Raw genomic sequence first — 60948 nt, 5'->3', positions numbered from 1 at the left:
GTGAGGGCCAGCGGTGGATTCCAAAAAAAACCAAAATATATTAAAATTACTTTAATTAATTACTTTTACAAATAATGAACTTAACTAGTTACAATTATTTAATCGGCCCGATATTAGGTGCACGATAAATATATTATATAATAAACTTAACTAGGTGAGACTTGACCGGTCCGATATGAGGTATCCGATCAAAAAGCTGTTGGTTCTCTTGTCCCTTTCCTTATATAGCGTAGTTTCGTAAGAGGTGACTTGTATTGGGTTTGCGGGGCAAAGGGAGTGCAATGAATATGTAACACACTTATGTTTTACGTTTTAGTTACTATTGGTTGTTTATTTTTATATATAAATAACAACCTCAATTTTAAAAGCCTTAAGTTTAATCTTCGCTTCATAATAGGTCCGAATAAGTTTATCGACTCAAGAAAAAAAAAGAATTACAGCACTAACAGTACAACTTTGAACAAAATAACTATTTTTAAATTGTTAGCCTGTTTAGATTCCTTAAATAAAAGTGCTTACCAATTTGTAAAAGGCTGTCAACGCACTTGCGAGCCTTTTGGCATTGTGAGTGCCCATGGGCGGCAGTATCATTAAATATCAGGTGACCATCATGCCCGTTTGCCCCCTGTTCTATGATAAAAATACAAAAATTACTGTTTACATATTAAATTACAAATCACTAATCATGTTTATGAACATAATTAGAAGTTGTATATTTTTATTATCATATTAGTTATAATATGATGAAAAATCCTTTCTTGACGAAACAATTTAATTTTCGAACGAATATCATATTAATTTCTGATAGGTTTTCCTTTCTTATTGGTCTTGTTGCTAAGTATATCTATTTTTATAGGTAGAATTAACGTCAAATCCAATAACAGCCAATGAAAACCAAGAATAAGAAATGGCTGATTGTCATTTGTCAAATTAAAGTTTCGGCGTTATGGCGGGTCCGTGTTTTTTCAAGATCGAATACGAAATGAATATCTATGTGCGCCGCTTGGGCGGCGACAGTGACAGCAATTTGTCGAATATTCTTGTTCGCCATTTTGTGAATCTTGTGGAATTTTGTGTTAAGTAATCGACGTGATATCACGTTGAGGCAAATCAATTTTGATGTAGGCAAAAGTTTCCAACTTATCATGCAATTCATATACTAACCCACCACCTCCCTTACTTTTTAAACTACGACAATATTTAGCTACGATTCTGCATAATTTTTTAATAACTAAGTGGCCTCGTCTTTGAAAACGGTCACATACTAGGTTATCAACATTAAGAACACTCGTAATTGCAGAAGTTGAAATGACCGAAAAGGCTGTTGTGGGAAAGACCGTGTTGAAGAGACATGAAATCGCTCGACCTATATATGTACAACGTTTGGAAGCCGCCTTAGATATCAGGCCGTTTGTTAGCCAAGTTGAAAGAATATTAAATTCTGATGGTGTTAGTGATAGTGGGGATGACTCGGATGTTCTATCAGTTGGTAATGAAATGTCAAAAGGGGATAAGTTGATGAATGGTGTAGTGACTACTAAACAAGGTATAAATAAACTAACTGGAAACATTCATAAATTTGATTTTTCAATAAGGAACTAATATAATTTAGACTAAATTTTTTTAGTTCCTTAAAAATATTTAGTCTTTTATGCTGGATTATTGAAATTGTTTATCAAATTTTACTATCATAACTAAGAAAAGTAAAGGCAAAAGTTATGACTACATAGTATCTAACTGTACACATGTGAAAATATTCTAATATTTTACAGAACGCCAAAGTGATCGGGCTCGTCTATACAATCTGTCATCAGTTGGAGAAGAGAGGGAGTGGCTTCGAGATGTGTTATTATCAACAGAGTCCGAATCTAGCAGTGATGATGATACCTCAGCAGCAAAAGAGACTAGAATTAAATACCTTCTCAAAGAGAGAAAGTTTCATAACAAATATGTTAGATCTTATTATAAGGACCCCGGTGTAAGTTTTAATTGAAATTAATATATAAAAATGCAATTGTTGCATGCTCTGGGTATATGAAGAATAATTTGTGTCAATCAACATTGAAAATTTAATAAGATTTGTCCTAGTTTAAAAATAATAAAGTAACACATCAAGCACAAATATTTTAAAATGATAATTATGACTGCTAAAAGGTACTATTTTTTTTTTGGTTTCAGAATTCTCGATACATGTATTATGGGGCTGGCTTGCTATCAACCATGGACAGATACCCAGAGAGGAGAATAAACAGGCCTCCTCCAGCCTCCACAAGAGGACGGAGAGGCCGACCCTCGGATAAGGGTGTTCCAAGAAACATCCAAAAATCGAAAAAGCCAAAAACAAAAGATGGACATTTAACAGAAAGTGGAAATGATGCTGTGAGTATACAAATAAAACCATATATTATTATTTTGTGGACATTAGTTCAGTCTTAGACTTTAAATGTAAAGTTGCATGAGTTATTTACATAATTGCCTGATTTTGTTTGTTTTTTGCCTGATTCTACTATAACAATATTTTAATGATTTTGACAAAATTACAGACATTTGAAATAGGCAAAAACCAATTTGGACTTGGTTAAACATTAAATTAAATGAGTTAAAATTTTATTTTAGCCTGATGGAGTGGATTGGGAAGATCACTTAAAGAACATCAAAGAAGAAAATGAGCTGAGCGATGAATTAATAATAGCAGAAAAATCCAGTGTCAGGTAACTCCTTCTCTTTATTCTAATATTGATTAAAGACTTCAGAACTATGAGTCGGTCATCCCCATGGAAGAGCCTAAAATACACTTGTATTCATATAAAAAACAATTGAATGAAGCTGGTGCCCCAGGAACAATAGACCAGTGCAGATAGCCTTCAAAATAAATAAAAAGTGAAAAAAATTACAGTAGGATGAAACCCATTAGAAAAGCAGGGGAATATGATCAAAATGAAAGGAAAAATAAATTACGGTCGATCTGAGGTCGGGAAGGGGTAGGGGGGGAGGTTTAAGGGTAAAAAACGGTTTATCTCGATTTCCGGCAAAACTAAAAGTCCTATCGAAGAAAGTTAAATGGCAAAGTTGTAGGTAATAAAAAGATCTAAAACTTTTGTATTCACACATTTTCACATAACCTCAAAATTTATGTGAAAAATTCAAAAAACCAAGTTTTTGGTTTTTAATTTTTATCTTTTACAAATTTCTTTTTTTTTTAACGAAATTTGGTGAAAACTTACCTTATTATGTCCCAAATATACTGTAATTTATTTGATTAAAAATATTTATTTTTTCACCTTATTTTGAATTAATATCGAAAAAACACCCTAATTTTCAATCGAAAATTCTGACGTCAAAATTTCAGCTTTTTTCAAAAAGTTGATGTGCTTTCAGTGCGTTGAAATCTCTACTTTCCTATGGTAAAAAAATATATATATATTACCATAGTAAATCTTCTCAGAAAATGCAAAAAATCGTACGCAGTAACGCCCAGACCCGTCATCCCGTTCCCTACTTCTCTATGAATCTTCTTTAAATTATAATTAGATGCCTATTTATTACTATTTTAAGATAACTTATATATACCTGAGTGACCTAAAAAAAATTTTTAGCCTTTAGATGGGCTAAAATTTTCGTATTTCATAGAGAAGTAGGGAAGGGTATGACGGGTCTGGGCGTTACTGCATACGATGTTTTGCATTTTCTGAGAAGATTTACTATGGTAATATATATATATTTTTTTACCATAGGAAAGTAGAGATTTCAACAAACTGAAATCACACCAACTTTTTGAAAAAAGCTGAAATTTTGACGTCAGAATTTTCGATTGAAAATTGGGGTGTTTTTTCGATATTAATTCAAAATAAGGTGAAAAAATTAATATTTTTAATCAAATAAATTACAGTATATTTGGGACATAATAAGGTAAGTTTTCACCAAATTTCGTTAAAAAAAAAAGAAATTTGTAAAAGATAAAAATTAAAAACCAAAAACTTGGTTTTTTGAATTTTTCACATAAATTTTGAGGTTATGTGAAAAATGTGTGAATACAAAAGTTTTAGATCTTTTTATTACCTACAACTTTGCCATTTAACTTTCTTCGATAGGACTTTTAGTTTTGCCGGAAATCGAGATAAACCGTTTTTTACCCTTAAACCTCCCCCCCCTACCCCTTCCCGACCTCAGATCGACCGTAATTTATTTTTCCTTTCATTTTGATCATATTCCCCTGCTTTTCTAATGGGTTTCATCCTACTGTAATTTTTTTTGGTTTCAAAAATTATCGGCACTGGTCTACAAGTAGTATTATATATATAAAAAAATTGTTGTTTCGGCTTAATTTCTATTACACTAGTGTACAGGGTAGACTTGCCTCTGCTTGTTAGTCTGTTACTAGCAGTAGTCTGATATAACATTTTCCTCAGAGGCCGAAAGAAAGCGTTAATGGCAAAGAGTCCAGAAGCATTAACAGCAAGACGGAAGCGACATTGGTTCCTGCTAGTAAAGAAAGAGTTAGGGAAAGTGCAGAGAGCGAGAACGGCGACACACAGAGAGGTGACATTGCAAAGAAAGAGGTTGGCAACATTATGCAGTAAACATTGGAGACATGTTGCTATGCAGGTAATAAAACATTTGCTTTGTTCATCCACTAATATTATATATAAAAAATTGTTTGATGTGAAAGCTATAAATGTATGAATACTATTAAATTGTTTAATCTGAAGCCTACATTATCAGCAACTAATATTTTGTGTTTGTGTGTAGCAACTAGTATTGAATAAAATAGGATCTTCTTTATTAAAGATAATATCAGTCTTATATATACATATATTTTCCCATATTATTTTATTATTATGCATATAAAATTCGGAAACATTTGTCAATAAGTATTATGACAAATAAAAACTTGGCTACTAAAAGAGCGGCGAAGAGTTAATAATTAGTTCTTGTCTGTAGTATGGCCTTATTTGAGAAAGAAGCGAGAATAAGTATTCCTTTTTTATTTCTTTTTTTTTAACCTAACTTCATTCAAAACACCTCACATTCATAATCAACTTCAAGTTTAAAGGATATTATTATTACTCTATTATCTTAACTGAGTGCTTAAAAATAAAAAGGCATCACCCATTCTTGGTCCTATTACAACTAAATATGTCCTATGGTATAATGAATATATTTTGTTAAAATCAGTCTCAGAAGAACATGAAGGAAACAGTATGGCGTTGCAAACGGTTGAGTCGAGAGATGCAGGGTTATTGGCGGCGATATGACCGCGCTGAGAGGGAAACTAGACGAAGGATGGAAAGAGAGGCTGAGGAACAGAGAAAGGTATTTTTTATTTGTAAGTAGGCTTTGCATGCAATCATTATCTCATTACCAAAGTTTGACATATACATATATTTATTTTTTTCAATCTTTACAATCTTCTGGATATTTCACAATCTTCAATTATGATCTTTTGTATTACATATAAGCTTATAATGGGATTACATTTATATTGGGCATTATTATTTCTATGAACGCAAATAATACTTGCTATGTGAGGAAATCGTTGATATGTGTTTGGAAAGAACAGCCTATAAAATTATAATATCATGACACAGACGACATTGGTTTAGCCCCAAATTCCAAAATTAATAGATTTTGAAGATAGTTAATATGGTGATACAAATTAGGTGCTTCATTCAAACCCTTTGGGGCGAGTATAAAGTAGCCCTGTAAGTAAGTCTAGTTTCCAATAAAAAAATTAAATATGTTTATTATGGAACATAAGATACATGCATCACTTATTCCACGTCATTAAATTTGAATTTGTAGGCATCCCTACTCATCGGCAAAGAAAACAGAGGGTGTAGGCCGAGAGAAAAAGCCGGCGTAAAAAACTCTCAGTACTCTTTTAAAATAGCAAATCATCAAACAACACTTATTTTAAAACAAATATCGCAAATATTATTTTCATACTTATCACATTTTATTTTTCTAGATGGACGTAGAACTAATGGAAGCGAAGCGGCAACGTCGCAAACTTAATTTCCTCATTACACAAACGGAACTGTACGCGCACTTTATGCAACGCAAGTTAAACGCAATTGAAGAAGGAGACTATGGGGCTGACAGAATATTGAGACATTTGGACGAAGATAGAGACCCAAGACTCGCCTCGATTGATAATTACGATAGGTAAGTTGCCTTATTACGTAATGACTCTCTTGGCTTGGCTTCTTTTGGACCAAACATTTGAGTTTTGGCAGCATTTAATTATGTATGACATAAAGGCTTTAGCGAATAATAGGTAGTTTTATTTAAAATAATATTTTTCATTTTAACAGACTTTTTCTGTATTCTGGTAGTTTGTTTGGACGGTGGGTGCCTTACAATAACTTTTTGTAAGAATAAAATACAATATTACATTCTTTTATAGTAAAATTTTTTAACGCCAAGGTAAATAACTATAATCAAAAGAAATGTATTAGAGCAATTTGTGGAGCAAACTGTCTTGATAGTTTAGACCTTTATTTAAGAAGCTCATAATTTCATCTCTTCCATGTATTTATAATTTAGAAATATCCTTGTGCACGAGCATAGAAACATACATATTTTTAAGTCGAAGTAAGAAGTAGACATGGGGAGAAATTGGCTGTGCCAAAAATCAATCTGGAACTGTTTAGGAAAAACACCTTTTGTATGACAATTAAGGTTAACAATAAATTACCAAAAGAATTAAAAGATCAGCCGACTTCGTGTATTACTTTTGGAAATAATGAACTATTCAATAAATGATTATTTGCGTGAGACACTGTTGTTGATATAAATAATAATAAAGTATGATATGATATGTACGATACAATTAATATAAGAATTGACTTTGACTAATAATCTAAAATGTAAAATTCCTTAAGACAAATTTGCGCGCCAGTACCACCTTACACATTTCTTACCATATTCTTGCAATAAATAAATTATTATTATAGGTTAATGAAATTAAGTATAAAAGTTCCAGCCATCCGGTTCCATTTTATTAGAAAAGAATATGCTTCTATAGTAAGTTTAAAATATGAACCTATTAAACCCTAATTATAGCGAGGCAATGAAAGCCCGTGCGTCTCGAAATGCACGCGAGGCGTTCCGAGCCGACCGCGCCCGTACAGCGGCTTTGGACGCAGCGGCCGGGGGAGATGCGGGTCGTACGGAGAGACCAGGTGATCATGACCAACCGGCTATATTTCAAGGGACATTGAAGGGATACCAGCTGAAGGGAATGAATTGGCTGGCCAATTTGTATGATCAGGTATTTGCTTTAAAATCATTTTAATTATGCTATTTAATTTTTATAAATTCGTTTTGGGTTTTGGTCACATTTGGACAGAAAATTATATTATTTAAGTAAATCAGTTTATTACAACTGATTTATTAATTACCGTGACCACGCACGCTGTAAAGCACGCGAAACGTCGGTTAAATTTAAAATTATGTAAAATAATTGTAAATTTATAATAATACATAACTTCAATCTGGTAAAAAAGTGTTTTCTTTAAAATATGTGTAAAGGATATGTCAATAAAAGACTATACTATGATTTGTTATTATGAATAATGAATGTATAAAAGTATTAATTAATACCCATTAATGCTATTTTATATTTGTATGCTTATTACCAGTGGGGCTAAGTATTATTTTTCTTTCGTGTATAAGGTGTACCTTGATGTAAAAAAGTCAATATATTTCAGGGCATAAGTGGAATTCTAGCAGACGAAATGGGTTTAGGCAAGACAGTCCAATGTATAGCATTTCTTTGTCATGTGGCTGAAAGACTTGGTGTATGGGGACCTTTTCTGGTGGTGTCTCCGGCTTCCACATTACATAACTGGCAACAAGAGATGCAGAGATTTGCACCCGACTTTAAAGTGGTAAGTATTTTATTTAGGTAAAGTAACATTTATGCCTGTGTCTAGTTTTTTGGTTGTGTTTATTTATATGTATTACTTATTTATTCATAACTTTTATATCATAATTTTACTAAGACAGTTAAAACAACAAATATATATATGTATATACTAGCAGACCGGCCAAGCGTTGCTGTGGCTAAGGTTTTTATTATATTACATAGTAGCAAACTTTTCAAGGGAAACCGTAGGAGAACACCAGTCATGGGGACAACCATGCTTTTTTAGTGGTTATGCTATTTAATTGTAGCTAATGTGAAACGTTTGGTACTTTCAACACAGCGCCATCTGTTAGAATTGTGACTACTGTTTGTTGTGTTGAATAAAATAATATGGCGGGTATAAATTGAGATGTAAGCTATCCTATCTTTTAAGTTGGATCAAACTACACACGGTGTGGAAATTTTATTGATATCGGTTCGGTAGTTTAGTAGTCCATAGCGGACAAACAACGTGACACGTAATTTATATATATTAAGATTATATCAAATTATTTAATCAGCGTTTTTCTATTTACACAACACCAAATTTTGTATGATAAAAAATTATTAATTATACAAAAACATACATTCCAATACTATATGCCTTAAATGTAGAATATGTTTCGTATCATATTCATCAACATTATAAACAAAGGCTTATGCTTTATAAAAAAGTCTCTTAAAATTGTGAATTCTCTCCAGGTTCCATACTGGGGCAGTCCCAGCGAGCGTAAAATTCTTCGGCAGTTCTGGGAGCGAAAGGACCTTCACACCCAGCAGGCAGCGTTTCACGTGGTCATCACCTCTTATCAAATTGTGGTTTCGGACCTTAAATATCTGAACCGTGTCTCCTGGCAATATATGATTTTGGATGAAGCTCAGGCCATCAAGAGTTCAGCGAGTATGCGCTGGAAGCTATTGTTGGGGTTCAGCTGCAGGAATCGACTTTTGTTGTCAGGTAAGTTTCTACTGTACAACTCATGAAGCAGCAATTTGACGACTCATTGGTCTAGTGGTTAGTACCCCTGACTGCGAATCCATGGGTCCCGGGTTCGATCCCCGGCTGAGACGAACATCGATGTTATGAGCATTTGGTGTTGTGCTTTGGTCTTGGGTGTTAAAATATGTATTTATATGTCTATCTATCTATAATATGTATGTATATCCGTTGCCAAGTACCCATAACACAAGCTTCACCAGCTTAGCATGGGACTAGGTCTATTGGTGTGAATAGTCTTTAAAAAAAAAATTCAAGTATTTTCAGTTTAGTTAGCTCAGAAGAGATGTAGCGATTTTTTCAATTTTCGTTTACTCTCAGTTTCCTTTGAATATGTTTTGTCACCTATAAAATATACCTATTATAATAAAATAAATCAGTGGCGCTACAATCTCATTAGGTCTGGGCCTCAGATTTCTGAATCTGTTTCATGATCATTTTTCAATCTAATAGGCAAGTAGGTGATCAGCCTCCAGTGCCTGATACACGCCGTCGACTTTTTGGGTCTAAGACATGTCGGTTTCCTCACGATGTTTTCCTTTACCGTTCGAGCGAATGTTAAATGCGCACAGAGAAGGAAAGTCCATTGGTGCACAGCCGGGGATCGAACCTACGATCTCAGAGATGAGAGTCGCACGCTGAAGCCACTAGGCCAACACTGTTCTACTATTTTAACACGAATAAAGAGGAAATTCTTTAATTGGTATTTTTCACGGATTTTCCATTATAATGTTACCTAGAACTTGAACTTATTAGTTGTACATTATTAACAGACTGAAAATACTGATATTTATATTATTTTTGATTTTAAAACTTGATTTATTTCTATACAGGAACACCAATACAAAACAGTATGGCGGAGTTATGGGCGTTACTTCACTTCATAATGCCAACATTATTTGATTCGCACGACGAATTCAACGAATGGTTCTCTAAGGACATCGAAAGTCATGCAGAAAATAAAAGCACGATTGATGAAAGTATGTAATTACTAGACTAGCCCCTTATTCATAAAAATTTATCTAATTGCTCTCTTTTAACTAAAATACTCTGTCGTCCCTTTCTTCAAAGTTTACACTGACGAAAAGAGGCAGGTTAGTAGCTTAAACCTCCAGCCTATATATGTATATACATATATATCTATATATATATACTGAAAATGGTCTTCGTTTGAGGCTCAATCACGCCTAAACCACTGATCGTATCGACATGAAACTACCACCATTCGATGCGAAATATTTCCTAGATGGTTTATGGCTATTTATTTATTAAATTCCAACGTTCCTTCATTTTTTTATTGCTGTTTTACTTTTATGAAAATTTATCCATACGGACTTCACCGCGGAAACATTCGGGGAGGCTTCCTAGAACCTCTAAACGTCAACATCTGTTAAAAACTCGATTTTCGAAAATTTTCAATTTTCTTAGCAGGAAGTTAAAAAGAAGAATAATAAAAATATGAAAAAAATAATAATAATTAAATATAAAATTTTATTTATTTCCTATTTTAATTCGCCCAGCAAAGCGGGCGGGAAACGGCTAGTATAATATATAGTATTTCCAATTAATATGGATTTATATGTGTTTATGGAATAATGTTTATTTTTACCTACTCTGGAGGGATGTCGTTACAGTGAGGCATAGGGTAACCATATTTTGTTTTATTTCGTGAACATTAAATAAATATTTTTTTAAATTTAATTACCCGCACAGACTACGTTTTTTTTTTAAATTTTAACAGAAGATGGCTTTAAACAATTTTTAAAAAGTTTCATGAGACTGTTATAATATATTTGTTTTTTTGTTGTAGAGCATCTCTCCCGGCTTCACATGATATTAAAACCTTTTATGTTGAGGCGGATCAAGAAAGATGTGGAAAATGAATTATCTGATAAAATAGAAATTATGGTGCATTGCCCTTTGACAATCAGACAGAAACTATTATATATTGGTAAGATTTTAGTGTACATAAAACAAAGAAAATGGATTTTTTTAAATTTTAAATTTTTTCATTAATATTTCTTTAATCACTGACTAATGCTGGCTTGCGCCATGTTTATTTACGACGAACGCTATAAATAATATTAAAAAGAAACTATCTTACGTAGCTGAATATTAAAGTTTATGAAAATTGGTTAATAATAATGTAAATTAATCATAGAACTACTAATAATAACGTTTACATATTTTCTATTAACAGCATTGAAGAAAAAAATAAAAATAGAAGAACTATTGCACTACACAATTGGATCGGAAACTGGACATAATGTTGACAAAAATTTCACTTCAAATCTTATGAATTTAGTTATGCAGTTCAGAAAGGTAGAGTTTTAATAACTTTTTAGATGTTCAATCATTCTCTTACAATTTGTTCTATCAATTTCTGTTCTTTTTCTGTTGCCGAAAGTTTGTAGAGGTAATATTCAGAGACAGAGCTATGTGTGACTCCTGTATGTAAAAAACTTATTGGATTTGTCATAAGGAAGTCATACCTTGAATATGAAACGTAACAGTGTCAATAAGTTGCATATTCATTTTATTATTTTTAAAATGTTATTTAAATTAACAAAATTTCAAATCAATTAAAGAAAATGTGAACATTTTACTATAAAAGCGGAACAAAGAATATGTTTAAGTTTGGGCAAAAAGTCGTTTCGCATTATAGTATGTATGAACTTGTAATTAAATCTCTTTGGCTATATACTATTCGTATGTATGTATTGTATTCAAGATGGCAAAAAGTTATCGAACAAAATGGTACCTACACACTTTAATTAAATGTAAATAAACTATATTAAAAAAAGGTTGCGTGTACTTGTGCGTTTTCCAATTACAGCACTAGAGCGCATTATGCGGCTCAACGTTAAATGTTCCAACTACAGCAACGCTTCGCACAATTGAGCACTCTCAAAACTTATGCTCTCGCGTGCTTCTCGCAATAGATACCAACACAGTGACAGAAAATTGACCAGTGTTTTTCATTAAGTTGGCATTTATCGAAATTTTCGTTAGTAATTATTATTTATTGTTGAAAAATTTGTAAGGCTTTCGTTTCGTCGTAGATTTTGAAAATAATTAAAGTTATTTCAAACTGCTAAAAAAAAAAAATATAAGTATGGATGAAGGTATAAATATGTAGTTACTTTTTTATATTCCACATTTAAAATATGTAAATAAATTTATTTTACAGGATTATACTTTTGTAAACATTGCAATGGTTTTGAAAAAGTATATATTTTTTTTAGAAATCATTTTAAAATAATTACTCAAACGATAAATCATGTAAACTTCTTACATGAAATTAAATATTTTACTGTTAATTTAGCTTGTTAAAACCTTCGATTCTTTAAAGGTTTTCTCTTATTTCAGTAAAAAAAGAAATAATTTGATTATTAAAATAAGCGTAAAAAGTTTTCAACCAATTATTATTGTTTACCACATTATTTATACATTAATGAGGTTGCTAACTCTATTCAGAATATTTTTTTTTCAACACTGACTTAGCGCACTCTGCTGATGCATTTGAAAACTAATTCACGTTCCAACTAAGCTTCAGCATTATGCGGCATTGTGCGGCACTGAGTCGCATTATGCTCTGTAATTGGAAAACGCACCTTATGTACGCGCGTAATAAGTTATACTTCTTTGGCATTATTAAAAATAGTTTTTGATTGCATGCAAATAAATAATTAAAATTAAATAATCAAAGACTGGAAAAGGAGTCATTATAGTCAATAAAGTTCAGTTTACATTTGAAAAATTAAATAAATACTTATTATTATACATTAAGTGTAACATAAATTGTATTATTATTCGAATGTTCTTTTTAATGTCCAATGCCGTAGCATCTTCCGTGGGCAACTTCATTCTGTTAATTTTGTGTCACGGTGCGCGCGCATCGTAAAATTTCACTCTCATTAATTTTTCATAACGCGCCTAAAGAAGTATAACTTCAAAAATGTTGTGAATTTTCTTAAAAAATGCGAAGAAACTTTTTCCCGACCTATTAGAAATATGAGTGCGACAACATTAGGTTTAATATTAGCCAAGGTTATTGTTCCAATGTGTATGATTACTCGCAGGCATTATTATTATATTTATGAACTGGTAACTATTTCTTACACACATCAAACAGATTTTAAGGATTAAAAAATATTTTTAACTTTCAGGTTTGCAACCACCCAGAATTGTTCGAGAGACGTGATGTAAGATCACCTTTTGCAATGCTTGTTGATGACTACAATGTCCCAAAAGTGATAGCCGAGGACTGTATATTACTTAGGTGTATACCATCAAAGCGCCACTTATTATACAATATACTTAGTGTTCTAGTGTGTGATTATGTGCATAGGAGTGTTAGTGAAGTGAATAGTGATTGTTTCTCGTTCACAAGATTCATGGACTTATCTCCTATGGAGATCTATCAGGTGATGCTATGTGGGTGGCTGGATGCGTAAGTATTTATTTTCTTTGGATTAATATTTTTTTCTCTTTTTTAACATTATAATTCAATGGTATATTGTACTTGAAATCATATGATATTTCTCTTATATATATATATATTTAAAAAACAAGACAATTCACACCAATTGACCTAGTCCCATGCTAAGCTGGTGAAGCTTGTATTATGGGTACTAGGCAACGGATATACATACATATTATAGATAGATACACATATAAATACATTTTAAACAACATCGACCTAAGCACAACACCAAATGCACATCACATCGATGTTCGTCTCAGCCGGGGATCGAACCCGGGACCCATGGATTCGCAGTCAGGGGTACTAACCACTAGACCAATGAGTGGTCGTATATTGATATGGTATTTATTTTTTATCAACTTTGACATACCAAAATGTAAAGGTTAAGATAACATTCTGGAAGGTATCTAAATCTGTACACTATGCTGTAAAAAAATTGTACATATAACTTCAATATATATTTATAATAATTATCTTTAACAATGAGTTATAATGTTTAATTTTGTATAGTTTAAATAACCATACATAATATTTAATGGGATAGCTATCTACAACTAATAATAAACATTTACAATATATTGTTTCTATAGGGTAGAGTATAAAGATTCATATTCTAAAACTAATCAAAATGAAATCGAAAGTATATATCCAAGATCTGGGATTTTTTAATATATTGTTAAAGATTGATAATAGATTAACCTGATAGATGTTGGGTTAGTCTTTTGACTTTTAAACTCTAATTTCCGCTTTACACCAAATTGAGGATACTTATAATTTTTACAGTATATTTCACATAGAACAAAGTCTAGAAACATATGAAAGGTTAAGGCATAGACAAGAATGGTGGTACACAGACGACTGTCATGACTATAAGAATGTTAGCAGTAAACACTTACTGTTGATATGTCCCGATGGAGATGTTCTAAAGACACGGAAAGAAGATTCCTTGTTATGGAGGGATATGTTATTTACGGATCCTATGTGGATACCAGGTATGTTCAGATATTAGAAACTTTATAAAGATGCTATCCATAAAGATGGGTTGTATTCCTTTTATTGTTGTAATTATAGTATTGGACTATAGTAATAATTTAAGTACTGTATATGGCAAATAAATACATATTAAGTGATCGTTAAAATATATTATTATGGGTCTGTTTCACAATGTACGGATAAGTTCTACATAAGTTCCAAATTAGCTATTTATTACTTATTGGTAGGATAAACACTATTGTTGCGTTTCACGACTGTCAGATAGCGCTATTCGTCACATAAAGTCCATCATAAGTTATGAGTCCGATGAATGTCAAATAGCACAATTTATCTTCCAAATAATTTATGTGTTGCATAGCTATTTGGTACTTTATCCATACATTGTGAAACAGACCCTTAAGGTTTAACTTTATTCAATGTAAATTGAAATGAGAATTAACAATGTATGTTAAGTAGCAAGAAGTCAATTGTTTCATCTTGAATTAACAGGTGGACCATTTTACGCGCATTTAAATCACACAATACATTATATGCCAGAGACGATAGAGCATCGATCATTAAGGGGAAGACAACTGAAAGAAGCTAGTGGACAGGTACAGATTATATATTTATAAACAACACTGGTGCACCTAAAAAAATACATATCTGTTCATAAAACAGGACTAAATAAAAATTTAATATATAATAATGAACAAAATAAATAATTTTTGATTTACAAGTACGGTGTAAACTCTTTATAACATCATTCGTTATAAGGCAGAACTCTCTATAACGTAAAAATTAGTTAGATTTATTTGGTTTAATAAAAATAATTTTATTCTTCAGACAATTGATTGATTAGTAAGTTAGTAACAATAGTTTCTTATGATCTATGTTAGTAGAATTAGTAAAAATACGAAAAAAGTAGTTAAAAACTATTAGGTACAAAGCCCTGCGGAGATGTCGGAGCAGTATCGTAAATAGGGGCACTCCATTCTCTCGACTATCATCCGTAAGATAATTTAACCCAATACCCATACATTAATTCTTCCGCCCTATAACGCAGCCTCTCTATAACGTAGAACAAAGCTCGGTCCCTTGAAATTCGTTATAAAGAGTTTATACTGCATTTAATATTATTAAATTTAGTTACAAAATTAAAATACAATGGCAAATTATGAGCAGATTTTGCCGTTACTTTCGTTAGCGGCTATAAGTTAAAGAGACCTGTACATTCCAGGCGGAAATGCTAAGTGAGATAAAGACTGAAGATGGAGGTGTGATATCCGTGGAAAATCAGCCCGTGGAATTGGCAGAATTTCCTCACGTGGAAAGACCTTCTATAGTATATAATGATGTACCCACACCGTTACCGGTATTCTTATTTACTGCTCAGCAAAAGGTATGTGTATTACAATTCAATAAAAAAAAATCTGAAAGATCAATTACGATTAACGGAAAACTTATTAATTCGGCTCTTAATATTTTTTTATTATATGGTATATATTTCTCACTTTTTGAGTTTTTTTTTAAATTTCCTATTCGACGAAATATTTTTTAGATTGGTTTATTTAACATATAGCAGTGTTGGCTTAGTGGCTTCAGCGTGCGACTCTCATACCTGAGGTCGTAGGTTCGATCCCCGGCTGTGCATCAATGGACTTTCTTTCTGTGTGCGCATTTAACATTTGCTCGAACGGTGAAGGAAAACATCGTGAGGAAACCGACATGTCTTAGACCCAAAAAGTCGACGGCGTGTGTCAGGCACTGGAGGCTGATCACCTACATGCCTATTAAATTTAAAAATGATCATGAAATAGATTCAGAAATCTGAGGCCAAGATTTTTTTAATTTTTTATTTATTTAACATTATAGACAAATAGTACATAAATATACATTTGACAAGAGCGGAAAGTATTTTAAGCGATTGGGACGTTAATGATTTTAATAAAATGTATATTAAATTGTTTCTACACTGTTATATTCTAAGTAAAAACCTGTACGTAATTCATAGTATAAAACCCAGTCGCAAATCTCGCAACCTCTCAATGGGACACAATTTTCATCATTAAAACGTCGGCTTCACAAATAATGTTCATAGGCAGTTAAGTAGAAACAATTGTTTTAGACGATATATACTTCGGCTTGATACGCCATGTGTATTTCTAAGATAAAAAATACTTCAGGTGTGCGCGCCAAGACGTCAAGCGTTCGCAGTTTCGCGTTCGTTCGCGTATCACATGACGAGACACGCGCATTGTGAGTCGCGTCTCGGAAGCGAGACTATCTCTAGACTTGTCGATAATGCGCGACCGCCTTACGGCTGGGCTTCGCTGCAAGTGCCCGGTATGTTTATTCCTATACTATGCTACTTATTTACTATGATTACACCACTCCTTATTTATATAAAATTTATTTTATGGACAAAGCATTTACTGAAAATGACATGACAATTCAACATCATTTTGGTAGTTGAGAGATAATAGTTATTGATTCTGATTAAAAAACAATATTAAATTCTTATATGTCAACAAATGTGGCATTCTTCTGTTGACCACGATTGTTGCAAAGCATGAGAAACTTTTGAAATGTAACAAATCTTGTGTATATTTGTTGTGTTTTAATTTTTAATTTTTGTGTAAAGTGTGAATCCATTAAAATTATCTTATAAAAAAGACTCTGTAGTTACCTTCATGAGGTACAGTTCAGGTTAAATATATGTTCGATTGACAGTTTAAACGTTTTCAATACTGATTTTAATTGTTACCAAATATTTAAAAGCTACTTGCATATGTTGGTAATGGATAAAAAACTCAAAATAGCTCTAAGCAATCTCACATGTCAATAATGTATTGGATTTTGAATCTTAGCCTAATCTATAGTAAAACCTTCCTTTTATAAATATTATTATTTAATACATAATATAACATACGGAAAAGAATTCAAGTGACCATTACACAACTATGTATACATTTATGTGTGTTAAACATCCATATATAATAATACTGATTTGATTCAGATAAGAACCAGCTAGTAAGTGATGCGGGAAAACTAACAGTATTAGATTCTCTACTCAAGAGGTTAAAGGCGCGAGGGCATAGAGTCCTTATATATAGCCAGATGACGAAAATGATTGACTTATTAGAGGTAAGTTGTTATATAAAATTATCTTTTTAAATTGTATAAGTCTCGTTTCGAAAGTGGTAAGTTGTAACTCTCTACTATTTTAGTGCTATTTTGTTAAAATAAAACTTTTACATGAATTTAATATCGGTATTGTGTTGCCGGCAATTTTTAGACGTTCGAAGAATACTGTGTTTAATACAAACTCAAAAAAAAATCGTGTGTCCAATTCACACGTGGTAGAAGTGAAACCTTCATAAACAAAGTTTTTATAATTAAAATATGTAAATTAGACTTAAATCTCTATCAAAATGTAGGATCTTTTCTTTAAAAAAAAATATATTTTAATGTTAAATTTTTATTTATAACTTTAATATCAATCTTTAATTTGGTAAAAACTAAAATAATAAAAGTTTGAAATAAATTCACAAGATCCAACATGGGAGAAAATGAGATAGGAAGCATTATACAGTGTATAAACTTTTAATTAAGTGTAGTATGAAGTTTTCACTTCAAAAAGTTTCTATAACTAATGATTTGTAAATAAAATTGATAAATAATCTAATTTTATAATAAAACTACTTACTTGACTTACATATTTAATTTTCATCAAATCTGTTTGTTTATTTCAGAAAATGTTCAAATACACACTAATTTAAAGTTTATACACTGTATAATGCCTCCTATCTCACTCTCTCTCACGCCAAATCCTATTAATTTATGTGTCTGTCTCTTTTTACTGTCGCTTTTTCCGTTGCATCCGGTTTGAAATCACAACGATTCTAAAGAAGTTTCACTTCAAAAACGTAATATGTGTTAATGATGGTTTTAACAGGAGTACATGTGGCACAGAAAACACAAATATATGCGATTGGACGGATCCAGTAAAATATCAGCCCGTCGTGACATGGTTGCCGATTTTCAGGTAATTTAAATAATGTATAGCGTGTGCTTAATCGGTACATATTTGTTGATTAAAAATATTGTAAAATTTAAAGTTACAATATTTTAATAGACGCGAATACCCTTGTTCACATACCAATGTGTGTAAAAAAAATATCGCTTTCAATTTAAAAACAAAACTGTTTTTGCCTAAATAACTAGTGCATTAAATAGCTTTAAACTATTGCTCTCGATATTTTCTTTTGTTTCGGTATTTTGTATCAATACTAACTACTATTAACTACTAATACTACAGTACATGTGATCAATACTCATCCAATTATATTGTGTAATAATGTAATTTTCAGGCTCGGACAGACATATTTGTATTTCTGTTGTCAACTCGTGCGGGGGGATTAGGAATAAACCTCACTGCGGCCGATACTGTAAGTTTTTTACAAACAGAATTTTAAATTTCGTGTATTAACGGTGGTAAATGGTTAAAATCTATTTATTTTCCACCAATTAGGGTAGGCATAGCTCAAAGACAACTAACAACATAAAACTGGTTGCTAAAACGATATTATTTGTTCTGTTTTTCTTACAATTATGTACATGTAATTATTTGTAATTAATTTTTTTTATATACCAAATTCAAACTAAACCTTACTGGTTCTTGCATATAATAAATATTATGTATTTCAATACATAATATTATGTATTTCAATAATTATAAATATTATGTATTTCAATACATAATATTTATTATATGTACTACCTGTAGAGGCCTGTTTTCAACAATGTCGCCGTATATAATGCGAGTTAGGCTTCGGACTTAGTGAATACTGTCTTTGATCTGGTTTATGACGTCAAGTAAAACAAATTCTTGTGCCATGGGCGAGATTCGTTCCTGAGACTATTACCGTTTAAGATTTTAGTCTTAAATAAAAGGATTGCAGGATTTGCAGTATTCAAGTGTATATTGGTTATGTTGTCTAAAGTGATTAAAAAGTATTTTTTAAATATCACCATAGGTTATATTCTACGACTCTGATTGGAACCCAACGGTAGACCAACAGGCGATGGACCGTGCACATCGACTGGGTCAGACCAAACAGGTCACGGTGTATCGGCTCATTTGTAAGGGAACTATTGAAGAACGCATTATGCAGCGCGCAAGGGAGAAGAGCGAGGTAAGTTTTGGGCATTGCACTTTGGGAAATGTACTGACTGGGCTATATATTTAATCGAAAATAAACTTTACATGATTTAAAATGGTTTTTTAAACCCATACCAATAGTCGTCTATAAAATACTTTATAAATAACAAATAAAACATTCATTACACAGGGACATACATCAAAGTATTTACACTAAAATTTAACTGTCCATAGGAAACCAAATGCGCTCTGTAATTAATTCGTCATATTTAAATCGCGATGAGGAACGGCTGGTTTACTACCTCTAGAAAAATTATCTATTGGTGCTAAGGATAGTCATAGGATAAATCACAAAAAGCACAAACACGTACAATTCGATCTAAAATAATACACGTAATATGTCTGGTATATATATATATATATAAGGAAAACATAATATATTTTCCTATACAAATTCTTGTCTATATTGTATTTTATATAAAGTCTTTTGTTATGTTTTCTTTGCCGTCTGATCGACGATGTTTAATTTATGTCACTTGACATAATATATAGAAACGCAGTTGCGCCTTATTTATTCCCAGTATAAGCGATTGATACTATTATATATATATATATATTATTTTTTAATATTCAATTTGTTTAAGATTCAACGCATGGTGATAAGCGGTGGTAACTTCAAACCAGACACTCTCAAACCAAAGGAAGTTGTCTCTTTGTTGCTGGACGATGAGGAAATTGAACTTAAATGTGAGTTATTTAAAAGAAACAATTTATTTTCAAGGTGACTTGTTTTATTTTTTGGAACATCGCTTTATTTTGTACCTTATTTGGTATTAGTATGTCCTTATAAGGTACTGAGTATTGTAATGAAACGAGGCTCTTTAAGACACGATTATTTAATATGAGTGTTGGTACAATACTGATTTATATTAAAACATTGATGCATTTATATTAATCATGTAGGCACAATTTCAGATCGTCAAAAGTCAGAAGAAAAGAAAATTATAGAAGAGAGAGAACGTAAAAGAAAATTGGGAATATTGCCAGCTGCGCCAGCGGTTAGTAGGATAAAATTTACTACACAACTCCATTATTTTAATGTACTGTACTTTTGGTCTTGTTCTATAAAAATAAAAATAAATAAATCAGTGGCGCTACAACCTTTTTAGGTCTTGGCTTCAGATTTCTGAATCTGTTCCATGATCATTTTTAAATCTAATAGGCAAGTAGGTGATCAGCCTCTTGTGCCTGACACACGCCGTCGACTTTTTGGGTCTAAGACATGTCAGTTTCCTCACGATGTTTTCCTTCACCGTTCGAGCAAATGTTAAATGCGCACATAGGAAGAAAGTCCATTGGTGCACAGCCGGGGGTCGAACCTACGACCTCAGGTATGAGAGTCGCACGCTGAAGCCACTAGGCCAACACTGTCTTGTTTTAAAAACTCCTTAATGTTATGTGACTATGTGAAGTACCTAATATTTTTTCTTAAATTAAATATATTTAACTTAATGCATTGTTCCAGCCTGTCGATAGTGAAGCAAAACGCGCTCGCGAGTCCATATCAGAACCAGGTAGTCCCTTACAAGTCGATGACGAGGGAGATTTAGTGGTGGACGCGCCCAATGTAATGCCTTCTCGTAAGTATTGTTTCCTATTTAGGCATTAGCTACAAAAAAACTATAGAATATATAGTTAAGAACGTAAAACCAAACGAGTAAAGAAGGAAGGGCATGCTTTAGCTCTTGTTAAATATTTAGGATAAGTTGAAGTTTAGTAGTTCACATCTTTATTCCGAAGTAATTCCAAGAGCATGATGGCCCTGGTATAATTTATCGTCGTAATCCAATTGGCGCCGACCTTAGAAACCTGAAATTACTTACTGTACCAATATGTGCAGTAGAATAAACTAGTGGAGTCTGTGCGGAAAGTAAATCGTTGTAGGATTTAACTTATTGTAACTGCAGTGCTAAATGACTTAGGGAGCGTTCAATTATTACGTAACGCGTTTTTTTCCTTTTGTAAAACGTTACGATGCGGGGCGGGGATTGAATTACGCGTTATTGTTAATATTATTTTCGACTTACACCACATAATAGTACCTAAAGAGACACAAGGTGGTCACGAAACGTTTTACTATACTTGAGTACAGTACTGTACTAGGGTACTGAAAAACGTTACGGCGAGATACATGGGGGGGGGGGGGCAATAATCTCCAAAAATTGCGTTACGTAATACTTGAACGCTCCCTTAAAAAATGAAATGACGCGTAGTAAGTAAACTAAAATAAGAATTATATTAGTTCGCATAATCACTACGCAAGATCCGCTAAGTGTGTTAATAAAGAAATCTAAATTTTGACTTCGACGATCGATTAAAATACTATAATTTATATACGTATACGTTTCCAGCGTACACGAACGTAAGCCGTGGCGCGTGGGCGATGTCCCGTACACGCGGCGCTCGTCGCGGACGTCCGAGAGGATCTAGACACACTATTGCTAATCGAAGGCCGGACCCACAAACTGATACTGCTTCTGCTATTGCTGCAGGTAATTTCTTATTCATTTTTTATATTTTATATAAAGTATATAAGTATTGGATATCTTATGTGTATGTAGTTGAATAAGAATGACCTTTGAGTAGTCAAGTACACACTAGTGTACTAGTGTCGCATTATTCATAATTTGTTATAAAAGGATTAGGTTTTATTTTTTGTCTTAGTAAGTCTTCTAGTGCTTTAGTATAAACTTTCAATAGAAATATATTTCCTATATTTAAAAAATCCGTTAGAATTTGTCAAATTAGCTTTTAAATTACTTTCTAGTACAGAAAAAACTGGTTGAAAAAAGATGATAACTTTTTTTTTCCATTAAATAAATATGTAATTATAAAACTTGAGATGTCTAATTAATAAATAACTTATATTTAGTCCCCAAAAAATATTAAATTTAAACATACCCTCTCCATAGATTCCGTGTTTTGAACATAAATTATTATTGTTTTAAAAGGACTTAATTATAAAAAAGAATGGTAAATATGAATTGCAATAGCATTTGTTATTAATAAATGCAAGTTTGCTACAAATATCGCTTTTTTATTTTCAGGTGCACTTCTCCTGGAATCGGATATGCCTCTTGAAATTGTGGAGGCAAGTGGAGCTCCGGAAGGCCGCGGCCGGCGTGGTCCGGGGAGGCCCCGACTTAGGACGGTGGCACCCCGGGCCCCTTCCAGACGCCCACGCAGGCCCCGTGAGCCTTTATTAGTGCCATTGGCGCCACCTCCCTGACCCGTTCGTATATATTTTACTTTCTAAATACGTAAAAAGATAAATTAGTTGTTTTAATTTAGCAATTAATTTTACCTTAGTTTTCATTAAATTAACGAAAATAATTGTATTTTATGCCCACAACGACGTTAAAAAATAAATTATACATTAATAATTTTCCTTTCGCATATACTTAAAATTTTAAAGAAAATGAAAGATATTTTTAGTCAATCAGTGTTTTAATATAAGGGAACGTACCCATACTACGTGACCTATTTTTTTTGGATTTTTCGACCCCTCCCTCCCCTCGGTGACCACTCGTAGTATATGCCAAGACCCCCCTCTCCCTCTTTAGCATGTAGTAATTCATAATTATGATTTTTAATCATTTCACAGGCAAAAATTGAAAAAAATAATATTTGGCTCTCGTCTTTATCTTTACTGATCGTGGCATTTGGAGACTCCGTTCCCCCCCCCCCCCAAACGGGTCACGTAGTATGCGTACGTTCCCTAAGGCTATTAATAAGCTTAAGCTTAGTATCCTCCATACACTCATAGTTTGTGTGTATGTAGATTTATTGAAAAACGTGGCCGTCAATATTTATACTTTAACTCTGAAAGAGGTACTTAGGGAGTTATTTCTTAATTGAAATATTCTTTAATGTAATACAATGTTTTTCTTTTGCAGATGAACTAAAGTGGCTGTTGACATTATGGACCATTAGTGCAATATTAACATATTTAGTTATAATATTATAAAGACTTTTTTGTACGATAAAATAACTAAATTATTGTATAAATTATATAAATGTATTACATAAACAACCATTTATTTCTAAATATCCTTATATTGTTGTTTTTTTTAATATTATAGAAGAATTCAAATTTAAACCGCTAAACGTCAAGTTTTGTATGTAATTAGAAGTAAAAGCATTTTTAATTTCTAGAGAATATTTCGAAATGCCGCTTTTTAAGCGTTACATTGTATAGTATTGGTAATCGAACTATAAACGTGATTAGAAGAAAGATTCTACGAATTAACTTTGACAAAGCTTGCTTTTTAACTAAGAGAAATAAGTTTATATAGGTAAGAGTTGCAAGGCGGTTAAAAATCAATTGGATGTAACCAAACATTGATGTCTTATAAAAAACATAATGGGTTATGGAAGTTTTTTTTTTGTTAAATAAATGTGTAATGTACGTATTATCATCTATTTTAATCTGAAAATTGATGAAAGTATGTAAAACCCTTTTACGGAAATTTAGCGCTGTCTTCATGTTAAAGGAAAGAAAAATCTTAAAATAAAATAATTTCAAATCAGTTTGTGTTTTATTATATCTTCAGGTAAGTGTCCAGCTTTTACTGAAACAAGGTATTACTACTAAATTAAGTAATCTAAGCAAAGTAGTAATAACTTTTATCTATTTATGACAAGTATTGCTCTAAGATATACCAAGAATTTAACATGCCATTATATTAAAGCAGTCAACATGTAACTTTCAAAGCGAATTTTTTTATCTGCAGATATATATAAGAAAAAAAAATATATATATATATATATAAGAAAAATGGTCTAATGCGAAATGTTTCCTAGATGGTTTATGGCTATTTATTTTTTACGTTCCTTCATTTTCTTATTGCTGTTTTACTTTTATGAAAACTTATCCATACGGACTTCACCGCGGAAACATTCGGGGAGGCTTCCTAGAACCTCAAAACGTCAACATCTGTTAAAAACTCGATTTTCGAACATTTTCAATTTTCTTAGCGGGGAGTTAAAAAGAAGAATAATAAAAATATGAAAAAAAATAAATAATGAAACATAAAATTTTAATTATTTCCTATTTTAATTCGCCCAGCAAAGCGGGCGGGAAACGGCTAGTCTCTTATAAGTTAAAACACAAGTAAATGTTCCCAAGATATATAAACTGAAGGCTCCAGTTTGACATAGTATTACGCATTGTTACATGTTTAATTCGTTTGTTTCAAATGATTTAAAGGCAATTAAACTATTGACATATCAATATTCTGTGCGCACGCGCAGGCGCCTGCCAATATATTCGGTGTCACGACACACGACTAACACTTCCGTAATTAAGTGCTTTGAAATACATGGGTAATCATTTTAATTCGTGTAATTGCCTCCGTAGCTTGGTTAGACACTGTCATGTTCGGATTTCGGTTTAAATTCAAGAAAAAAAATTGGCTTATGCACAAGAAGCAACTGATGGAATAATGCAACTTTACTTTACTATATATTAAAGTTATCATTACAAAAATCTCTTTAAAGTTTCATCAAGATGCCTAAAATCAATAAAAACATATTAATAAGGGTGAATTATATCTAAATTGTTGTTACTAACTTTACTCAAAATTCTACATTGATTTTTTTTGTGTATTTGTAGTTATTATTTATAGAAAATTAATAGTACTACATTGTAAGCAAACGAGTCCAGTAACCCGTAAGTGCATTATCAATTACGTTTATTAAGCCATTATGTGAGAATGTAGTTGTTTCAGTGAACTGAAAGCTCGCGGGTCGCATGCGAATGAGTGACTAATGAGATGACCCCTTAACGGCTCGAACGACACGATCGTGTTCGACAACTAGGGAATCTACTTTGCTAAAATAGCTTATAAATACCTAAATCTTGTATGAGGGATTGTTTTGTATCAATGAATTAGTTGTAGGAATTTAAATTTCAAGCTAAGAGTTTGTAATATTTTAAATGTTTGTATTCTAATACATAGCCTTTATAGAAAATTGTATTGTTTTGCGCATTTATTTTATGGTGTAATGGTTGCAGCTTACAAACGTTGTGTTATACAAAAAACTTGGCGATCAAATAGATTGGCGGAGAGTTTATTTGCCAGTTTTTCTCTTCCGTTCTACGCCCTTGATTTGAGAACTGGCAGTAAATGTAAAATTAGAAGCATTTTATATTTTTTTTTGACGTTCATAAGTGTACATTGTGTTACCTACTTATATGAGTAAATGATTTTTCAATTTTGAATTTTGATGTTTTATTAAGATAATGTTAACCAGTACAGCTTTCGTGTATAGCAAAGGGCCAGTTTGGTAGCTAACTTAACTATATAAAATATCTTTAACAAATACATTTAGAAAAACATCTTTCCACACTAAAAAGCACAATGTATCATTTGATATCACGTCGTACAGTCACATGGCGGTCATTATCACCGCGCAGTTCTTACATACAAATTAGCACGTTCCTTGAATACATCGGTAGAATGGCAGGAAGTTCAAGGTTTCCTACGGTCCCTGCTATTTAGAGCAGTAATCGGTCATTGTTCTTTGCTAACTGTACAGGTTTTAATTGTCGGTTATATTACGTAACACCATGTTACACATACAGGTAATTACTAATACCATACGTAGGCACTTTAATAGGCTTCCATCTAACTCCCACTGAAGAAAGCATAAAGCCAATCTATTAAGTTCTAATAATATAGAGTTAAATTCTTAATTATATATTATGTAACGGATGTAAACGCAATTTATCTCCTTTTTTATAGAACTCGATGTTTCTAGTGTCCTGTGTTGTTACAGCAGTCTTAGTTAGCGATTCTCAGCTCTTCGATTCAGAGTTTAATTCATACTTAGGTATTAAGAAACAAAAAGTACCCCAATAACAAACAATTTATTTGTCTAAAATAATATACTTTACAATTCTTCTTCAATAAATGACGAAGGCGTCCTGTTTTATTTCCGTTACAGATTCTATTAAACAATGTAGTACCTCTAACAAGATATAAAAACAAATTAAATCAACTTTTGAAGCTGCTACAAACTATCTTCATTCAAAAATCGCTCGTAGGTTTTGAAGCATCACTATGTAAAATTACAGCATACATTGATCATATAAGAAAAAAAGCCTCTCATACAAGATAAAGAAAAGCTTCGAAAGCTTCTAATGAGATCGATTTTATATCTCTATAATTATTTGTTGCAAATAAGGTACATTACTAATACATGTGACATCGAAGTGTTGATGTTAAGTAAGCAGTTTAGATTATAGCATATGTATGTCTGAAAGGATATTATATTTAGAAATCATTAGTATAAATCAAATGACACTATTTTCCACCTCAACACCTCATGCCATTCATCAAATAACGACAGCATCTGTTTTTGCAGCAATGTATCATCATACCGCCTAAGAAATGTCGTTCTAAAGATTTCGAGTTTTTCGACACATTCCTGGACCTTGTTAGGGGATGACTGAAGTGAAATGAAGCATATGATTGTACTCATTATGCATACAGAGACTTAGCGTAATTTCTATGATCGACTCAAGAAATGTATGATATTCCTTGTAAGCTAAAGTCCTTCTTTGCTATATATTTTAGTATTCTGAGTAATTATATTTATTATTATGCAACTGTTTAATTAAAAAATAATTAATAAGTGGAGAGGTTCTACTGGATGGTAAGACGATGAGGAAGACAAGAAATAAAGACAATGTTATGTGCTTAATACAAATTTCCAGTAGCAAATCGTAGCGCCTAATAATTCTGTCAAGTTACCCAATTTAGGAAAAATGGTTCCCATTTGATTGGATGCTAGTTTATTTCAATTAAGGACCAACATGATTTAGTCAACCATATACCTATATGGTTATGGTTTGTACCTACATCAGTATGTAAAAAAGCTTTGACACGACATATTTTAATTTAGATTTTCCTTAAAATTTTTATCGGAAATGACACATTACACCCCTAAAACTACGCGCCACTTTAATAAGACCTTTCCAAGAGTTTTTATGTTGGAGAAAATCTTAGACGACCCTCGACAGCCGGGGTCGCGATTAAAATGGCGGAAGCTAAGTAGCGCGGTTAAAAACATAAGGGCCGGTGATTTTGTGAAGCGTGGAATGACGGATGTCTTTACAAGCTAGCTGAGATGTCATAGAGGTTTAGGGGCTCCGCTACTTAAACTTTAGAGGCAAAATTTATTAAAGAGTGTATTTTTATATTCTACTCTTTCTCATATTTTCATAAAGGATTATCTTTATTTCACTTAATTTAAATTGTATGCTCGAATCAAACAATAATTAGCCTCCAGCTTGGTGTGTTCAACAACGCAAGACGGTACTTCACTCTGGACCACCATTTCTCGCAATAGAAAATTTGGCCCCACAAAGAGTAGCCATTCTGTTCTCAGCTCAAGGCGGGAGCTCATGACCACTTGACTTCCGTATTCAACGAAGAGTGGTTCGAATCGTCGACAACCAGTACTTTCCAAACGGCTTGATCCCTTGGCATTCCGTAGAGGTGTGGGGTCTCACCTGAAATCCTACGACGCGCGACGGTTCTCCTACCGCACAGACTAACAATAAAAAAACATCAAAATGTTAGTTTACTTATTTAAAATTTTCATTTATATTTACATTCTACGGCTTATAAGAAAATATTATAATAAAAATAATATATATTATGCGGTAAAAGTGTTTTTTCTTCAGTGTAGTTTTCGTTCTATACTTGCAGTTTGAGAATCAGAGAAAGATAGGAGCGTCGGCATGAATGATAGTGTATCTCTTCCACCCCTTGTTTTTTACACCTCGAATTAAGATCAGCAAAAAACATATCGAATTGCACCCCCGACTATGAAAATAACGCCAAAACGTGTGTTTCATTTACGTGACGATTTTGTTATGACTGAAACTGACGAGGGATTGGGGGTTGTTAAAATAGATATTGCTATTTGATAGGCGGGGACTTTTTTAGAATCTTGTTGTTTAGCAAAGTATCACACGTACTCGGACAACCAAGTACAACTTATACCAAGCTCGTTACTTTTTGTATGGAACTTTTATGTAGTTCTCTCAATATCCGTAGCGCTGATGTGCTGCGATCGCGCGGAAGATAACCTTATTATTGCGATTGGGTTCGGTGTCGCTACTGGAAGCTGTACCACGGTTAAGACCATTATCGACTATAGAAGATACGTTTGTATTCCAAACTCCTAAAAATCTTACAGAACACAACCAATTCTAAGCTGTTTGTATTTGTAGGCGCCTTTATAATTTTTTGACGTTCTTTATTACAAGACTGCTATGGTGACATTAATACAAATCACAGCGGTTTTCTCATGTAACATTTTGTGATTGTAATATATTTTTTTGTAAAATAAAGAAAAAGAAATAAAAATGTATTGCAATACTTTTTATTATTCATTGTTTATGTAAAAAGTATGATAATTCATACTGCCACGCTTCCATATATAATAACTTATCAAAATTGTTTTGCTACACAAATACGGACAAAAATACGGCAATTATTATGATTAAAATATACACCGTGAAGGCGTGTTATGAGAAAATATTAATTTGATATTTTTCTTAAAAATATTATTAAAATGCCTAATGACTCAATCAGAGCTAGTTAGTTCATACTTAGAGCTTAACTATGCGCGGCATAAATGATAGTTTCTTCCGCAGAAAGTTAAAATTAACAAATAGTTATTTCCGGTTTGAAGTTAGGGGTGGTTGTGATGATGTATTAATGTGCCAGGGTGGAATGGTGATTAATGTTCATAGTGTTGATATATGGACGAGAAAAAACTAATACAAAAAGCGACCATTCCAAACGTTCTTGTATTAAATGAAGAACGTACTTGCACGGTATTCATTTTGTTCTATTTCAAGTATTAAACATTTATATAAAAGCTAACAACTAAATACCCACTGTGCTTATGGAAATTCCCGGCGAATAGAAGGCTTCATTCTATGTCTACCCAATGTCCCATAGTTACGAGATGTCACACAACTATAATACCCTTATAACCAATAGCGATTAGCATAATGATCCTCACCATTACCACGCCCTTTTCTCTTATAATTCTGATTAAACAAAGCTTAGGTTGGAATATGACAGTGCATAATATTATAGAAAGCTATGTGAATATAGATTTTCCATTAGCTGTGTAAGCGAGCGGCTGTAGATGTGCACAGTAATGCAGCTAGATCAATATGCCATAGTCTGCGACTGGATAATGGCTTTTGTGTGGAAAATCTTTTTGTATTTAAAGGAAACAATTTTTTACCGGATTGAAGATAGGTATTTATGCATTATAAATGTACAATTATTTTACATAATTTTAAATATGACCAACGTTTCGCGTGCTTTACAGTGTGCGTGGTCACGGTGACTGAAGACAAAAGGTGTTGAATGTCAAAAAGTACACAGTCACAGCTGTAGACTTGTATTATCTGTATTTATTTCCTCGGAGTTGGTATCGACTAAAAGATAGAGGGTTTTGGCAGAAATGGCTCACGGTGTCCTCTATTTTCGCGGATTGCTTATCTTTAAAGATTTAAAATTATGTAAAATAATTGTAAATTTATAATACATAAATACATAACTTCAGTCCGGTAAAAAATTGTTTCCTTTAAATGTGTAAAAGTTATGTCAATAAAAGACAATACTTTCTGTATTTTTTTTGTATTTACCAGCTAGTATACTATACGAAGGAATTCAGATTGAATTATCTAAACGAAACCTGTTGTATTGAAAACATCAATAGCAATAGTAGCTAGGTAGTCAAAATAAATTATATGTAATACGGATCATTTGAATAATTAATAAATATATATACAAATAAACGTAAATGGATATTGATGGCTGAAATCATCGAAGCTCCAAAATAAATGATTAGCGCTAATTTCAGATTATGACATTCTAGACGGCTAGATTATGTGTTCTGAATGCAAGATTGTGTGCATAAGAATTGCAGTGCTGGAACTTCGTCTTCATTTGTGACATCTGCATATGGAATGATTCCTCGTCTGTAAATACCCCGTGTTGTCCGCAGTTAAACGTATATGTTTTTGTATGGCATTGTAATTTAGTAAATGTTGATTGATCTCATATAATAAGAATGAAATAAAGAAATATAGACTCATTACAGACGTCATACATAACTATATATTCATTGAAGCAATATCTAAAATACTGTCTAGTTCAAATAACTTTTGTACACGACGATACCGTATAGAAACGGCGCGTATTTCAGCTTAATTGGAGTCCTGTGTGTGTCCTGCTAATTAATTAGCTTAAATTGATTACTTAATAGTATCTACACACGATGCATTACCAAATTGAACGTATCAATATAAAGATTTTCCTAGCTGGTACTAAAAATTCTAGTACAACAACAATCGACCTTGGAATGGGAAGGGTAGAATCGAAGTTTCCTTAAACGGGGTAGATTTACGTACAAAAAACAATTTACATTGTTGATTTCTCATATTTTTAATTAAAAACTAAATAATTTGCCTGCGAAACACACATACTACTTACTTCAGACTATCATGTCTAGTTATTATATATAACATTTAATAATAATAATAATCCAGTGGCACCTCCGATTAATTGTATCCGTTTATTTAATTATTTTTATTTAATAAATTAGGCTTCTTTCTGACACACGTCATCGATTTTAAATTTAGGGCGATGTATTTCTTCACCGTACGAACGAGTGTTAGATGCGCACATGGTCAGAAAGTCCATTGGTGCACAGCCGAGGATCTAACCTACGACCTCAGGGACGCGAGTCGCACGCTGAAGACACTAGGCCAAAAATACTTATGTCTAATAAAGTCAAATCATTTATTTCAATTAGACCACCTAAAATGGCACTTTTCAACGTCAAACAAAATACAAAGAAGATTCTAGTTGCCCCCTCCAAAAGGTAGTTTCGTGTGGAGAAGAATGGGCAAGAAACTCCACACTTACTCTTTTAAAATAGGTTTACAATATTTTGTTTACATTTGTTGAATATGTAATTATATGTGAAGACAATGTACTCTTAGAACATATATCTAATGGTTAAGGTTTACATTGCTGGCAGCTAGCCTAGGCGATATTCAAAAGACAAATCTATAAACAGTCTAAAAATAAATCTCATTATAACTTCTAGGTATTTCACCAATAGTAAAAGAAAAAGAGCCAACTCGATCTGAACTTTCAAAGTTTTAAAATTTGAAGCTAGACATTTAGGTTTCCTTTACGAAAATAAATCTACAAGCCGATATCGGTGACTCGCGTGTTTGATGACGAGAACGCTTTACAGAAAACTATAAGCCAAATACGATCGAAATACAATTTTTGGAATGAAAATGCAATTTAAAGAACGTCTTTTGTCACGAAATTTGTCTGATTTACGATGGAATAAGTAGATTGAAAATTTAGGTTGGATAAAAGTTTGACGTGAAAGAAATTGCTTTTGGTTGGCCTAAAAATTTAAATCGATGTTACAAAAAGAATAATTATGCGGCGATTATATACTAGTCAAATCCGACAAATTTTTCTTAAAGTTGTTTAGGGTCTATAATCCTTTCCTTAGAGATCTATAGTCTAGTGTTTGTTTTTCAATTGGGCAAGTAATTTATGAGTATAGTTTGTATTTACGGTAAAGCCGTTATCACAGTGGAAAATTGTTTCTGGATTGAAATGGAATGAAATTGGAATTCAATTGAATTTGGAATTCTCGTTTATCTATAGAGACATACTATGGTAACCCTTCAGTCTTTAATGAACTATACGGGTTATAAAAAAAACTACGAAACGTCAAGTTTTTCCCACCAATACGTGGAACTGCCATGGACTTTCAGACTCCTAATACGATATGTATTGTACTAATAAACTAATATTTTAAACGCGAAATTGTGTAAGTATGGATAATGTTTGTTACTTTTTCATGTAAAAACGACTGAATGGATTTGAATGAAACTTTACAATTAATAAAGATATTGTTTGAATTGTCCAAAATAGCAAGTAAGTAGGAAAAAGTCTACCATCTGCGAGCTATTCTGGCGTGCGCTGCCAAAACCGCTGGAGTTACACATATGTAATGTATGATGGAAATGTTTATCTTAAATAGTCCTACAAAAAAGCCCGCCACAGTATATATATATGTCTTATGTGTAAGCCATTATAGCCAAAATAGTGAACCATAACTACAATAAAAATTGATAATTCATTTCAAATGCACATTTGGTAATGATAAATTGATTACTCAAAATATATACTTTTATCGCTTTTGGTATTAAAAGTAGATAAAATATGCCTTTCACGCTACCTTTAATCCTGCGCAGACGAAGTCGCAGGCACAAGCTAGTTTCCAATACTGTCGAAACGGAAAAGTCGGAACGTTACTTTTACCGTTTTACGTTTAAAACAATATTCGATATTTGTTAAAAAAGGGGAAATTCTTTTTGGAGTTCTGCGCCGGGGCTGTGAAATGACACAGGGGGCATAGATTGAGGCTTGGAGCGAATGCCTATACCAACTAAAACCGCTCTGCCTTGTCGAAACCCTATACTGGATGGCACAGGTACCTTTATCCCGTGCGTAATACCATTGGACCTGTTTTGTCCAACAATTTGAATTTCTATAAAAAACCCATAAGTTACATTGATGATGACGACCTCCAGGTTCCATACATCTATAGCTGCAATAACGTTACAATAAATCATACAACAATTTTCTAGATTTAAATCACCATGTCTCTCATAAATTGAATAGGCAATGCTGAATAATTTTATACTAACTTCATTCACAATACAAAGTAATTAATAAAAGCGGTCACTGGGAGGACGTATACAATAATGAAATGACCTATTTAAGGGATAACATGTAAGTGCTAATCACCCGTGGTTTTCCACTTGTCCTGATTTGCACGTTAATTAACTGGGGCTGGTTGTGAGATTGCTTTCTCTATGGACTAGAGATTAATTTCTTCTTATCTCCTTGCGAAGGTTGGCGATAATCATGGCATAATTTTGGATGCCGCGCTTCTAAACAATGACTTGGTGCTTAGACCAAACCATTGTCTTATGTTTTTCAACCAGGACGTGCGTCTGCGGCCAGGTCTCCTTCTACCTGCCACTTTGCCTTGTATGATTAGTTGAAGGAGCTCGTATTTTTTGGTGCTACGTATCCGAAATTGAGATTTATTTAATAATTATTAATAGTGGATTGAAATTGGAGATGCATGATGGATGTATAGTTGGACCGAATATAATATCATATATATAAAATTTTCGTGTCACAATGTTCGTTCCCGTACTGCTCCGAAACGGCTTGACCGATGCATATAATTTTTTTATGCATATTCTGTAATTCTGAGAATCAGCTACTATCTATTTTTCAAACCCCTTAATGATAAGGGGTGTCCACCCCATTTTTTTTGGATAAATTTTTTATGTGGCATCAAAAAATCGTACAAACCTTAATTCTCACCCCTCCACGATTAACCCCTATTTTTTATTATAGTAGATAGTTATTTTTATTGAACTGTTGTGAAAATGTTTCCTAGAAATACACGGCAAAACAACGCTTGCGGGGTCAGCTAGTATTATGTAAAATGTATGTATATCTACCATAGATTTTATCAGATTTCTTCATTCAGAGTCTAAACGATTTGTTTTGACATTAATAATAATTGTAGATAATTTGCTAGAGATTTACCCTAAGTTAGTATTCAAACCAGTTTGTAGTCAGCTTATTTGATTTTAATATTTTTTAAACGAAACTTATAGTATAAGTTGCTCATATATGTATATATTTGAAGTTTCAAGGCTGAACCAACTTCGATATTTGGGTAAAACGTAAATAATTTTCTGTTTTGATAACCCCTAAGCCACAGTACATGCCATATTTAAATATTACATTTAGTTAGACATTTAGTACATCCTACAAGATATCTGCAACATAAAATTAATGAATTTAAGGAATTTTGAGAGCCTTTTCGCGCGTTTACGATAGTTGGAAAGGAAAAAAACACATATAACAAAATACTTTAATACTTCAGTGATAGACATGTATATTGTATACTCTTTGACCTGCTAAAGAGCTAAACGGTTTCGTCAGATATTGCGTTCAGCATACATATGTATGCAATGTGTTATGTCACACGGGTATATTCTGGAACATTTCTGTAGTCTCTGGTCATGGCCATAGCAACATTACGTTACTATGGTGTCGTGAAACTAATACTGATGTGTTTGTTGACGTTTTTTCGTCGAATTATTTGTTTTATTATGTTTAATATTTTTTGTTGTTTAACAATGAACTTGTGTTACAAATCTTTGATTTTGGATACTTGTCTTTGAGTGCGGTATATAAGTTGGCAGGGCATATGATGAGAGAAAAGCAAGAAAAATGGACAAAACTTATCACATAATGGTACCCTTTAGACGGAAAGAGACATAGAGGAAGACAGGCTAACTGATGTGAGGATGACGTTAAGAAAATAGCGGGTTCAACATGGACTCGCACTGCAAAAATGAGAAAAGACTGGAGAGCTTTAGAGGAGGCCTTTGTCGGAAGACAAGTTGTAACCGAACTACCGTTTGCCGATAATCAATAGATATTAAAATTGTTAGTATATTAGTTAAACTATAATTAATAGTCAAAATGTGTTTTTTAGATAGTAGTCATAAGTAAATTAATTTTAGGCACACGAAACTACTCTGTGTAAAACTTGTTAACAACAATAAAGGCTTTGTATTTTATTTTATTTTTATATAAGTTAACATTTTGTTATTGTCACATTTCTACTTTATAAATATTATATATATAATCCACATTCGAAAAAAATGCTAATGTGACAGACACCGTTACGCGAGTTTATTGTTGCGTTGCAAAGTCGATTAATTATTGGTTTTGTAATTTTTTTGCAATATATAACATAACTGGGTTGACATTTTGAGCTACCACTTAAAGGCGACGCAACATTCTTGTAAAATTGCTAAATTACGCTTTTTTTCGCTTTACCTACCCCGATTTCAAACCTTATAAAAGTTAAAAAGAATCTTCCTTATTTTTACCCGTAATACTAAATTATTTTAATTATATTTAACTCTTCTCGAAGAATTCATCTGATAGTGGTACATGGCTGAGTTGGTTGTATGTGTACGTGCTAAAGAAGCGTTGTGTCACGTTCATTGCATAATCTATGGCGTAGTCCAGAATAGGGCCTCCGAATTCTTGAGCCACCAGTTGGGAATTCTCATTTAGAACTTCAAGAATGTTTGCACCTAAAAAATGAATTTATTTTAGATTATTATTACTTTATTTGATATCTGGACAAGTAAAGTAGAAAGTCTAATAACGAACACACAATGGTCCTATCAGATCTATTTGTTTTATAACATAAAAAATCACTTACTAATTTCTCGGCTGCCTCTAAATAGATTAGTAAGGTTTAGTTTTAAATCCGTTCCGAAATCAGCCTTATATTTGTACGAGTTTATTTTGTAGTGCCATTCTTCATCTTTTTCCTTGACAACCTTTTCGTAAACCTCCAAACGCACTCGCTGATTCCCTGAAGTAATATTATCGTTACAGTTTAAACGGTTAATTACCTTAATTATAAGTGTATTTAAAATTTCGTGGTAAGTAAATTATTTACGTTTGCTAAAGCGTTCATATTATGGTTGCATGCAAATCATTGATAAAAACAAATTGAAAATATCTATGTGTATATGTCGTAGGCAACTATCTTAATTAGCCGTTTAACTAAACGGCCCCGTTTAACTAGTGGCCTGAAAGATGTGCAGCCTGTTGATCAAACAGCTAGGCAAATGACTTGTATCGATGACGTTTCATTACTAGCCAAGCCTGTTGACTGTTAATTAAAATTTAATTGCACCTTCTGTCACGCTCAAACTCGAAACGAAACTTTTCAAACTGTCAATATGGCGTCGGCAAACCACAACTTTGATGGTGTTTTCCAAAGTTGACTCAAGCAATTTAATTTTAAAAGAAATATTTTTTATGTCATATGTTTCACCTTTTTTATTTCTGCCAAATAATGACTCTATCGTTCGAATGGTCTACGCATTAGCCAGCCTGTTTATTAAATGTTGTAACAAACACTACGGCTGAATATGTTTCAGGTCGCTAGTTAAACGACGCCGGTTAGTTAAGCGGCTAGGCTGTTAATTGAACGGCTACTTAAGCTAGTTGGCTACGACATATATATGGTGGTATTCAGAAGGAGGAAGGAATGTATCAGTAAAAGAGGTAAGTCTCTAATAAGGGGTTTTCCGGTTGCCTCGACTAATTTAAACGTACCTAATAAAAATAATAAGACGAGTATGTAATTGATTTAGTTTGAAATATCGTCACGTGAAAGTTGACGAAGTCTCACTGTTTAGAGCTTTTATATAATTATTTAATTCAAAATAATTGTTATTATACGCGTGTCTAAAACACAATATCGAAGTTCTGAATACTTCCACATGTATTGATTACTTACAAATTTTAATTTTCGCATCTCCGTCGGTGTTAAGATTGAAAAGTAATATTCTTCCATCGATGCTGTATTGTCCTCTGATCGTGAAGTTACAGTGCATATCGAAGAAAAATGTTCTCTTTTCACGGCGAGATCTAAAAACATAATGTTTTATATTAAACTGTAACACTTCACGCTGAACCTTAGCCAAAGATAGGTAATAACGAGAAAATAATAAATTAAAGGCTAAAATAAGCATCGTTAAAAGAGGGAAATAGTGATGTTAACGGGAAAAGTAAAAATTCATAAACAAATCTTCGTCAAAATTTAGTTGTTAGTAAGAATAACACCAAAAATACACTGGGACCAAACTTTTTAAATTTGTTTTATTTTTCTTTTTAATTATTTTTATTATTACTTTGTACGTTAAGAAAATGGTAAATACAAATTATACGTATGTAGCATGATTAAATGAAAAAGTTGTTAGTTAGAATTAAAAAAGCTGACAAAAGTATTTTTTTATAGAATTCATAAGTCATTGTTTTGCTTCGCTGACCTGAATATGTAAAGCCTTAAAGGCCCACATGTTCCTAGCCACTTGCCTCTAAGACAGCCTTGCGATTCTGTAACTCACTTTAAGGAGGGAGCTTGTAGTTTATTGTTTATCAGAATGCTAAATTGTTAAATGACTGCTTCACGACTGATTTGAGCGCGACCGCCGATGCGAAAACCGCTGTGAGAGTTCGAAAAGTGAGCTACAGAATCGCAAGGCTGTACGAGTATAACAATTTCAGTGACAGTAACACGACTTTCAGAATGTACTGATTAAAGATTAATGCTAAGAATTATAACTTGTTATATTGTCCCAGTATTGTGTTAGATAATTATGTAAAGTCATACATGTTTTGAATAACACAGTAATTTTTTTTATAAATGCTTACATAAACGCACAGAGTTCGCGCCCTAACCTTGTCGACTTAGCGTGAAGTTAATAACAAAGATTTCTACTTGCTATAATAGTTACGCGGATTTGTGTTATAAATTTACATATAGTGATATACTATTTTGAAATGAATAAATGAAAAATATTTTCATAAATAGAATATTAAAATTTGAATGTAAGTTCATGCTTTTTTTAAGGATGTTAATATTTTATGGATTTTTAGTATTTTTAAAAAGTATGTTATTATATCAATATTAATAATTATTAATGTAAATTTTATATATGATGGAAGACGATCCACTTCGAGAAATATAATTTAACTCAAATAATAAAAAGGGCAATAATGGTAACTCGTAATGTCACAGACAAGAGACATAGAATAGACAATACATATTGAATTATGAGTAAGAATGACGCGAAATTAAAATTTATATTTGACAATTCAAGCTGGTGCCCGCGACTTCGTCTGTTCAGGATTAGTGTTTCGAGTAGTTATATTAGAGTGGCGTAGAAAAAAACTACTAAATAAAAAACTTTTTTGAACGGATTGAAGTTATGTATTATTATAAATTTACAACTATTTAAACATAATTTTAAATTTATCCGACGTTTCGCGTGCTTTACAGCGTGCGTGGCGCACGGTGTCTTTTTTTTATTTTTTTTTATTTAAATGTGTAAAAGTTATGTCAATCAAAGACAATACTATAAAACTACTAAAGATATTGACTATTTAAGATAAACATTTCTATCATACATTACATATGTGTAACTCTAGAGGTTTTGGCAGCGCACGCCAGTATAGGTCGCAGATGGTATATTTTTTCCTACTTACTTGATATTTCGGACAATAAATTCTGATGATAAGCTATATTATTGTAAAGTTTCATTAAAATCCATACAGTAGTTTTTACGTGAAAGAGTAACAAACACCCATACATACTTACAAACTTTCGCGTTAATAATATTAGTAGGATTTTTTGTTTAGGTTCACTCAGCAGAAATAATAATATAAAGATGATATATTTATATATATATATGTAATAAAATTCAGTCATTTAATGTATGCATAATTTTAATTTGCAATATATTACGGATTAGGTATATACGATTCAATAGATTTTTAGGTCGTTCCGACGCGAAGTGTATAACTGGTTAGAGTTTAGCAACGCCTTATGTAATTCGCTTTGAACGTACTTTTGACACCATAAATTTACAAATGACAACAGATTTATTGACATTTATTTGTTCAGTAATTCAATAACAAAATAATTGTATGAAAAATAATTAATATTTAAATCAGTACAAAGATTATTAAAACATTCAGAATAAGAGCGTGTATTTTTGTGTCACATGATTCGGCTCAAGGAAAAATCTTCGTGGCGTGAAGAGAGAAAGGGTTTTTAAATATAAATTTTGACAATTTCTTACACTTGTCTCGAATAACACATAAATTTATTACTTTTAAGCAAATTTTTCCCTACCTTGATGTTTGAATCTCACAAAGAAACAGATGTTTCTGCTCCATATGTTACGGGGTTCTTTAAACATACATGAAGATAATATACTTACGATACTTTATCTGGATGACAAGTACTCAATCCAGACAGCTTTCCATTGTGAAATGTCATCTTGACGTTTCCTGGGAGATCCATGGTAATATTCTTATCCAAGTATAGCGGGTCCAAGGGTGGAATCCCCGCTTCTGGAATACCTTTGACCACACCTGGTATTGCATCTATGGTTGCCTTGGTAAAGCATTCGTCAGTTAGCTCTGCACATGGATGGATGAAGTCCGCTATGGAACGATAAATATTTTTAAAAAGAATAAATTTATCATAGTTTACATAGTTCAATTTATTCGGTATATATGATTTAGTCTTGCTGGAAACAGATTTTTGCAATTGCAATTAATTTTATCTGTAATTCAATCCTTTGGAAGTTGCATTTATTTTTGTGGTGAATCGCTTTTGATAAATTTCTTTACAGACTAACATGGGACCAATATAAAATATAGACTGCGTTCGTTGCTATATGTAGATGAAGTCTTAAGGTTCAGCTAGTAAAATAGACTTTAACTTACGCAAGGGCACTAGTTGCAGAGTCCCCTTAAAGCACATACACAAACCAACAAAAAATAATAATTTTGTCATCGTCCCTTATTTCGTTTGACGCGACTGTCTTCGCAGAGGTATTTTGTGTGAATGGCTTTAACTCTAATATCGCAGAGTCTATAGTTAAGCAACATGCCGACGATTAAACGACTTGTCAAGGACTTTTAAATAACAGATTTGTCTACAGTTTTTTAGGTAGATAAGGAGACTTGAACATCTGATCCTCTTAAGTATGAATTTTGAAAGTAGCTGTTACAATTTATAATAGACGAGTATTGATATGTCTAACCCCTGACTTTTTAAGAACAACTTTGGACCAATACTTTGTTTCGATTTATAATTGAATGTTGTACGTGTTAAAGGATAAAATTTAACTGGCACGCAAATTGTAAGCCAAAATAAAAAAAAAGTTTTACTACTGTCAGTTACTCCAATTTTGGGTTTCATAATATTTTAATAAGATTAAGATTTACTTATTTGTTAAATTACAGGGGTACATAATGTTTAATACCTACTTTATTCACTGTGATTTTTAAGAGAAAAGATTTTTGTTGCAAAATCCATACGAACTTAACTAAAGATTTGTGAAGTACACGTATCCATCGATGGCCTAAAGTCAATTTCGACAGGAAGAACAAACGATTATCCAATTTAACTCACAAATTCTAATCGGACGATATGATCGTTAATAATTGAATGTTCGTTTTCTTATTATCTTACTTTTCTTAAGTTCCAAATACAGCAACGGAGCGTTGCTTCAGCTAATCATATATTATACAACAATTAAATGTTACTGTTCTATTGTATAAACTATTTGTAAGTAATTTTTCATGATAATCTGTATAATAAACAGTAAATAAATCGGTGGGTAAAAACTGTGGGAGCAGGCGTAGTCTAGACTAGGTCTTCAAAACTTTTTAAAATTATGTGTAACAAGTCTATATAAAATAAGTAAAAATTAAAATTTCTCAGTGTTTAAAAACAATATGTAAACATGAAAAAAATAATTATTTATTAAGGAAAATAATGGTATAAAATGTACTGAGGACAAACATTGTAAAAACTTAAAACAAACTGCAAAAAGTACTCCCATTCAAATTTTAACTTTAAGTCTGGTGACTAGAGTGTAGTTTTAGGTTTAGCAAAAGTCATCATGATCCTTGACATAAGAACATGTTTATTGTTCAAGCTTTGCACTTTTGAAGATCATTAATTTTCCACGTGAGTAAGGACATGCGTAACAGTAATTATAATAAATACCTAATTATGACAGTGGTAAACAAGAGGTATATATTTATGTATATGCACATATAAGTCCAGAGACAGAAAAATTTCTGTGTCTGTTAAGTTTCTCATTGCAAGTGTTTAAAATCAAAACCAGCATTCTGGGTCAGACAGGTTGTAGTCACCGATCGACTTTGGTTGTAAATGAAAATTCTATAGGTAACATAACCCATACAACCCATATAACTTAGGCATATTAAATTGTCTTGATTAATAATGTTAAAAATATATTTGTGCATGCCAAAAATATTATTTTAATTTTTTTTTTATATAATAAACAAACGAGCTTGCGGGACGACCAAAAAGGGCAGTCTATGCAGCCCATAGACACCCATTTTTAGTGGGTGCGTTGCCGGCCTTTGAGGGAGGAGTAGGCTCGCTTTTTGAACATTTGGAGGTCGTATCTCTGAGGGAAGACCCCCCCCGGGAGCCGATTCTTTAATATATTTAATAACCTGTATTTTTATAGATATATGTTTACTTAAATAAATTTATAAACAGAAAGTTTAACGGCACACGTTAATTACTCCACGACAATACACAAAGTAGCATTTTCACAGAATTTTAACAATGTTAATAATGAGGGATTCACACGCTGTGCAACGAGCGAAAAATGGCACAAATGCAAAAATTTGATTGAACCACTGTCGACAAATTAGTGGTTTTGTGTGTGACAATGGTCAAAGGCCATTGTCGGTAACTAATGGTCTGTGTGATCGAAGCTTTTCAAATAACTTTTTTGATTTCCTTTGACGAAAAGCGTAATGCAAATGATGAATCGCATTTTGGGGTAATATTTTTGGTAACCGATACCAGATAATTAATTTCCACAGATTTGTAATGTAGATTTTCAAAATTTCTATCTTGGTAAAGTTTATAAGGATTTGTTCAGTTATTCATATTAAAGAAGACAATGATTTACTGAAATCTTTTTGGGAAATTAACAAAGATTTATTTAAGAAGAAAGTTATATACACGAAGGAAGAAGAAGAATGTGAAAGAATTTACTCAAGTACAACCCAAAGAGACATTGACGGTTAATATATTGAAAAACGTGTAAAGAACAAGCAATAAAGAGATTTTAGCGTCTAGTGAAAAGATTAAATAAATATTTACTACTAAAAGATGAATATACAAAAGTCATAAAAGAATATATTTATGTGGGCATATGAAAGAGCTAGAAGATCAGAATGACTGTAATACAATTTACTTACCTCATCATGTAAGGCAAGACAAAGGTTCGAGTAGTCTTTGATGCATCCACAAAGGGTTCTCAAGGGTATTCCTTGAACGATACAATCTTGGTTGGTCCTGTAATACAACAAGACACATTCAAGAAAACAACAAAATTGAAGATTCGTTGGAAATTTAATTGGACAAAGTTATTAAAATCGGCATCGAAATTTGGGATCGAAGAGAAGAGCATTTAAAATGACAGTTAACTTACCTTTACTTACCTATCCTATAACAAATAGATGCATCCTGTTTGACATTGCCCGTTTATTTGACCCTCTTGGGTGGTTGTCTCCTGTGATCATCATAGCAAAAACGATCATACAAAAGCTATGGCTTATAAATTTTTTCCTAATAGGGGAACCCCTAAGAGGCATTCCTGATGTTAATTACAATGACCAGAAGATTGGTTTTGTTGCTGAATTAGATGGTGTAAGCTACAAAAGATGATTCAAAATTTGAATCAAGAAAAAAATCAAGGAAAAGATGGAATTGAATGGATCTTACCATGCACCAAAGATATAAATGGCAAAACAATATTTTAGCCCCAAATATTGGAGATATTTTCATTATTAAAGGGGACGACTTACCACCTACTAAATGGCAATTAGTTTGCGTCAAAGACGTCCATCCTGGAAGTGATGACTTGGTAAGAGTGATCATGCAGAGTATATTATACCTTAGGATGAAAAAGATATAATATAGTCTGCATGATTTTTTTTATTAATATAGTCCACTATTCGAAAGGAAATATTGTATGTATTGTTACATTTTATTTTTACATAAACTTAAAGCATTGTTTGTTTTGTAAAAAGTTAAGTAGGATGTTTACGTTCAATATCATGTAATGTTGTGCAATGCTTTAAGTTAAAAACAATATGTTTTGGTGAGGGGCATGTTTATTGACTTGCAATATATGAAGTGAAGTGAGATAACGTGTTTATTTTAAATAAATTTTATTGAGGTTGTAATTTAAAATTGAACCATAGGTGATCGAACATATTTGAAAATAATTTTAATATTTACTCAAGATACTTTCCTTGAAATAATTTTCCAATTTGGCAGATGACCCGAATCCTTTGACAATTGTCACACTCTTTGAAAAATCACTCTACTGACTGGTGTGATAAAATAAACATGCACCAAAATTAAAAAAAAAACGTGTGTGTACTGTACACGCGATAGAAGGTACTTTAGGATACTTCTTTGGCGTAACAAGATAAAAATCTTTAAAAAAAATTTATTCTACGTTTGTAAAAAAAAAACACACTAACAATTGAAAAAACTACAATGTTAGTAGCTAACTTCAGGGTGTCGGTTCTTCGTAACGGTGTGCGCGCGCATCGTAAAAATTTACTCTCATATTATTTTCCTTACGCGCCAAAAGCAGTATAACTTCAAAAACACTTCGAATTGGTAAATTCAATTATTTTACTATTATTTTATCATCAGAATTCGATTTTGCAGTCACTTAGGCGTTATGATAGAGGAAAAACAAACTAACTTATATATCTGTAGAATTTATATCCTTTTAAATAAAGAGTAATTATTTTTATTAAATCCTTACATAATGCAGCCATTTAGTTAAATGTTACATTGTTTCCTGAATTGTTTTGTACAGATTTCCATTATGTCTGACACATGTATGGAAACGTTCACGTCCCATTTAACACTATTGTTCAGTGAAATCAGTGCATTTCACGAAATAATAACAAATTAAATGCAATCTTTCGCAAATCTGAAAGTAAATCTGCATTTTATATATTTGCATATTTGGAAATTTCCATATAGGTACATATTATATAGCACTCTACACATTCACAAGTCTCAACCTTGTATACAAAGATTAATACGGTAAAAACATGTTACCTTTTTTTTTAGTTAAAAGGTATACTTAATTTTGTTATATTATTTAGCCATGCAGATTTAAGAACCCTTAAATAAATCAAGTTAGTTTTTTGTTAATCCAGCATCGCAACCACACTGCCCCTAATTTTATGTTAGGTATAAGGTCATGTTTAACCTGTTGACACCCAGCTTCAAACAAAGAGTTTCATTTAAAATACATTACGCATTACATTCATTACAGCAACCGCCACCGAACTTAACTTGCGTCAGATATTTATTTGAAAAATTATAGTTCAGTGAGTAACGAATAGGGGCGCTGTAAGTTTTTATAAACCTTCATATATTTGACACCATCGTATTTTAATTTTAATAGTTATAGTATAGCTACTAAATTATATACAACTTTACGTAGCAACACATTTCCTATATGCCAATAAAATCAATGCACCAAAATCTGTTTATAACATTCTCTTTTGCATTCGTTTATTTTCGTAATAAAACTAGACATAAACATAACATAATATTAAGTTTCTTTCCTAATGGGGTCAATGAATAAAGAACTTGTTAGTGCTAGACCTCAATTAGTTTTCATATACAATGTAGTGAAGTCAAATGTCAATTTCGTCTTCTCTTATTCTTGGGATATATGTCAATATAACGTGCTTCGTTTGTTTCATGCCACGTGTTGCGTCATGACCATTTTAACTTATGATAAGCAAGATTCCGGGATGAATGGTGCTGGTAGAAAGGAGAAAGTAATTATTGCTGGGTAACGTTGGGGAATGGTAAGTTTCACAGCTGTATCAAGACCGGCTTCGCAAAACTGACGACCAGTCTTCAGTGATAGAACACCTTTAGACGAATGTTTTCATTGAAATAATAAATGAGAGTTTAAAGAAACCAATACGGCATAGTAATAATGTACGCATCAATCTAATATATAAAATTCTCGTGTCACAATAATCGTTCCAAACTCCTCCGAAACGGCTCGACCGATTCTTATTATGCATATTCAGTAAATCTGAGAATCGGCTAGTATCTATCTTTCAAACCCCTAAAAGTTAAGGCTGGTCCACCCCTAAATTTTTATTTTTTAGAATTTTTGTTTATTTTTTTATGATACAACAATCAAAAATACACACAACCCTTAATTTTCACCCCTCTGCGATCAACCCCTATTTTTTATTTGTTAATTAAAATCTTATGTTTGTTAATTATAATTATGACTTGTAGGTACTCTGAGGTTTATAAGGAGAAAAATTCACAGAGAAACCTAAAAAGTTTTAATACCAGAAAACCGAACAGTCTCTGGGGTAACATATCAAAATGTTCCGTGTTGGTATGTACTAAAATGGTAGGCTAAGTAAAATCACATTAAGGAGAAACGAAATTCGCGGGGACAGCTAGTATTTTTATAAATTAACGCCTGATAACTTTGAAATGTGTTTTGTTGATAAGTGGATTTGCTTATGATAATGAATATTGGAAATCAAATTTATCTGGTGATTTTTATCAAGAACACATGCTTTAATATACTTTCTACTAAATAATATACTCGGCTGGTATTGATAATTGTTTAATAGTGCGAAGTATGAGTCTTTAGCTAAACAAAAAGTACTGAAAGCTTGGTTATGAATTCATTAAAAACTGTTTCCAAACGATAGCGTTTGCTGCTTGATATAAATAAGAGAAGCCATAATATGTGGTGATTGGTGTTGCAAGTCCTTACTCAAAGACTAACTTGTAGTATTTATCGGGTATATAGGAGTTACTTAATAAGCTATATAAAAAAAACTCGGCGCTACAACCTCTTTAGGTCTAGGCCTCAGATTTCTGAATCTGTGTCACGATCATTTTTAAATCTAATAGGCAAAAAGGTGATCAGCCTCCAGTGCCTGACAAACGCCGTCGACTTTTTGGATCTAAGACATGTCTGTGTCCTCCGTTATTTTCCTTCACCGTTCGAGCTTAAAAGTTAAAAATAAAAGTTTTAAGCTTAATTATTAGCTATACATATATAGCTTATAGAGTAGTGTTGGCCTAGTGGCATCAGCGTGCGACTCTCATACCTGAGGTCGTAGGTTCGATCCCCGGCTCTGCACCAATGGACTATCATTCTATGTGCGCATTTAGCATACGCTCGAGCGGTGAAGCAAAACATCGTGAGGAAATCGACATGTCTTACACCCAAAAACATGGCACAGGAGGCTGATCGATCACCTACTTGTCTATTAGATTGAAAAAAATGATCATGAAACAGATTCAGAAATATGAGGCCCAGACCTAAAAGAGGTTGTAGCGCCACTGATTTATTTCAGTTCTTCTTTCTAACATAATAAAACTGTAGTTCCTGAGATAAGGGCCGTCGTGTATATGTATATTTCATATTATAAAATAAACATTCCTGCATATACTTAGAAAGTTTGATGAAATATAGGCTTTTGAGGCCGCGATACAATAAAGCATGTAGATAGTACGTGTGTTTGTCCCGACTGAGATGTGGAAGAGTATAACAGTAAATCGGCTGCGGATCGTGCTCTTCCTTCGACCATAGAATACTAATGAAAATGTACACCGTTTCCACTATCAATAATCTAACGAAATACCAACGGGATTTAATTAATTATTTATTTATTTATTTCCTAATCCTACATTGCATAAATTATATACAACAAGAAGAAGAAGATACAAATAGGTTCAAACATTTACGAAATGAAAGAATGAATAAAAAATATTAAATACAAGTAGGGCCTAATTCGGCTGTGTTGTGTGGTGGTGTGAAAGGTGAGGTGTGAGGGTGTGTATGTGGGGTGAGCTCATATTTGGCGCTATGGATATTCCTAATACTCCTTAAGCATATTTCGTGATAGCTTAAAGAAGTCAAGCTTGTGTGGTGTTTGTATGTCCGGGCTGCGCGATATAGAAGTGAGTTGTTTGCATAGTTAGTGTTGATTTGAGGAACGTGGAACAGCACGGTTACAAGTCTGGTAGGCAGGTAATGCCTCAAACCTCAATTTTTAGGTAAGGTAAGGAGGTGCCCACTAACTAAACTTACTAATTTTGTAAAGTTCTATAAACAACAAATTATCATGGGTAAATAAGTTGTAAATTTGTGGACAGAAAAACTATGTAATGTTTCCACCAAACTACTATTAACTATGTATTATTTCTAAGTTAAAGTTACCGTCACCACTACGACTTACAAGTATCGAACTTCAGGTATTTTAACCTTAAACTATTATATTGAAAGAAACCGAACCTTCTTTAACCTAGTAGTTAATTAATTAAACCGCTCTCCATATTGTATAGAATATCCAATTGAAATGTCTCTTAAATACTATCAGGAACGTACTAGTAATTTTACCATGGGAAAATAGCTGCAGGTACAATGGAATCAAACTCAAGGTTTACGAATGATATGAGAATGAATTTACGTGGCCTCATGCTTCATAAAAATTACCGTGGAAAGTTGACGGCGAAATATGAAATCGTTGCAAAACCTTATATACTCGGAATGTCATTATGTTAAGTATGGTTTTATTATACTATCTGCGAATGCCATGACAAGTAGATTTACAAATTGAAAACTACGTAACTTATGTTTTAAACTACGTTTATACTTCTACGAAATATATCTCGAGTTTGTAAAAAGCATTTTGTATATAGCCATTATTTAAGCCCTTTCGGTGAAACTCTATTGAGAGTGTTAAGTTCTATTCTATAACTCATGCACAGACGACTTAATTATCACGAGAGCAGAACCGCTGTAACTTCATAATGTAGGGCTACCAGTGAACTTTTTACCAAAAACAATCGCGATGCATCTTAATTTATACCCCACTCGAGCTCTGAAGCTGATATCTCATGGTCTGCAGTTTACCAACTTACACCAGACTCTAGAGTCTAGAGCAAAGGCGAAGAAAAAAACATTCAGTCTATAGAAACACATTTAGTTTTCCACTCACCACTAGATGGCGGTAAGTGAAGTTATGTTTAAAAGCTCCGTGGTCCGAGTTTCGGATTCCAAAAAGTTATCTTTAAAGGAACAAAAATTAGAAGTGGAAAAGTGGTAAGGAAAAAAAATTACGAGGCTATTTCTTCTATTATCATTTATCCTATATATGAGCTTAATTTACGTTTGTAAATATCAATTTTATTTAAAAAAAATGAAATAATTCTATTCGATCTATTTCAAACCTTTCACATTGAATATTGGTTAATGTACAACAATTCACCTGATTCAACTTTGATAGGTTTGTAAATACTGTCAAAATGGCGCCAAAACTCCACGTATAAATTATAGAGTACAAAGGTACCTCTGTATATTCGACACCAATTACTATCCGACGTCGCTGCTGAAATACGAGTTATAAAGACTGTTGATTGCCTGATACAAAATATAACATGACCTCTGAATTATTAGCTTTAAGCTTTGCCAATAAACACTTCGTCATTAATTAACAATTTCCTACAAGTTGCTTCCCAGAACTAATGTCATGTAGCGAGTGCGTATGTTTAATATTTTGATTGATAATAACGATTCGAAAATAGGTCATGTTTAGAGAAAGCCAGGAAATATATTAATATGTTAATTCTAATTTATTGCAAATTCTGTTTCTAGGTAATCTTTATGAATAGGCTTGGATTCCGTTTGATTTTCCATACGCGATGAGAAAGTGTTAGTACAGACTGTACTTTTCGTATTGAAAACATATTGTAAAATATACATCCTTATCAATCTCGTGTAACTTTGTAAATAAATAATCGATACATGAAACTATTGGAAGATTATGATATCTAAAATTTGTTAAGCTGATTTCTCGTAAGATAAAATAATAATAATAGCAACTTAAAAAAAAGATACAATTAAAAAACTCTAATACGTTATTAAAGCGTTTTAATTGCGTTTAAAAAATTATTGAATTAAAACTTTGGTTTCTTAAAAAAATAAACGGGAGATGAGAAATTAGTCATTAGTAAATTCTTGATACTGTCATGAAATAATATATACAGATACATATATAATAATAGTATATGTAATATATATAGCAAACCAAGTCTGTTAATATAACAATATTTATCGTCAATTAAGGTTACCTTCCTTCAATCAATTCATAGCCATGCAAGTTAAGTAGGCAAAGAGTGGCCAGTTTAACAATATTTAATTAAATAATTGTATTAATTTAATGCGTTTTATTAATATTAAATTGCTTTAACACTAGGCGAGGAGGAAACGTATCTTATTAAAGAAGGTAACACACACGATCTATTTAGAAGACTATTAAGTTTTGGTTTTTCTGTTTATCAGTCACAGATGTTATTGGCAACGCTAAAGTCTCCAATCATTGACCTTAGTTGAGTGGAGGTGTGAGGTCCCCCGGGTCGTGGGAACGGAGGCACGTGGTTCGACCTCCGGCGTGTACGAACATGTTCGCCAACCGACCTATATGGACCATCTCCGAATGATTTATATGATACGTCTGTATGATTTTTATTATTTTTAATTCTTTAAGTAGTTCTTAATCAACTTATGTTTTGTCCTGTGTTTTAATTGTTGGTAATATGATATATATATATTAGAATATGTGAGGTTTTAAATAACGCGATGTAAAAGTCTTCCTTTTTAATTAAGGTATAAATAATGTTGTTCTTAATTATTCTATTATAATATACATTACAGTGGTATAATTCCGAAATAGGGCTTGAGGTCGATATAGATTTGCGGCTTTTATTAAAGTATTAATGGCACATGTTATTTTAGTATAATGCATGCACAAGTATGCCTTTATAGAACAACCCAAAACTCATTGTTGCGGCGAGAATCGAACGTGGGACCTCCGAATTTTAATTCCGTCTTATATACACATTACAATAGTAGGTACAAGGTAACGGTAAGCTTCGTATAATTGACATAAAATTGGTCTAAAACATTGTTTAAAGTTGTATACTAATTATATGTTAGTATTTAAGTTCAATGTTATATATACATTAGCGACTACTCACTATTAAGGCCGATTTACATTATCTTAGTGTTTAGTAGAGTGCTTTAGGATAGTACTTTAGTTGAAACATGTAAACGCTTTTACGGGTAGTAATAACTAAACTTGCCGTGTGATACATATTTTCCCTGTTTACGAATAGTTGTTTATTGTAACTCAGCAAGGAGGCGAGTAAGCAGGGTTCCCGGTCAAGGTTGTGTATTTCAGTCGAGAGCACTGACCCGCCATGGATCATATGGCTAACGTATTGTCGCTGCTACGCTTGCTAAGTGCAAATTCGTTAAGTGTTTTTTATAATTCTTGGTTTATGAAAAAAAAAATTTGCTGTAGGACCCATTGTCAGATTGGCCAATGATGGTTTATGGAATTCTCTCGCGTCTTTTTAATGATTTAAGATTTAGGCAGTTTTTCATTATTTGACAATTTATGGATATACTAGGTACTAATATTTTATAAAGAATTTTAATTGATGAAGAATTAAGTGGAAGAACTACATATGAGAGATACTCATGGAAGAGGAATTTACGATGACAAATTGTAACTAGTAAAGTGAGTTACATTAAGACGTCTATAATTTTTAATTACAAAATCATTTATTCATATAGGTAACAAAATGTACACAATTGTACATTTACTGCCAGTTCTAAATTAAAGTGCGTAGAACGGTAGAGAAGAACTGGCAATAAACTCTGCCACTCTTTTGACTCACTCTCAATTAAAATATGTTGTGTATTATTTAGGCCAGGAAAACGTGAAAGACATATCAGAAAAAGTCACTTTCGCAGTAATGGCTATTTTTTCATGTTACTTAAAACTGATAGGAGCTTGGAATAAGAATAAAACAAAATAAATATATCTATTACAAGTATGACTTGTGCTTACATTAGATAAGTATTTAACATCATTCAATAACAGTCAGGTTAAAAAGCCTTTTAGAACATAAATGTGCTCTCTCCATGAGAGGTTCTATTTATTTTTGTCACGCAATTTCTGCCATATGACAACGTTCGTGTGTCTGATAAAAATTGTTTGTTTCATCACAATAACAAGCACGTCCATGAATTATTACATTTTTGTTATTGCTCGCAATATTGTATGCAATGAGAGATTTTATTATCCTCGAAGCACTTTGGTTTAAGCTATCATTTATTGCAGAATTTTTACATACAACATATTTTCAAACGAAATATATATGTATTTTATAAATGAAGCAATATATTAAGACAAAACTTTTTGGAGTTTACTCCTTAAGAAACGATTTGAGTTATAAGGCTCGGTACGGAAATTTTATGAGGAGTAAAATGAAGTGTAACACGAAAAGTTGAGGCGTTATGTAGAAAGAGACAAACATATAGAGTTTACTCCTTAAGAAACGATTTGAGTTATAAGGCCCGGTACGGAAATTTTATGAGGAGTAAAATCACGTGTATCACGAAAAGTTGAGGCGTTATGTAGAAATTATTTGGGCATAGATGATGTAGGAACGTTTTATTACTACTACAAACATTTATATTATAAAAACATATATTCTTACCACCTTTAGTATGAAAATATGGTCGACAGCCACAGAACATTATCGCCATTTTATCGTTCGTAAGGAGTAAACTCCAATCGTGCGTCGTAGCTGATACACACACACTTTTTTTTTCTTTCTTGAAACTCTCCAAACGGTAAACATTTTCATTGTACTCAAATTCTTTTGCGTAACAAAAATATTAGACAAATCAATAAATGAGGTAACTCAACTGAAGTCAGTCACTCAGTTTGATGGATCACTGAATATGCAACCGAATTAATTATTACATAAGACGAAACAACGTTATAACATTAGAATATTCAAATCTATCGCTAGTGTAGGATTTACAGTTTAAAGGGCCCATATAATGAAATCGGGCCTCACTTTAATGTTTTTAAAAAACTAGTACTAACATAGTTTTTCTTTAATTATCGATTACGTTTGTAAAGCAAAAAATTTTACGAAGTCACTCGCAACCAATCTTCTTATAGATATTTCTAGAGATTTATGCATGTCTTGAGCGTCTGACGATGTAATTTTTTTAAATACATACTTAAGTAATGTATAGCACAATGTGACACACCTCTAATATGAGGCCCTATAGCTCGGAAACCGTCCCTGGAACTCCTTTGTTAATCATTGCGATACCTAAGTTTTATATCAGATTTATCAATTATTTTAATACAATCTATGTCGCAAGAGCACGTTCCACACATCTGTCATACCGTAACAAAGGATGTATTGTACGAAAATTGCGTAAAGTACGGGGCGGTGTGAGAGGCATAAGACAGTGTCTGCTATTGTTTGTCACGCGCGAGGAATTAACACATTTTTGGCTTATGATTGTATACGATAAAATTGCATAAGTTTCGTTAGCTGTGAAGTGGTAACGATGAAATGAAACTGTTGAACAATCCCTGTTCTCTTTGTAAGAAGCTTTGGTTACAGGAGACGAGTTTAAATGGACAACGTATAAAGAAGTTGCCGACCTTTCAGTTGGCAAGAGTCGTTAGAAGCGCAGAATACAATCATTAAAATTTTTGGTATAAGTATTAGAATGCTCATCTAGAAGCACGCTGGAGTTTCACGCCTTCGTTGTTCACATCCCCAGTCGTTTCTTGTAAAAGCAGCAAAGGAGTGAAACTCCTGGCCCTCTTCCATCATCCCTAAACAGTTAAATATGGGTTCATTTAAGCGACAGTTAAAAAGGAATCTCCTGAACAGGCGTGCCCTCCAATGGCGTGACTGTCCAGTTAAAAAAAATATGACACCTACAAAAAAATCTATCAATTCTTATTATTAATTTTTAAACACTTTTGTAAACACAAATCCACTTATCAGAAGTACCGTATAATATTGCTAAGGGGACGTAATCCTGTCTGTTCTCCCATTGACACGTAGTCGCCCTTAATAGAAAAAGTCATTTTATAACTAAATGATAAATGAGTGTGAAGTTTATCACTTCATCATCCCGTGTGGAGCCCTTACGTTGGCTGTAAGCTTTTCAGCAATGGATAAAGTTATAGTTAAGTTACACTAATACTAAAGGGTTTTTCAACAAGAACTTTGTTTTCTAAAACAAAATAAAACAAAGAATTTAGAGGAAAATGAATAAAATTTTTATTGTATTACAAAGAGAAAAGTTTGGCAATTATGAATGAAAAATGATATCTGGCAAATGTCCACCACGACCACGCTGACAGATGTTGATTCTTTCATCAAAATTTTTAATCACTTTTTGGCAAAATGGAGGGTCTATTTCGTTAATGACATCACGGATTTTGAGTTTTAAGGCTGCAATCGATTCGATTGGCTCCGTATAGACTCTGTCTTTAACATAGCCCCACAAAAAATAATCCAGTGGTGTTAAATCACACGATCTGGCTGGCCACTTAACTCGGGAAATTTGGTTTGCAATAAATTGATCGTTTCATTGGCTGTGTGACATGTGGCACCGTCCTGTTGAAACCACATTTCAGTGATATCCATGTCATCAATAATAGGCCAAAATTTAGTGGTTAACATCTCGCGATACCGTGATCCATTGACTGTTACCGCATTTCCAGCCTCATCTTCGAAAAAAAACGGCCCAATCACGCCTCCAGACCACATAGTGCACCACACAGTAACACGTTGAGTATGCAAAGCCTTCTCAATAATTGCTTTAGGATTTTCAGAAGCCCAAATGCGACAATTTTGCTTGTTGACGTACCCTGACAAATGAAAATGGGCTTCGTCTGAAAAAATGATTTTTTCAGAAAAACCAGCAGGTTGTTCCTGAATGAACTGAGCGAATCTGCGGCGATTTGAATGGTCGATCAGCTTTAATTCCTGCACCAGTTGAATCTTGTAAGGCTTCAAAGCCAAATCCTTTCGCAAAATTCGCCATGTTGTGCTTTTGGATAACCCCAATTGTTGAGAACGTCGTGAAATTGACAAATTTTGATCTTCTTCAACACTGTGGCTCACGGCGGCGATGTTTTCTGTTGAACGACCCGGTCGAACACGTGTTGGTGTTGGCACATTTTGTACCGAGCCTGTCGACTCAAATTTCGCGACCAAATTCTTAACAGCGGTCTCAGAAGGACGATTATGCTGGCCGAAAATATCACGAATTTTACGAAATGTAACTTTAACAGAACCACCATTTTTATAGTGGATTTGAATTATTTTAATGCGATTTTCGAGCGAAATTGAATTCATTGTAATAATTGCCAAAGCACCTGCTACGAATACCGCCAAAAACTAAATGTCAAAACTATCACGTTCTCGGTGTTGCCACAATTGAAAAACAAACTTCTTGTTGAAATACCCTGTATATAGAGGCAAGATTTTATTTCTTAAGCTACTAAAATGGTAATGTTGCAAAAACGGATATAATACCTTATATGTAGACGAAAATATTTAATAAAACACAATTTTGACCGGATTGAAGTTATGTATTATTATAAATTTACAACTATTTGACATAATTTTAAATTTATCCGACGTTTCGCGTGCTTTACAGCGTGCGTGGTCACGGTGACTGAAGACAAAAGATGTTGAATGTCAAAAAGTATCACAGCTGCAGAGAAAGTTGAATTATCTGTATTTATTTCCCCGGAGTTGGTATCGACTAAAAGATGGAGGGTTTTGGCAAAAATGGCTCACGGTGTCCTCTATTTTCGCGGATTGTGTTTCTTTTTGAGATTTTAATTTGGATATTATTGGATCCCAGGTGTTTGACAATTTTAGGCCGTCTTCTCTATTGAAATTGGGGTGTTTTTTGATTTCAATGGCTTCGCGTACCAATCTTGGGAAGAAGTTGGTCAAAGCGTATGTACTACTGTAACCGAAAGTACTTGCGAAAGAGAAAAGATTTTTGCCAAAACCCTCCATCTTTTAGTCGATACCAACTCCGGGGAAATAAATACAGATAATTCAACTTTCTCTGCAGCTGTGATACTTTTTGACATTCAACATCTTTTGTCTTCAGTCACCGTGACCACGCACGGTGTAAAGCACGCGAAACGTCGGATAAATTTAAAATTATGTCAAATAGTTGTAAATTTATAATAATACATAACTTCAATCCGATCAAAATTGTGTTTTATTAAATGAATAAAAGTTATGTCAATCAAAGACAATACTAGACGAAAATATTTTTAATAAACATATTATTCATGAAAATAACAACGCTGTTTACAAGTATTAATTTTGAACAAAGTTGGCCTTGATTTTGATTTTTTTTAAGAGAATTTTAAAATAACTCCGCAACAGAAGAATAGTGAATACAACGGAGATCTGCTACTTAATTAAAAATAAGACGAAGTTTTTTCAACAGAAATACATTGTTCTAAGAATAAATAACAAAGAGTTTATATAAAATAGTTGATAATAATAAAAACTATATGTGTCGTGGTCTCAGATTGCATCAGTTTCCTTGATAGTTTTATTTTTCATACAGACTGGTAAGTTATTGGTCTCCTGTGCCTGACACATTACATAGGTACACAGCCGTGAATTGAACAACGTCACGGTTGAGAGCCGCTAGCTTAATACACTACGTTGGTATCTTAAACGTTTTTTTAATTAAACATGTATAAAAACCATGTTTAAGTTATAAGTAAAATTATGCTTTAAGACCTACTCGAACTCGTGTGCTGACGTTGAGACATTAAAATGTCTGTTAGTACATGTCTTGAGAAACGTATGTATGTATAGTTTTAAATATTAACAATATTATTGAAAATAATAAAGAATTTATAAAATAATATAATTAGTTTGTTATTCCGCACTCATTACTTATATCTACGTAAATAAGATCGTAGCGTGAGCATAATACACTATAATACGTATAATATCACAGATAACAAATAATTAAATGTTTTTAACACACTATACAAATAGTCGGTTCATAATGAACGTAATAATCAACACGATTCCCATATACCACGTATCAATTTACTTTGTAATAGAATAATCAGTTGTAGATGTCAATTTAACGACAACTAATTTAAAACTTTCCCTTAAATTCGATTTGTTTATATTTTATTGATTGTAAGTAATAGCGTAATTTGTATTAAAATAAGCATGTCCAGTTGAAAGCTGGTTGTGTAGGTGTTGAAGAATTTTTTTTTTAAAGACCATTAACACCAATTGACCTAGTCCCATGCTAAGCTGGTGAAGCTTGTGTTATGGGTACTAGGCAACGGATATACATACATATTATAGATAGATAGACATATAAATACATATTTAAACACCCAAGACCTAAGCACTACACCAAATGCTCATCACATCGATGTTCGTCTCAGCCGGGGATCGAACCCGGGACCCATGGATGCGCAGTCAGGGGTACTAACCACTAGACCAATGAGTCGTCTAAAGTATAATGTAATGTGTTAAATAAGTATTAGTGAAAGATTAGTATCTATGACTAATATCATAAAACTATAAAGTATGTAAGCGTATACCGAGGTGCCACCGTCGGCAGGCCCTGATATTGCTGGAAAGACGCCGTGAAGTAGGACCAACGCGACCTCCAGATCCCGATTGGCAAGCGGCAGCTCGTTTACTAGTCGGAGACCAAGGCTCACTTTAGGTCGCTGCGCCAACGTAGCAAGTAAGTGTGTATCTTTTATTAATTTTGAAAAGAAAAAATATCTATAATTCACTTGGTGCTTTATTATCCACGTCAAACTAATGGATTTTACTTGGCCACAAGTCACACCTGTGTCGCCAGGATTGTTTAGGCCACGTTTACTTTTTCCTTGGGGAGTTCCATCTAGTGCCTATTTGGCGATGTCGTTGGGCCAACTTCAGAGTGTATTCGGCCCATCTCCACTTGAGACGTAGGATCTAGCCGATCTTTTAGCTCTGCCTTTTAATAGATTTACACATTATAAATTAATTTGCGATATTTGTTATAAAATAAGTGTTGTTTGATGATTTGCTACTTTAAAAGAGTACCGAGAGTTATTTACGCCGGCTTTTTCTCTCGGTCTACACCCTCTGTCTTCTTTGCCGATGATTAGGGATGTCTACCGATTCAAATTTAATGACGTAGAATAAGTGATACCCGTATCTTATATTCCATAATAAACATATTTTTTTTATTGGCGTTTCCCAACCTGTAGGTGTTCATTTGAATCTTCTAAGGCCAGAAGATTCACAGGGTCTGTCGCAGGCACCGGTTAACAAAGATTCGTTGCGTAATGCTTTTATGGAAATCTTTTGTGTTCTACATACTTAGTTGTTCAAATTCGTAAGCGTAAAATTTAATATTGTTAAACTTTTCCGACACAAAGAAGCTACTATGCGTAACTAGCGGCTTGTCCTTCTGACAGTTGGTCATTTTTTTTCGAAAATTTTGAAAATATCATATGTCAAGCATTTTTCATTCTAATTATGTAAACCTGTCCAGTAGTTCTAGAGTTTATCAAACAAACCAAACAAAATAATAAGTAATATATTGTTAGCAGTGAACAATTATTCTTAGTTGCATTTCATATATTTTTTGCAATGGAAGTCATAAATTATGTTATTATACATTATTCGTTTTTGTACTACCATTTTGGGAATGAGATACTATTTATTATTAGATCAATGATAAGCTTATAAGCGGCATAATCAATTTAACTTTATCGCTAGACATACACGCGACTCCGCTCGCGGGGTACTGCGAACGGTTGTATAAATGTATGCAGCGCCATCTAGTGGTTATGTTTGGTCACAGGACAGACTAAGTTTTACAATTTTAGACGATCACGTAATATATTATTATACACGAAAAAGGTTATAACCGATTAGGGGCCATATTTTAGGAGTTTTGAACCCCTCCCACCGTCCTTGTCACAGGTTGTCACATTTTTATAACCCCCCCTCCTGATGTGACGTCACCCATTTTTTAAATTTATGTATTTATTTAAAAATAATCGTTGTAGTAACAACTTTAAACAATTCGCGTAAGGTTGATTTTGTAATAATATATGCATGTAACTTATAGAAAGAGACAGAAATAGTGTTTCGGGACACTTTCTAGCGTTACTTTTATTCGAGACTGTGCATCTTGGGTTTTTTGTATATCAATGGTTTTAGCATTTAAAATTTTAACATGTGACGTCACAAAAGTATTGACCCCCCCATGCCCCTTGTCACACGATGTCACACTTCGGTGATACCCTCCCTCCCCATTAACGTGTGACGTACTTTATGGATGGCCCCTTAAAAGAAAACATCTTGGTTTAGGGGATTTAGTAATACATATTTATTTATTTGAATTCTCATCTGCATCTTACAAGTTTTTGAAATATTAACCGTCTAAAATATATTAATAAAACATAATTTAATAAACAATATAAAGGTTTTGTGTCAATGTTTAATTATTTAGTTTATTAATATTAAATTTTTTTTATTCTTGTACGCAATAACATGTGAATAAATAAATTAGACCTAAGTATTCTTTTATAGGACTCGTACAAAAGATTGAATAGGAATGTTTGCAGTTTGAAGAGAGTGTATAGCAATTACTGAACAATACAAGCTGGCAAGTATAATGTAAAGAGGGCCCGTGTCGCGCAGAGACGTATCAGAGGCTTCTAACATACTCAGGGTAATGTAAATTGGCACGTTTTGTTTCCATTAGTAATTTATTTTAGCATTAAACTCTGTACTGTGCCAAGTTGAGTAGTATTGGCCTATTGGTTACGCTCTTGTGTGAACATGAATACTTACTAGTGCTGAAAGATATCATGATGAGGAACTGATTACCTTTGTCTTTAAAGATAAATGATAAAGGATATCTGAGTCTCTATTCTGTACCTATTCGTAATTTAAAAATATGAATTTTAAATATCGAACAAATACGATTCCCGCCATTTGTACGCTTAGCTCTTATAAAATACCCTTTTTACCCACTCGTCGCGTGATAGTTATAACTATTTCTCGATAGGTCCAAAACATTACAACTTTAGATGACGGTAAAATACTATAATTAACCGCTTCTGTTAGATCCCCCGCCTGCCTTTCATCATCATCATCAATATCAGCATCTTTTTTTGGTCCATTTCTGGACGTAGGTCTCCTCCATCTTCCTGTGCACTGCTCTGGCCTTTCTGCATCCACTGGGAGCCAACCTCCTTCACAGTGTCATCAGTCCATCTAGTAGGTGGGCGGCAGCATGGTTTTTGTTCTTTGAGAGCTTCATCCAAGAAGCTCGATTCATGGCTTAAGTCTTGAAAAAGTTTATCTTTTCCCACTTTCGCTGAGTTACGGGACGTCTAATAATAACTACTTTAGAACCAACTATGATAACTAAATTTTCATCATCTACCTTTAGTCACTAACCAAACTTCTTTATATTAATAAATAAAACGCGCCATTTTAATCATAAAATAAAACGCGCCAACTTAAACGGTCTTCACTGTATCTGACAATCGGCGGAGATTTATTAAGCGAAATAGTTTATAGGATGCGCTCGAGAACAGAACATTATTCAGAGTCCAGGATCCGATACTTGCTGAGATCGCTCCCACAACACAGTCACGCTTTTTGGCTCCCTTACTATCTACTATACTCGATATCTTATTGTTTTGTATTTATTTTAAATATACTCAATTTTATACTCACAAAGACTGAGGGCTTTGTTAAGAAGTAAACAGGAATTGCGATTTGTACTGATTAATGTAATATGTGATTTATACGATTGTGAATTTGTTCTAGGAATAAATAATTTCTTTTCATGTAGCGAATAGCCTTAAACAGATAATAATAATAATATCATTGGAAAATTCACACCAATTGACCCAGTCCCATGGTAAGCTGGTGAAGCTTGTGTTATGGATACTAGGCAACGGATATACATACATATTATAGATAGATAGACATATAAATACATATTTAAACACCCAAGACCTAAGAACAACACCAAATGCTCATCACATCGATGTTCGCCTCAGCCGGGGATCGAACCCGGGACCCATGGATTCGCAGTCATCAACCACTAGACCAATGAGCCGTCTAAACAGATTGAACTTGACTTAATTGAATTAATAAATTAATTCTTTAAAAATACTTGTATATCGGTCAAACGGTGTAAATCGGTATCGGTCATTATTTAATATTTAGATATACTATGTGCAGTGTGCACCTATATACACATAGTATTTCGTAAAAGATAATTATTTATCAACTGGTTTAAATATTATACAAAACTTAAAAGTACGATTCAATATTATAATTATAAATGCAATTGTATCTATAAGTAAGAGTCGTTCGAATTTCAAAGAAACCGCACCGAAGCCGAGGCTATCTAATTTCACAACCACATTTTTGAAATTCAAAAATAGAACACTAATATGAATTAATAGTTCCAGCGTTGACATTAACATGAGGTATAGTTTAAGCTAAAAAAGCAACCACATATTTGCTTTTGAGTGTGAAAAATCGCGTTTACCTCGGTCTGTGGTTTAAGT

The 60948-nt window shown here is 32.8% G+C and overlaps 2 protein-coding genes across 3 annotated transcripts; one reads left to right on the top strand and one right to left on the bottom strand.

Moving 5' to 3' along the window:
• Window positions 1–941: 941 nt before the first annotated feature.
• LOC125051720 (chromatin-remodeling ATPase INO80) lies at window positions 942–23643 on the top strand. Of its 2 annotated transcripts, XM_047652243.1 has the most exons (29): window positions 942–1121; window positions 1301–1546; window positions 1773–1978; window positions 2179–2379; window positions 2617–2711; window positions 4410–4605; window positions 5176–5313; window positions 5969–6165; window positions 7066–7273; window positions 7713–7892; window positions 8612–8867; window positions 9740–9886; window positions 10717–10857; window positions 11107–11228; window positions 13076–13359; window positions 14176–14384; window positions 14875–14978; window positions 15605–15766; window positions 16551–16710; window positions 17384–17511; window positions 18323–18412; window positions 18738–18815; window positions 19404–19562; window positions 20173–20275; window positions 20504–20586; window positions 21054–21168; window positions 21940–22080; window positions 22636–22820; window positions 23485–23643. In XM_047652243.1, exons 2-28 carry the CDS (start codon window positions 1309–1311, stop codon window positions 22815–22817), a joined length of 4323 nt encoding a protein of 1440 aa, XP_047508199.1. In that variant the 5' UTR covers window positions 942–1121; window positions 1301–1308; the 3' UTR covers window positions 22818–22820; window positions 23485–23643. The 2 variants fall into 2 exon arrangements, with proteins under 2 accessions (XP_047508199.1, XP_047508198.1); XM_047652242.1 differs by having other exon boundaries at window positions 942–1546.
• A 10964-nt stretch (window positions 23644–34607) lies between these two features.
• LOC125051719 (circadian clock-controlled protein daywake-like) lies at window positions 34608–40240 on the bottom strand. The gene is made up of 5 exons (XM_047652241.1): window positions 40084–40240; window positions 39573–39798; window positions 37085–37215; window positions 35993–36148; window positions 34608–35861 (listed from the first exon to the last, which is right to left on the bottom strand). Exons 1-5 carry the CDS (start codon window positions 40151–40153, stop codon window positions 35680–35682), a joined length of 765 nt encoding a protein of 254 aa, XP_047508197.1. The 5' UTR covers window positions 40154–40240; the 3' UTR covers window positions 34608–35679.
• Window positions 40241–60948: the final 20708 nt, after the last annotated feature.

The sequence above is a fragment of the Pieris napi genome, chromosome 8, assembly GCF_905475465.1.
Source record: "Pieris napi chromosome 8, ilPieNapi1.2, whole genome shotgun sequence".
Classification (NCBI taxonomy): domain Eukaryota; kingdom Metazoa; phylum Arthropoda; class Insecta; order Lepidoptera; family Pieridae; genus Pieris; species Pieris napi.
This window is presented reverse-complemented; position numbering and strand designations above follow the sequence as displayed.

Excerpts from the sequence above, each read along its gene's own strand:
- LOC125051720 (XM_047652243.1), top strand. The coding sequence starts at position 1,309 with ATGACCGAAAAGGCTGTTGTGGGAAAGACCGTGTTGAAGAGACATGAA. Across the intron at positions 1,547-1,772 it reads TGTAGTGACTACTAAACAAG|AACGCCAAAGTGATCGGGCT; the intron begins GTATAAATAAAC and ends AATATTTTACAG. Across the intron at positions 10,858-11,106 it reads ACAGAAACTATTATATATTG|CATTGAAGAAAAAAATAAAA; the intron begins GTAAGATTTTAG and ends TTCTATTAACAG.
- LOC125051719 (XM_047652241.1), bottom strand. The coding sequence starts at position 40,153 with ATGACAAAATTATTATTTTTTGTTGGTTTGTGTATGTGCTTTAAGGGG. Across the intron at positions 39,799-40,083 it reads TCTGCAACTAGTGCCCTTGC|CGGACTTCATCCATCCATGT; the intron begins GTAAGTTAAAGT and ends ATCGTTCCATAG. Across the intron at positions 35,862-35,992 it reads TAGAGGCAGCCGAGAAATTA|GTGCAAACATTCTTGAAGTT; the intron begins GTAAGTGATTTT and ends TTCATTTTTTAG.